We start from the raw sequence: 72,089 nt of genomic DNA, 5'->3' as shown, positions 1-72,089 counted from the left end.
GCGGGCCACCAAAAAGACCGACTCACCAGATCTCTAGTACCAAAAATACCTGGATGACCAGCCAATGCAGAGCAATGAACTTCAGACATCACTCTCTTCCTCCACTGGTCAGGAACATACAACTTTCCACTGGGACAACACTCAGGTTTGTCCTCCTGAAACTCTTACAGAGCATGTCTCAAATCAGGCGAGATGGCAGAAAGAACTACCCCCTCTCCTAAGATGGTAGCAGGCTTAGTCACAACAGGAGAATCAGCAAGGAAACTCCTAGAGAGGGCGTCTGCCTTGACATTCTTAGTGCCCGGAAGAAAAGAGACCACAAAATCAAAACGTGTGAAAAACAAGGCCCACCTAGCCTGTCTAGGATTCAAGCGCTTGGCTGACTCCAGGTAAATCAAATTCTTGTGGTCAGTAAGGACCACGACTTGGTGTTTGGCTCCCTCCAACCAATGTCTCCACTCCTCAAATGCCCATTTCATGGCCAACAGTTCCCGATTCCCCACATCATAGTTACGTTCGGATGGGGAGAACTTTCGGGAAAAGAAAGCACACGGATTCATTTTAGATGTCACAGGATCTTTTTGGGACAACACCGCTCCTGCACCAATCTCAGAAGCGTCCACCTCCACCTGAAACGGGAGAGAGACATCAGGTTGCCGCAAAACCGGAGCAGAAGTGAATCTTCGCTTCAGCTCCTGAAAGGAAGAAACAGCCTCCGGAGACCAATTCAGCACATCAGCACCTTTCCTAGTCAAATCCGTCAATGGCTTGGCAATACCAGAAAAATTAGCTATAAATTTCCGATAAAAATTAGCAAAACCCAAAAACTTCTGGAGGGCCTTCAAAGAAGTGGGCTAAACCCAATCATAAATGGCCTGTACCTTGGCCGGGTCCATTTCAGTAGTTGACGGAGACAAAATAAATCCCAAAAATGAAACCCTCTGTACCCCAAAAAGGCATTTCGATCCCTTGACATACAGGGAATTCTCCCTCAAAATCCGGAACACAGTCCGAACATGTTCCACATGAGAGTCCCAATTCTTGGAGAAGATCAAAATATCATCCAGATAAATAATCAAAAATTTATCCACAAAGTCTCGGAATATATCGTTCATGAAGCACTGGAATACAGAAGGGGCATTAGTGAGCCCAAAAGGCATCACCAGGTACTCAAAATGTCCCTCCGGAGTATTAAACGCCATCTTCCATTCATCCCCATGCTTAATGCGAATAAGATTATACGCCCCCCTGAGGTCAAGCTTGGTAAACCAGCAAGCACCTTTAACTCTGGAGAATAGATCAGAAATCAGGGGTAACGGATACTGATATTTAACAGTAATTTTGTTGAGGGCACGATAGTCAATACAAGGCCTTAATGAACCATCCTTTTTAGCCACGAAAAAAACCCCAGCACCTAAGGGTGAAGAGGATGGTCTAATATGACCCTTCTCCAATGCCTCCTTAATATAGGATCGCATAGCCTCGTGCTCGGGTACAGATAAATTGAAAAGCCGACCCTTGGGGAATTTACACCCCGGATTCAGCTCAATTGCACAGTCATAACTCCTATGAGGAGGCAAAGATGCAGACTCATTCTCACTAAATACATCATAAAAGTCAGCCAAATAGTCAGGAACATCATGCGACTGGGGAGAGGTGGAGAAAACAGGAGCATCACTAAGGGCACACTGACAACCTCAACTCACCACAGACAAAGATTTCCAATCCAGAACTGGATTATGGATTTGCAATCAGGGAAACCCCAGAACAATGGTATCATGCAAATTATGCAACACCAAAAATCTTCAATTTTCTTGATGGTCTGGGGCGACCCGCATTACCACCTGGGTCCAAAACTGAGGTTTATTCTTCGCCAAAGGAGTAGCATCAATACCCCTCAAAGGGATAGGCATCCGCAGAGGTGTCATAGGAAATCCACAACGTTTAGCAAAATCCAAGTACATCAGTTTCAGAGCTGCTCCTGAATCCACAAAAGCCTTGGCGGAAAATGTGGACAGGGAACAGATCAGAGTAATTGCCAGAAGAAACTTAGGTTGAACACCACCCACAGAAAACGTGTGTGCACAACGTTTCTCTCATTTAGGGCAGACAGAAATAATATGCGAGGCATCTCCACAAAAAAAACACAGCTTATTACGCCTTCTGAACTCCTGACGTTGCACCCTAGACAAAACTCTATCACATTGCATAGGTTCAGACATTTGTTCAACAGGTGGCAACATCTCTCGTGTAGTTTTGCGTTCACGTAAACGCCGATCCACCTGAATGGCCAATGACATAGAATCGTCAAGACCAGAGGGAACAGGAAATCCCACCATAGTATCTTTTACAGTTTCTGACAAACCCTTCCGAAAGAGGGCTGCCAAGGCACCATCATTCCAGGTAGTAAGGACCGCCCACTTTCGGAATTTTTGACAGTACAACTCTGCCGAATCCCGACCCTGGCTTAATGCCAACAGGGTCTTTTCAGCCTGATCAATAGCATTAGGTTCATCATACAACCCCAAGGCTTGAAAAATGCGTTCACATTATTCAGAATAGGATCATCAGGTTTCAAAGAAAGCGCCCAATCCTGGGGATCGCCGCGCAGCAAAGAGATGACAATTTTAACCTGCTGCGCAGAGTTCCCTGACGAGTTAGGCTTCAAGGCAAAAAATAATTTACAATTATTCTTGAAATTCAAGAATTTAGACCGATCCCCAAAAAATACATCAGGAGTAGGAATCTTTGGTTCAGCAGCATGTGAATGAGCAAGATAGGCGGAAATTCCCCGCACTTCAGCAGCGAGCTGCTCCACACAATCAGACAATTGCTTCATCTCCATTGAGAAAAATTCCCCCTACGGCCTCAGAGATATAGAGGAAAAAATATGCACACAAAAAAAAAAATTCTGACACTTTTTTTTTCCCTTTTTTTTTTTTTTTTACAATTCTCTCCTGCTATTGAGTACCCTAGGATCTGCGGTATGGCTGGTGATTCTGTTATGATGAGTCACCAAAGGAGGAAAAAACAAAATACCAGCTAAGTCCAGAAAAACCAGAGAGGTTGGCAGCTATCGGATTGCAGACCCCTGAACCTATCCACAACAACTAGCAGTAGCCGTGGGGGGTTCCTACGGTGCCCTAGACCCCTCGATCACAGCCGGAGAGCTACATAGCCTAAAGACAGAAAGGGGGAAAAGCTAAACTGCCCCAGAGCAGACCCCAAAGCAATAGGCAGCCCCCAACATATAATGACGGTGAAGCAAGATGAAAACACTAACACAGATAGAAAGATAGGTTGAGCAAATGATGGGGCCCAAGCTAACTACATAGGACAGGATAGGAAAGCTGCTGTCTGCCATCCGCAAAAACCCTATCAAAATGAACCAACCGACTGATAGGAAAAACAGGCCCTGAAGTCGCTAGGCTTCAAAAGACTATATCAGCACTCAGGTATATGCTGAAGACAGAGCAAAAGATCAACAGATCAGAGACAAAAATGGAATTCAGCTCACCCCCGGCCGGGGATGGCAGAACTCCCAAAAAACAAGGCAAAACAAAAACAAAACTGAAGAGTACAAAGCAGAGCAGAAAAACTTAGCTTTGAGAAGCAGGAATCAGACTGGTCTCCAAGAATCCAGCAGGAAAATCACCAGCCAGGAAGAAGGGCATCGGCAGCCTTATATCCAGTCCTCAATTCCAGCCACCCAGTTATCATCTAGCTGCCCAGGTGTTTGGTAATCAGTCTCACTACCTTCCTTCACCAGAGGAGGGAGTTCATCAGACCTCAATGGTGAAGGGAAAAATGAACTCACAACACGTGTGTCTATGCAAATTTTTGCCCATTCATCCAGAAGAGTATTTGTGAGGTAGATACAATATTCAGTATTCTCCTACACTCCAAAGACATAATGTCATAAGTGGCGTTACGAGTTATACAGATCAGAACACAGGGGGGCATTGGATCGCTGCCTGCGCACCTCCACCCCTCCCCGCTGTGAACAGGTAATTGAAGGTTAGCTGATGAAAAGCAGAGTAAGAGTCCTGTTACACGCTTCAGTGTCCCAGAGTTCCATAATTTGTTGATCGCTGGTGAGCTGTCACATAGACAGACCCACCAGCAATCAGGACCAGTGAGCAAGTTGGTATCCAGGGTAAACAGCGGGTAACAAAGAGCCACGCGGCTTAGTTACCCGCTGTGCACGCTGGTATCCAGGGTATCCCAGGGTCGCTGATCGTTGGTCTCTCGCTGTCACAGTCAGTGATGTGTGCTGCCCAGCAGACCAACGACAGAATTATGGCCCAGAGCATTAAGCAACGATTAACGATCAGCCATCTGATCATTGCTACATGTCACATGCAACTACGTAGTTTCGACATCGCTGCAACGTCACCAAACTGGTGACGTTGAAACGATATCGTTCACAATATCATTGTGTGTAACGGCCCCCTAAGGCCTCTTTCACACGTCAGTGTCTCTGGTACGTGTAGTGACAGTTTTCTCACGTACCGGAGACACTGACACACGTAGACCCATTCAAATGAATGGGTCTGTGCACGTCAGCGTGTTTTCACAAACCATGCATCCATGTGCAAAATACGCTGACATGTCCATTTTAACATGGACACACAGAGAACTGTTCACACTGTCCTCCGTGCTCACGGACTGCCGCAGGGAAAAATCGCTACTGTAAGCCGCTGTTCCCGGCGGCTGGTGCTGACCGCGGCTGTGAGTCTTCTCTCCTGCTCTGCCGGCAGGAGAGAATGAATGATAACCCGACGTGGGGTCTCCCTCATTTTATGAACCAATCAGACAAAACTTACAGCTGGGGGCTGCAGCCCTCAGCTGTCAGCAAGGTTGGTTCTAAAGAATAGAGGGGTCCCCACAGTTTTTTTTATTATTGAGATAAATAATTTAAAAAAATGGCGTGAAGTCCCCCCTATTCTTGAGAACCAACCTTGATGAAGCTGACAGCTGAGGGCTGCAGCCCCCAGCTGTAAGTTTCGTCTGGTTGGTTCATAAAATGAGGGGGACCCCACGTCAGGCTTTCATTCATTTTTCTCTCCTGCTCACTGTTGCCGGCAGAGCAGGAGAGAAAAATCACAGCTGTGGTCAGCACCAGCCGCCGGGAACAGAACTTACTGTAGCAGCTTCTTCCCAGCGCCGTCCATGTGGTCCTGATGCAGCTCATGTGCGGCACACGGTTGCACCACGTGTCCACACGGACAGCTCCAGTACCGGTTTTTCCTGTACCAGAATTATCTGGATGTGTGAAACTGGCCTAATTAACCCTCCGTCAGGAACAATGGATCTGACAGGTGCAGCTCTTCTACCTTCATTTCTCCCTTCTCACCAGATTTTCAGGAAACCCCCTCCCTCTAGATAGTCTCCTGGCTCTAGCTGCTGTGTGAAACCTGATACCACAGTTGGTCTGCAGAGCTTCAGGAAGGAAGATATAGCTGTGCTGGCTTCTCAGGCTCATTGGTCCCGAACACATCACACTTTATAAGATTGGTATGTAATGTTTTTAGTCATTACTATTGTTTATTAAGCTTGTTTTTATGAATGGATAGAGAAAGGTTTGTGGATATTTCATATAAATAAGGCCGATTTTCTTACAAATGAAAGTGTGCTTCTCAGGCACATTGTTCCCTAATGCATATTCTCTCTCTTGCTTCAGATTATCTTCTGAAATGGAGAAGAAAATGTATGATCTTTCAAAACCCCATCATGTTGAGGAAGTGGGAAACATGCTGTTGGATGATGATGATGATGCAGACCCCACAATGAATGAGGATTTTGAAGAAAGTGAGATTGATTCTCATGATGAGGTGGAAGTCTGTGAACTAAATTCTGAAACAGAGCAAGATGGTGACAGTGATGAGGAGGAAGAAGATATAGAATCTTATTATATGGGAAAAGATAAAAAAACCAAATGGAACAAGAATCCACCCATAAAAAAAGTATGGAACCTCATAACATTATCACTCACCTTCCTGCAGTTATGGGAACAGCACGTAATGCAAAAAATGCAGCTGAATGCTGGAATACTTTTTCACAGATGACATTCTGGACTCTATTGTCATATACACTAATCAATATATAGACAATATAAAGCACAAGTTCATTTGTGACAGAATCCTGAAGCCCACAGATGAAATCGAACTGCGTGCATTTTTTGGATTATTATACCTTGCAGGAGCTTATAGGGAAAATCAGCAAAGTTTGGAGGAACTTTGGGGTATAGAAAGTGATGGAATTGAAAAATTAGCCTTGTTACGTCTCTAAAAAGATTCAAGATTCTAATTCATTGCCTTCAGTTTGATGACAGAACTACCCGAACCGAACGTAAAACATATGACCGGCTTGCTCCAATTCGCGATGTATTCCAAAAATTTGTGGAAAACTGTAAGATAAACTATCGCCCTGGGGCAAATATCACAATTGACTAAATGCTCCCTGGTTTTCGTGGCAGATGCGCATTTCGTCAATACATACCATCAAAACCTAGCAAATACGGAATAAAAATGTATGCCCTTGTTGATGCCAGTAAGACCTGCACATACAACATTGAAATTTATGCTGGAAAACAGCCAGATGGTCCTTACTGTGTCAGCAACAAACCCACTGATGTTGTGAAAAGAATGTCTGAGCCCTTATTTGGATCAGGTCGCAATATAACTGCTGATAATTGGTTTTCAAATTGTGATCTTATTGATTATCTAAAAACGCAGAAGCTTTCATATGTCGGAACTGTAAGAAAAAATAAAAAAGACTTGCCGCCACAGCTTGTTACTGTGACAGGGAGAAAACAGTACAGCAGTATGTTTGCATTCCATGATGGAAAGGTTTTGGTTTCCTATGTACCACGTGAAAAAAAAAATGTACTTCTTCTCTCAACGCTTCATAATGATGATGCCATCGATCCTAAATCTGAAGCACAACAAAAACCAGAGATTATTGCATTTTATAATGAAACCAAAGGGGATGTTGATACAGCTGATCAGATGTGCTCAACTTTCAGCGTCAGCAGAAACACCAAGCGTTGGCCGATGGTCATATAAATCGCTATGCTAAATTTGGGTGGTATAAATTCACAAATCATTTACCTTGAAAACCAGCTTGAACCACTCCGTAGACGATTGTACCTGAAAAAATTGGCCCATGAACTAATGCTTGGAGAGCTACGCAGGAGAAGTATGAAAACCATCGGTATCCCCTCTGGCCTTCAAGTTAGGCTCAAAAGATTCCGCCCAGATATTGATACTGAAAATCCAACACCTGTACCACCTCCCAAAAGAAGGAGATGCACCACCTGCACCCTGGAAAGCGGGAACAGAAGGCTTTCTAATTATGAATGTCTCAAATGTCATCATGCAATCTGCCTGACACATGCAAAAATGTATTGCAATTCTTGCTCTTTGCTTTGCAAATGTGTTTTTTTCTGGGGAACCTTCAGGATCTAATTCAGATTAATTCTGTGTGTAATATTATTCTAGGTGCCTAGAAAATGTTTTTGTGCCAAAATTTTCTCTTTTTAATAACCGTTACTTGATATCATTGGGAGCTATTTGGTGGGAGTTTTGAAATTTGTGTATATCAAAGTTATTACTTTTATGTTGAGCAAATGGGTTTGTTTTGCACCTGATAATGTGTAGTCTCTTTTATTACATCCCTATGAAGGTCTCTGATCACTTTTAGATCACTGAAATTGAGAAAATTAGATATTCTAGGCATTTTTCTAGCCTGCGCTTGACAGGCACATTGTTCCATTACGAGTTAGTGCGAATATTGTTCCTGACGGAGAATTAACAGGTAGCTGTCAATTTTGGATAACCATTTGAGCCATTGGCTAACCATTTGGAAAAGATTTATAGAGCACACACTCAGTGAGTACACGGAGAGGATCTATAGAGCAGCGCACTCAGTGAGTGTACAGAGAGGATCTATAGAGCAGCGCACTCAGTGAGTACACGGAGAGGATCTATAGAGCTGGGCACTCAGTGTTAGGCATCGGGTTCCTGCAGCTGCACAGCGGGAATCCAGAGCCTTGCATCTGGTGGTCTCCCATTCTCCACCGACCGCTCAGGAGCCTGCACAGCAATATAGGCATCCCAGACGCTCTGCTCAGACCAGCTCTGTAGGACAATGGCAGCGCAGGCTGTCCTGCAGCAAGCCACTCCAGAGGCTAAGTCCTCTCGTCCCGCTACTGGGCATGCTCACGAGACGATCTCCCATTGGAGATCGGGAGTCACGTGCTCAGGTCCTTCTCCTGATCCGATTGGTCCATCTCAGAGATCTGGAAGGTCCCGGCAGCGCACGGCTATAAAAGGCCCGCATGCGCTAGTATAGACTTTTCTTGCTAGATGTGTGAATGGTGATGGATGTATGATTCTGGTGACTGACCTATTAAGATTCCCCTCCTTCTGATATTACGCATGTGGATAGGGAACTATAGAAAGCGTTAGCGCCAGTCAGTGGCAAACCTTAGGCCACTATGCACACCGCACCTCTACATTAGCGTCCGGTGGTGTCACGTCTCTCACGGCACTATCGCATAGCGGCTGTGTCTGCCGCCGCTTTGCATTCAGCAGCATTTACCAGCATCCGCAGTAGCGACGCCGCACGCACGGTAGTTCTAGACGGACACGTCCCCTGTCTTGGACCCGTGTCCTGTGACCTGATACCGTGCGTGCAATTTCGCTGAGACCTGTGAGTCTAACAGGCTCGGTGTTTATGTTACAGCGCCTCTGTGAGTTGAATCCGCTCTGCGCAGATCGGGTGACGTTGAACCCGTGCGTATTATACCGCCATATAGCGCGTCTGCCATTGTCTAGCAGCGGTTTTAACACCTACTGCACGGTGGACCCTGGGCGGCGAACACACTTTCTATTATTTAATATTTAGTGCGTTCCGCCATCCCTAACACTCAGTGAGTACACGGAGAGGATCTATAGAGCAGGGCACTCAGTGAGTACATGGAGAGGATCTATAGAGCAGGGCACTCAGTGAGTACACGGAAAGGAACTATAGAGCAGCGCACTCAGTGAGTACACGGAGAGGATCTATAGAGCAGGTGTTATGGATTTTTGATTGATATAGATATATCTCTCTGTGTGTGCTGCGGCCTGTCCTAATTAGACAGTCTTATTGAGCGCTCAAGGAAAGAAAGACGCCAAGCCTAGTAAGCAGCAATTCTTTCCAGCAGAACTCTGGAAGTTTATTGAATATACTTGGTTTTTATCAGTTCATACAAAGGAGTGGTTACTCATTAACATAAAGGCTGAACTTCTTATCTAATTGGTCAGTTTAAATACATGAACATACAGTATATGGGTGTCCGACCTGAGGTGACTTAGCCATCATATGATCTACTGTCCCTTGTCCTGCAATGTAAGCAGACTCCAATATCGGCTTGGACCATCTGTCGTTACTTCCTCTTCTGTATGTCTGGGACAAATGTCACAAGACAATGCTATCATGAGTTAACATCAGCTCCCCAAGCTGGCATGGGGGGGTAGCAGGTCATTTCCACCAACTAGTTACAAGGCTCAAACTGTGAATATGTATCTGTGTGCATATGAGTATATAAGAGTACCCGGCGCTGCCCGGGCATAGTTACTAACTGTGGTTAGTTTTAGCAAATTATAATTATCCTCCATACCATAGTCCCGTGCCCATATACCATCATACATATCCACCATCCCATAGGCCCGTGCCCATATGCCCACCATACATCCTCCATCCCATAGTCGAGTGCCCATATACCCTTCACACATCCTCCATCCCATAGTCCCGTTCCCATATACCTGTCAAACATATTCTCCATCCCATAGTCCCGTGCCCATATACCCGTCATACATATCCTCTATCCCATAGTCCAGTGCCCATATACCCATCACACATCCTCCATCCCATAGACCCGTGCCCATATACCCATCACACATCCTCCATCCCATAGTCCCATGCCCATATACCCATCATACATATTCGCCATCCCATAGTTGAGTGCCCATATACCCATCATACATATCCTCCATTCCATAGTCCCATGCCTATATACCCATCACACATTATCCATCCCATAGTCCCATGCCCATATACCCATCACACATCCTCCATCCCATAGTCCCATGCCCATATACCCATCATACATATTCGCCATCCCATAGTCGAGTGTCCATATACCCATCATACATATCCGCCATCCCATAGTCCAGTGCCCATATACCCATCACACATCCTCCATCCCATAGTCTCGTGCCCATATACCCGTCATACATATCCTCCATCCCATAGTCGAGTGCCCATACACCCATCATACATATCCTCCATCACATAGTCCAGTGCCCATATACCCATCACACATCCTCCATCCCATAGTCAACCATTATGACATCATAATGAGCGGCGGGGCTTGCAACCTATGATGAATCAGCGTCGCCATGGCTAATAACTGCTGTTAGCAAAATAGAATGTGTTAACAAAAATTTATTCTGCACACAAAAACCACAAAACAAATAGATAGAAATGTAATTATTGAAAGGCAAAAACTAAGCCAATAGAAGCATTTCCCAACATATATTTAAACACCAGAGATATTCCACACAGATTTAAATAAATTGGCCAAGTAATGTGAAGTAATCTTGTACTATTTATTCAAATGCCTTTTGATAAACGACATTCTTAGTTTTTCCTTCAGGTGCAAAGATGAACAGATTTTTGGCTGCTCCAACTCTTGAATAGGCCACATAAAGTTGACCATGAGAAAAGCATGGAGACTGTAAATCGATTCCAACTACTTTCAAGGACTGTCCCTGAGCCTTGTTGATGGACATAGCAAATGCCAGTCGAACAGGAAACTGGAGGCGTTTAAAATCAAAAGACAAATCAGATGGAATGAGAGGAATTGTTGGAATGAAAACATCTTCTCCTGTGGCACTGTCAGGAACACCGCACTGTACTTGCTCACTGAGCGAGTGCGCGTGTCCTGTGTGTCAGGATCCTGTCAGCGCCGGCGTGCAGCCTCCGCTGAGTAGGGACTCACCCGCACTGTAGGGGTACCGGGGTCAGGTACAGCCAGAAAGTACCGATGCACAGGACCTGTGGTGCTGAAGTTTAGCAAGCAGACACGGGACCTACAGTCATGTGACTGCAAGGGGGCGGGGCTTAGCGTCCTGCTTAGTGAGATGGAAAGACACTATACAGAATTACTCAGAGTCAGGCAAAACGGAGTTCATACACAGAGATAGCCGTAACGTACCAAGGATGAGACAGAGCGGATAGTCAGGGCCAAGCAGCAGTCAAAACCAAGCAGACATAGAAGGTACCAAGCAGAATCCAAAGCAATATCCAGAGAACAGACCGAGTCATACACAGATTATCAAGCAACCAGAACACATCACAAACACACTCAGGGGTCACCACACAATGCCAAGGGCAAGAGTATAACTGACAGGGATGGGAGCATCCTGAGGCTATAAGAAGCCTCTCAGAAACCCAGGGAGAGGCCACAATCATAGCCCCAGGTGTGCAGGTAAGCCTGCACCGGGATCACAACCTTTAACCCCAGAAATGCCAGTCATCAGCACTGGTTCCAGACATTAATCCCACGTGGGCGAGTCAAACCCGCACTGAGATCATAACAGTACCCCCCTCTCAACGGGGGGCCTCTGGACCCCCAGGCTTGCCCGGGTACTTAGCATGGAAAGCCCGCACCAGGCGATCAGCATGCATCAACCGGGCCGGTACCCAGGACCTGTCTTCCGGTCCATACCCCTTCCAATGAACCAGGTATTGTATCGACCGCCGTACCAACCTGGAATCTACGATATGACCGACCTCGTACTCCACCTGCCCCTCGACCAAAACAGGAGAAGCAGCAGACTCGGAGTCTCCCCGGACTGCTTCAAAAGGTTTCAGTAGAGATTTGTGGAAGACGTTAGGGATCTTGAAAGAGGGTGGAAGGCACAGCCTATACGCCACTGGATTGATTTTTTCCACAATCTTGTATGGGCCAATGAATTTGGGCCCCAACTTGGCTGAAGGAACCTTCAACTTAATGTTTCGAGTGGAGAGCCAAACCTTGTCTCCAACCTGAAACGTGGGCCCTAGTGTTCGTTTCCTGTCCGCGAAAAACTTATACCTGCCCTGAGACCTAGATATACTCTGCTGAACTTCTGCCCACGTATTCTGTAATCGCTGAACAGAGCCCTCAGCCCCTGGACACCCCGAGTCCAGACGAGAAAACTCACCAAAATGAGGACTGAACCCATAATTGATCAAAAAAGGAGTCATACCCGTGGATTGACTCACCCGACTATTGAAGGCTAATTCAGCCAACGGCAGTGCATCGCACCTGTCATTCTGTCTAGCAGAGGTTAGACACCTGAGGATCTGTTCCAGGGACTGGTTAGTGCGCTCCGTCTGACCATTGCTCTCAGGATGGTATGCAGACGAAAAGGACAGAGACATCCCTAATTTTTTGCAGAAAGCACGCCAAAACTTAGCCACAAACTGCACACCATGATCAGACACCACATTCAGGGGTACCCCATGCAACCGGATCACATGCTGCACAAACAACCTGGACAACGTCTCAGCTGACAGTAGTGCGGACAGGGGTACAAAATGAGCCTGCTTAGAAAATCTGTCCACCACTACCCATACCACTGTATTACCCTTAGATGGAGGGAGATTGGTAACAAAATCCATGGATAAGTGAGTCCATGGTCTTTCGGGCACTGCCAAGGGCATCAACTCCCCTGCCGGCCGGCTATGAGAGCTTTTAGAATGAGCGCAGACGACCCCACAACCAGCAATGAATTTTTTTATGTCCGAACCAAGGGTAGACCACCAAAAGATTCTAGCCACCACCAGGCGTGTGGCTGAAATACCAGGGTGAGCACTCAGCTTGGATTCATGGAACTCCTGCAAGAGTTTCAGGCGAAGTTGCTCTGGGACAAACAACTTCCCCTCCGGCTTGGCCGCCGGGGCCCGCGACTGGGTCCCCTGAAACTCCCATTCCAATTCAGGTGAAACCTCTGCTATCACAACCCCAGGGTGAAGAATGGAGGACGGTGGCTCAGGGGGCGACACTGGCTGAAAACTGCGCGATAAGGTGTCAGCCTTGACATTCTTAGACGAAATGTAATCATAAACTGAAAATGGGGAAAAAAAAGTGACCAACGGGCCTGTCTGGGCGTTAGTCTTTTAGCAGACTCAATGTATGACAAATCGTAACCGAGTGACTGGCCCCCTCCAAAAAGTGCCTCCATTCTTCAAACGCCAATTTGACCGCAAGAAGCTCTCTATTGCCTACATCGTAATTTCTTTCCGCAGCAGAGAACTTCTTGGAAAAGAAAGCACATGGCCTGAAGTTGGTTAGAGTGGCAGGCCCTTGGGACAACACCGCCCCCACCCCCACCTCAGAGGCGTCAACTTCCACGACGAATGGTTTTAGTCCATGAGCCGAGCCAGATATCGGTACCACCCGGAGTGACTAATTCTCTTTGGTATTTTTAGGTAGATGCATGTCTGTAGTTTATGTTTTGATATGATAGCCCTTGCACATCAGTAGCTTAACCCCTTCAGGCCTATTTGTACCCAAATGCCTAGGCCATTTTTTGAAAATCTGACCTGTCACTTCATGCGGTAATAACTTTGGGACGCTATCACCTACCCACGCCATTCTGAGATTGTTTTCTCGTGACATTTTGTACTTCATGGTAGTGCTAATTGTGAGTCAATAGATTTTACCTTTCTGCATAAAAAATTACAAAATACACGAAAATTTGGGAAAAATTCGCTATTTTTGAACTTTGAAATTCTCTACTTTTTACAAAAATGCTGATACCCCCCATAACAGTTATTAGTTTACATTCTCCACATGTCTACTTCACATTGGCATCATTTTGGAAATTAAATTTTATATTTTTCGGATGTGATAAGGCTCATAGTTTTATACGCAATTTTTAAAGTTTGCGACTAAATTTCCAAAACCCATTTTTCCAAGGACCAAGTCAGTTCGGTCGTCACTTTATGGGTCTTGTATAACAGAAACCACCCATACATTACCCCATTTTGCAAACTACACCCCTCAAGGTGTCCAAAACGGATTTTCAAAACTTTGTTAACCCCTTAGGTGTTGCACAGGAATTCAAGCAAAATGACAGTGAAATATCAAAATTTCAATTTTTTGGCAGATATTCCATTGTAATCCAATTTTACCTGCAACCCAGCAAGGGTTAACAGCAAGCCCAAACCCAAAATTGGTTACCCCAATTCCGCAGTTTATAGAAACACCCCACATGTACACAGAAACTAAATTATGGGCGCGCAAGAGGGCTCAGCACAGAAGGAGAGCTAGGCGGTTTTTGGGATAATAGATTACACTGGAAGAAATCCAGTGGGCCATGTCGTATTGGAGAGACCCTGAGGTACCCCCAGAGTGGAAACCCCCAAAAAGTTACCGCATTTTGGAAACTACACCCCCTAAGGAATGTTTTAGGGGGCATAGTAACCACTTTGACCCAACAAGCGCTCCATTGGAGTTTCATGCACTTGGTTGAGGAAATTGAAAAGTACGTTTTTTACCGAAAAATGTCGCTTTAGGCCCACATTTTTCATTTTGAAAAGGGGGACCAGGAAAAGTACACCCCACTTTTTATTCCCCATTGTCTCCCGAACACGGCAATACCACAAGTGTTGTCTAAAACCACAGTATTGGCGCACGGCAGGCTTCGTAAGCGAAGCTGCGGCAAAATTCACTGTAAGAAATCTATGGGGCCATGTCACATTTGGAGACACCCTGAGGTCCCGCACAGTGAAAACCCCAAAAAAGTGACCCCATTTTTGAAACTACACCCCCTAAGGAATGTTTTAGGAGGTACAGTAACCACTTTGCACCGGGAACCGGCTCCCGACCCGTGGCGATCGCCCGGCATATGATCCGGGTACGATTCGCCGTACCGCTACGGCGGCCGGCGCGAAGGGGTTAATGGTATTTTTCACCTTTTGAATAGAACCTACCTATATTTCCAAAAAATAATGATTAAAGGTCGATTTAGGGGAAATGCCAAAATGTCAATACAATGCATGTAGTATTTGTAACAAAATTTAATCCAAGTTATGTAAATACACACTGAACATGTCATGGGCTTGTCCATACTAATGTGTGTGTGTGTGTGTGTGTAGGTGTGTGTGTGTGTGTGTGTATATATATATATATATATATATATATATTGTGTGTGTATGTATAATTATATAACGTTACTCCATAATATCTTCCACATCAGACTCTGAATCTGACTGTTGTTCTATTGGCTCGTCTTCAATACCCTTGTTCTGGCATGTCTGTAACCTGCACATGTCCGTGCACTTCAGGCCATTGCTGAGGCAAGAACACTGAGGAAGTTCGCATGACCGCACACACTTGCAGGACAGTAGCTGGATAATAGCTTCTGGTGTCGGTGCCCCTCGCATCCACTTGACAACAAGCTTTCCATCATTATCTATCATCCAACCGCAGTCTGTTGGGTTTGCAACAAATGGCTGGCTCTGCAGACTTCTCCTCCAGATCGCAGCCTGGTAGTTTGCACGCAGTGCATGCATGAAAAGGCAGTCTTGGCAAGGATGGAGTTGACTTGACTCTACCACTCCACGTCTGGCACAGAACAGCTGATACCGGAGCCTGTTTACCTCAGTTGTTTGGGTAGTTGGCAGGTACATGTGGCAGGTGATTTCCTGTAACTTCTCAAAGAGTTCGGGAGACTCTTTGCGTTCCCATGAACGACCAACTTCCTGAAAGGCATCCTGGTATGTCTTGTTCATCTTCAACTGCTTGAGTGTCGTCATCTTCCCACGGCCAGCGAATGCACTGACTGTGTCACAGCCTGTAAATGCATGCATACCAATCAATGAATCACACACGCTGCCTCCCAATGTTCTGCTCAGAGTGGTGATATCCAGGAATCTTGTCCGGTTCTGTGTACTGCATTTCTGGAACAGGTGGGATGGGATTTTGTGGCACATGCCCAGACACAGGACCATGACATCAGTATCCTCTGAAGTGATGATGACAGACTTGTAACCAGATTCTGCTGCATGAAGAGCATGGAGAAGGAGGCGTGTGTCTGCTTCTTCTTGACTTGACTTAAGGTCAGCAGCCTCTTCCCACTGTTCTTTGGTGATCTTAAAGCAGAGCTGCTCACATGTGACATACATCTCCTTCTCCTCAAGCTTCTCCCTGTGGTGTTTCGCCTTCCATTCTTCTACCAGAAACTTTGAGACTTGCCTTGTTGGAGGAATTACTTAGTAGCTTTCTCCACTGCTGGATGTTGTGCCCATGTTGAATGTTCTTGAAATGGATCCCTGTGCCTTCATATCTGTTGACTCTTTCTGTATCTTTGATGGATGTCTCCATGTAGACGTCAAAGACAATATCAATGCGCTTGCTCTTAGCACCCTCATGGATAGCGCGACTCATTGCTGTGCCTGCTAGCTGGGCAAATGTTGCATCGTTTCCCTTCAGTTTCTGAACCAGGCTCATCCCATCAATGATGGTTGCAGAGGGCTCAGGGATCACCTCTGCAGGAGGAGCATTCCTCTCCAACTCCCTTGCTAGGGCAGCCTTGTTGGTCTTGCGGATAGACCCATCACCGTTGGCAAGTGCCCATGGCAATGGCCCCAGGGGATGAGTCAAGACATCACTCATTTGTAGCTTTCTGTTCTCAGCTACAAGTATCATCTGGCCAAATAGGTTCCTGTCAGCCTTCAAAATTACCTCCTTGCCAAGGCCTTGTCTGTGTGTCTTCATTCTGATGTTAGAGAACGTTTTAAGATTGTTCTTCGTCATCTTGTCATGAAACACGTCATCTTGTCATGAAACAGTGTAGTTGGCGTATCGGTACCCAAACGCTCATCCTTGAATGTGTGATATGCATCCTCTCCTATACTGTATGCCCCTAGAAGGTCTTTGGCTACATCTGGTGGTGCTGCAGTCGCTGTTGATAAACTGATAAGTTCACCATTATGCTCTTTGCTGAAGGGGTTCAACCAACCAGTCTCCAGCAGTTCAACAAAAGATCGGACATCGGCTTCATCTCTTCTAATCCTGGACACCTGTAGGTCTGAATGACTGAAGTCAGTACATTGTTGGCCTACTAGGGCCCTCAGCTGCCTCAAGTACATGCTGCGGTACTCCGATGTCAGGTAGAATCTGGCGACAGCTCCAACTTTGAGGCTGAAGCCTTTTGTGCCCCCTGGTGTCTGGGTGTCTTTGTTGATTGTTTCTTCGATGGTCTGGTCCACAGGAATCCGTCCAAAAGGATTCTTGCTACTGATCTGGACCGAAAAGCCACCTTTCATGAAGTATTCATGGACCTCTGGGTGGTCTATGGGCAGCCGAGACATCGTAGCATAGTAATAGGTTAGGTATCGGGCATAGTTGACCTTGTCATAGGCAAAACACCACGGTATCATCTGTCAGATTGCTCCTAGGTGAAGCATCCAGTTGCCTTCTCTTGAAGCTCGAACCAGGGCCAGCATGGTCTCGACCATGTCCAAGTATGACATCCAGAATGCTGAGAGTTGTTCATTTCTGAAGGTCTCAAGATAAACTTGAAAGAGCTTCAGGGTAAGTGTGCAAGATTCATTATCCAAGAACTTTTCGAAGGATCCCTGCGACACACTGATGCGAAAGTTTGTGATGTTCTTCAGCGTTTCATCCAGATGGTGAAGGTCCCTTGCATGGTTTTCTTCTAGCCATGGAAGGAAGTTTTTCCATGCAAGCCTCATAAGTGCTTCATAGACCAGCTTGTGTAGTCTCACTGCTCTGTTGTACCTCCGGCCGTCCATCACTCCAGACACTGATCCTTCAGCGATGACACCGGATTCAACACACAGATCTCTAAGGCCTGCATCCTGAAATCTCTTACCTATGATGGAGAGGAGATTACAGATTGTGTGGAAGACACCCATTCTAATTATAATGTTCTTGAACTTCTCCTGTTTCCATATAACCTCGGCAGCTTTGGCATAGAGTGCTTGATCAAACACGCACACAATTCTGTTAAGCTTCAGGGTCTGCATGATGGCATGTGTTTGCTCCAAGACTTCATTCACAGTGGACATGGCTGTTGCAGGAGCATTGATAGTGGGCAGGTAGCTTACAGTGTCCTGGGCCACTACAATGTCGCTGCGGATTTGGATGTTGAACCCAGTCCAACTGCTAATGGTCTGATCCTGATGGTCTGACATTCTAGCCAGAAGCCAGATATGGTTCTTGGTTTTTGAATCCTGGACCTCCTCGGTAGTGTTAACATTCGCAGTCTCAATCCTGGGTGGCCCTCCCCGCCGCCCAACATTGTATATTGGTAGCATTAATTCTGTCGGAATTATGCTTCTTTTCTTCGACTTGGTTACATCTGGCAGGACTTTTGTCACAGAGCATGCAACATTGGACTGAACAGCGATGCCATTGACTCTATGAGATGTACCTGCTCCACTTAGTGTCTCCTCAAGTCTGTCAATGTTATCCCAGGCCAAGGTTGTGAACACACCAGGGTAGATATTTGCTGGCATTGGGTTGTCATAAATAATAATAAATAATCTTTATTTTTATATAGCGGTAACATATTCCGCAGCGCTTTACAGTTTGCACACACATTATCATCACTGTCCCCGATGGGGCTCACAATCTAAATTCCCTATTAGTATGTCTTTAGAATGTCATCCGTTGAACATTCCAACTTCTGGATACAAAGGGCTGTATCGATCTCCTCAGCCGTTGAATATGACACACAGTGGCCAAGACGATTCAGAGTTCGAATCCAGTTCTGTATTGCCGGTCAAAGACTTAATTGCAAAGGACAGCAGTACGTGCTTGGGTGGCTTTGTCTTTCCATTGGTAACAGCAAAAACCAAGTCACTGCCGAAGGATGTGGCAAGATGTTGAGCTCTTTCAGAGGGAGTTTGGCACTCACAATCTCCTGTAAGCAGGGTTTGCAGGAATTGAGTGACTAATGCAGGAACGACATTCTGATCTGTATCGGGAGGCCATGGCTGACTCACATCTTGCTTCTTGATCTCATTCCTCAGCTGCATTGCTGCTTTGGTTACGACATCTCCAGAGTTAGCGGTTCTTGCTTCTTGCAGATCTTTTGTCATGCTGTGTGCTTGCCGGGCAAGGTCGTCCATTGATAGGCTATATGGATAGACTAGAAGCTTACCTTTCTCATCGGAGAGAAAGCGGAGTGATTCACCAAACTCTGTTTCAAGTTTTCGGCGAACATGTTTCTTTGTCGATGGTTTCAGTTTGATGATACCACGGGACATCATGCATCTCTGAAGCCTAGATGTGAGGTTTATCATAGGCAGTACTTCTGGGTTTGGGAACAATTCAGTCCTTATATACAAGAAGAGTTCCTCAAGGGCTTCTCTCTCTGCCTCTCCGTAGCGTACTTCCTTGCTTTCTTCCTGATTTTCTGCTGCACCAGACCTACAGGCCACTTGGGAATCATCTTTTGTGAATAGTTTGTAGCACGACTTGTGGTAGTGCCCCTCTGAAGCAACAAGGTCTCTGCTAAGTAAACCAAGGATTCTCTGTGTGCCTTTCCTTATCGCTGCTCTGCGGATCGTCTCATCTGCTCGTAGCTCAACACACTGGACGATTGGCTCCCTTGTTTTTTCTCCTTTGAGATACTTGCTTGACTTCTCGCAGAACATACAGTGGGGAAAAAAAGTATTTAGTCAGTCAGCAATAGTGCAAGTTCCACCACTTAAAAAGATGAGAGGCGTCAGTAATTTACATCATAGGTAGACCTCAACTATGGGAGACAAACTGAGAAAAAAAAATCCAGAAAATCACATTGTCTGTTTTTTTTTCATTTTATTTGCATATTATGGTGGAAAATAAGTATTTGGTCAGAAACAAGCAATCAAGATTTCTGGCTCTCACAGACCTGTAACTTCTTCTTTAAGAGTCTCCTCTTTCCTCCACTCATTACCTGTAGTAATGGCACCTGTTTAAACTTGTTATCAGTATAAAAAGACACCTGTGCACACCCTCAAACAGTCTGACTCCAAACTCCACTATGGTGAAGACCAAAGAGCTGTCAAAGGACACCAGAAACAAAATTGTAGCCCTGCACCAGGCTGGGAAGACTGAATCTGCAATAGCCAACCAGCTTGGAGTGAAGAAATCAACTGTGGGAGCAATAATTAGAAAATGGAAGACATACAAGACCACTGATAATCTCCCTCGATCTGGTGCTCCACGCAAAATCCCACCCCGTGGGGTCAGAATGATCACAAGAACGGTGAGCAAAAATCCCAGAACCACGCGGGGGGACCTAGTGAATGAACTGCAGAGAGCTGGGACCAATGTAATAAGGCCTACCATAAGTAACACACTACGCCACCATGGACTCAGATCCTGCAGTGCCAGACGTGTCCCACTGCTTAAGCCTGTATATGTCCGGGCCCGTCTGAAGTTTGCTAGAGAGCATTTGGATGATCCAGAGGAGTTTTGGGAGAATGTCCTATGGTTTGATGAAACCAAACTGGAACTGTTTGGTAGAAACACAACTTGTCGTGTTTGGAGGAAAAAGAATACTGAGTTGCATCCATCAAACACCATACCTACTGTAAAGCATGGTGGTGGAAACATCATGCTTTGGGGCTGTTTCTCTGCAAAGGGGCCAGGACGACTGATCCGGGTACATGAAAGAATGAATGGGGCCATGTATCGTGAGATTTTGAGTGCAAACCTCCTTCCATCAGCAAGGGCATTGAAGATGAAACGTGGCTGGGTCTTTCAACATGACAATGATCCAAAGCACACTGCCAGGGCAACGAAGGAGTGGCTTCGTAAGAAGCATTTCAAGGTCCTGGAGTGGCCTAGCCAGTCTCCAGATCTCAACCCTATAGAAAACCTTTGGAGGGAGTTGAAAGTCCGTGTTACCAAGCGAAAAGCCAAAAACATCACTGCTCTAGAGGAGATCTGCATGGAGGAATGGGCCAACATACCAACAACAGTGTGTGGCAACCTTGTGAAGACTTACAGAAACATTTGACCTCTGTCATTGCCAACAAAGGATATATCACAAAGTATTGAGATGAAATTTTGTTTCTGACCAAATACTTATTTTCCACCATAATATGCAAATAAAATGAAAAAAAAAACAGACAATGTGATTTTCTGGATTTTTTTTTCTCAGTTTGTCTCCCATAGTTGAGGTCTACCTATGATGTAAATTACAGACGCCTCTCATCTTTTTAAGTGGTGGAACTTGCACTATTGCTGACTGACTAAATACTTTTTTTCCCCACTGTACATACTTTGGCATACACCCTGCTATCACTGGGGGTGCCCCTCGGTAGCCTCCTCCTGGGGATTTCGCTTGCTGTTTCGACATTGACACCCTTGGCAAGGATAGAATCCAGTGACTTATTCATTGTAAAGAGACTACGACATTTACGGTGATATTGTATGTGTGGTATTTCTCGTTCTTCAAGGCCCTTAGCTGCTTCCAGGATGGATTCATGCTGTCTGATCTCTGCAGCCCTAAGCAATGTTTTCCAGGAGTCCAAATCCTGTAGGGACGCCAGATCATCACTGTCATCATTAGAGCAGTGTATGATACAGTCGATCCGTGATCTCTTCCTCGCTGGTACTTCCATCATGCCATTAGATATGTCAGTAAACACCTGCAAACACAAAGAAAAACATTAAAACCCTTGGCACACACACACACCTACACACACACACATTAGTATGGACAAGCCCATGACATGTTCAGTGTGTATTTACATAACTTGGATTAAATTTTGTTACAAATACTACATGCATTGTAATGACATTTTGGCATTTCCCCTAAATCAACCTTTAATCATTATTTTTTGGAAATATAGGTAGGATCTATTCAAAAGGTGAAAAATACCATTAACCCCTTCGCGCCGGCCGCCGTAGCGGTACGGCGAATCGTACCCGGATCATATGCCGGGCGATCGCCACGGGTCGGGAGCCGGTTCCCGGTGCAAAGTGGTTACTGTACCTCCTAAAACATTCCTTAGGGGGTGTAGTTTCAAAAATGGGGTCACTTTTTTGGGGTTTCCACTGTGCGGGACCTCAGGGTGTCTCCAAATGTGACATGGCCCCATAGATTTCTTACAGTGAATTTTGCCGCAGCTTCGCTTACGAAGCCTGCCGTGCACCAATACTGTGGTTTTAGACAACACTTGTGGTATTGCCGTGTTCGGGAGACAATGGGGAATAAAAAGTGGGGTGTACTTTTTCCTGGTCCCTCTTTTCAAAATGAAAAATGTGGGCCTAAAGCGACATTTTTCGGTAAAAAACATACTTTTCAATTTCCTGAACCAAGTGCATGAAACTCCAATGGAGCGCTTGTTGGGTCAAAGTGGTTACTATACCCCTAAAACATTCCTTAGGGGGTGTAGTTTCCAAAATGCGGTAACCTTTTGGGGGCTTCCACTCTGAGGGTACCTCAGGGTCTCTCCAATACGACATGGCCCACTGGATTTCTTCCAGTGTAATCTATTATCCCATAAACCGCCTAGCTCTCCTTCTGTGCTGAGCCCTCTTGCGCGCCCATAATTTAGTTTACGTGTACATGTGGGGTGTTTCTATAAACTGCGGAATTGGGGTAACCAATTTTGGGTTTGGGTTTGCTGTTAACCCTTGCTGGGTTGCAGGTAAAATTGGATTACAATGGAATATCTGCCAAAAAATTGAAATTTTGATATTTCACTGTCATTTTGCATGAATTCCTGTGCAACACCTAAGGGGTTAACAAAGTTTTGAAAATCCGTTTTGGACACCTTGAGGGGTGTAGTTTGCAAAATGGGGTAATGTATGGGTGGTTTCTGTTATACAAGACCCATAAAGTGACGTCCGAACTGACTTGGTCCTTGGAAAAATGGGTTTTGGAAATTTAGTCGTAAACTTTAAAAATTGCGTATAAAACTATGAGCCTTATCACATCCGAAAAATATAAAATTTAATTTCCAAAATGATGCCAATGTGAAGTAGACATGTGGAGAATGTAAACTAATAACTGTTATGGGGGGTATCAGCATTTTTGTAAAAAGTAGAGAATTTCAAAGTTCAAAAATAGCGAATTTTTCCCAAATTTTCGTGTATTTTGTAATTTTTTATGCAGAAAGGTAAAATCTATTGACTCACAATTAGCACTACCATGAAGTACAATATGTCACGAGAAAACTATCTCAGAATGGCGTGGGTAGGTGATAGCGTCCCAAAGTTATTACCGCATGAAGTGACAGGTCAGATTTACAAAAAATGGCCTAGGCATTTGGGTACAAATAGGCCTGAAGGGGTTAAGCTACTGATGTGCAAGGGCTATCATATCAAAACATAAACTACAGACATGCATCTACCTAAAAACACCAAAGAGAATTAGTCACTCCGGGTGGTACCGATATCGTCAAAATTGGCTCTTGGCTCATGGACTATTTGGACGGATCTGGCTGTACTAACACAGGAGCAGACATAAAGCTTCTTTTCAGGTTCGCAAAGGCCTCTTTTGCGAGCGAGGACCAGTTTCTCACATCCGCACCTTTACAAGTAAGATCTGTGAGTGGTTTGACCACCTGTGAAAACCCCCGAATAAATTTGCGGTAATAATTGGCGAACCCCAAGAAGCGCTGAAGACCCTTAAGGTCTCGGGGTTGCACCCAATCCGCAATGGCCTGCACCTTCTTGGGGTCCATGCGAAAACCCTCACAGGACACAATTAAACCCCAAAAAGACAATTCTTGAACAAAAAACACACTTTTCTCCAATTTGGCATACAGATGATTTTCCCTCAGTCTTTGGAGAACGGTTCATACATGATTCAGATGAGATTGACTGTCGTGTGAGTATATCAGAATATCGTCTAAGTAAATGACAACAAAACGACCAATGAGAACCGAGAATACCACGTTGATGAAATTCTGAAATATGGCTGGGGCATTGGTAAGACTAAACGGCATGACTAAATTTTCAAACAGTCCCTCGGTCGTGAGGAACGCGGTTTTCCATTCATCCCCCTCCAGGACCCTTATCAAATTATATGCCCCCCAAAGATCCAGTTTGGAGAACCATTTTGCCCCTGAAAGTTGGTTACACAAATCAGGAATCAACAGAAGGGGGTACGTATTTCGTATAGTAATCTTGTTCAGCTCACGAAAATCGAGGCAGGGACGTAAACCATCATCTTTTTTCTTAACAAAAGAAAACCCTGCCGCCACAGGTGAGACTGAGCGACGTATATGTCCTTTACGAAGACTCTCAGCAATGTAATCTTTCATGGCCAAGCGCTCAGGGCCAGATAAATTAAACAGACAGGCTTTAGGCAATTTAGCCCCCGGGACTAACTCGATAGCGCAGTCAAAGGGTCTATGTGGTGGCAACGTCTCGGCCTCGCTTTCAGAGAACACATCTTCGAATTTTTTCAGGTACTCCGGAATACCTTCCAGCTCGACAGATGACACAGATACAGATTTAACAGGTTCAACCAATAGTGCAGACTTATCACATAACATCGAATCATTAAACCCCCGTTTTCCAGTTAATGACTGGGTTATGGCGTTGTAACCAGGGCATGCCCAACACCAATCCTGCTGGTAGATTGTCCAGAACCAAACAACTTAATGTTTCCACATGGGTAGCGCCCACTTTGAGTGAAAACAAGTCAGACATAAAGAGAATTCCCTCTTTAGTGAGGGGGGAGGAGTCAATGACCACCACTTTGATCGGAACCTTAAGTCTAACTGTCCCTATCTTACAGCGTGTGACCAATTGGGAGTCAATGAGATTGATGGATGATCTGCAGTCCACGAAAGCTGTAGAGGGAAAACAACAATCGTCCACTAACAGTTCCACATGAAGCAACACCTTAGAAAACGAGGAAAAGGATACCTGAGGGTCTGCGTAGTCTCCCCGCTGACTACCCAGACCTAGTCGTTTCCCGTCGACCGGGTTGAGGATGGGCAATCAGGACACTCCCTTTTCCAATGTCCCATTTTACCACAGTAGAAGCATAACTGCTTTTCTCTCCGGCGTTCTCTCTCCTTTTCCTTCAGGGAGCGAGCCCCCGCGTCCATGGGTACAGAAAGTCTCTTTTCCACTAGGGAACAATGGAGTCTCCGCCTGCATCTCCCCCCTGGCCCGCAGCCTGCGGTCCATCCGGACGGCCTGGGTCATGGTGTCCTTGAGAGAGTTAGGTGGGGGATGTAATGCCAAGGCATCCTGTAACCGCTCGGACAAGACTCTCTGAAAGAGTCCTCGGAGTGTTGCGTCGTCCCAAGACACCTCTGCGGCCCAGCGGCGGAATTCTGCGCAAAACCACTCAGCCGAGTGTTTCCCCTGACAGACACTCATCACCATGTCCTCTGCCAATCGCACTCGGTCCGGCTCATCATATATGTGCCCGAGGGCCTCAAAAAACGCATTCACAGACACTCTCAGTGGCAGTGGGAGGGAGAAAGCCCAAGATTGTGGGGACCCTCTTAACAGTGACATAATGACCCCTACCTTCTAACTTTCGTCCCCAGAGGAACGTGGCCTCAAACTAAAGAAGAGTTTGCACCCCTCCATGAAGACCCTGAACTCCTTTTTGTTCCCAGAAAAAAAATCAGGCAGTTTAACAGGTGGTTCTGGGGACACCAAACAACATCACTCGCCCCAGCCCCCAGAGACACAGCAGCTAAAGCCCCCCGCACTGTCTCAGAAACCTGCTGCTGAGAACGAGCCAGAGCTTGCTGCTCCAGAGATAAACCCTGAAACATCTGACTCAGATTTTTCATTTGCTCAGCAAGAAATTGTATGGGATCCATATTTCTCAGCAGAGAAAAAAAAGAAAAAACCGACAAACTTAATGGTCAGTTATAATGTCAGGAACACCGCACTGTACTTGCTCACTGAGCCAGTGCGCGTGTCCTGAGTGTCAGGATCCTGTCAGCACCGGCGTGCAGCCTCCGCTGAGCAGGGACTCGCCGGCACTGTAGGGGTGCCAGGGTCAGGTACAGCCAGAAAGTACCAATGCACAGGACCTGTGGATGCTGAAGTTTAGCAAGCAGGGACGGGACCTACAGTCATGTGACTGCAAGGGGGCGGGGCTTAGCATCCTGCTTAGTGAGATGGAAAGACACTATACAGAATTACTCAGAGTCAGGCAAAACGGGGTTCATACACAGAGATAGCCATAACGTACCAAGGATGAGACAGAGCGGATAGTCAGGGCCAAGCAGCAGTCAAAACCAAACAGACATAGAAGGTACCAAGCAATATCCAGAGAACAGACCGAGTCATACACAGATTATCAAGCAACCAGAACACAGCAAAAATACACTCAGGGGTCACCACACTATGCCAAGGGCAAGAGTATAACTGACAGGGATGGGAGCGTCCTGAGGCTATAAGAAGCCTCTCCCAGACCCAGGGAGAGGTCACAATCATAGCCCCAGGTGTGCAGGTAAGCCTGCACCGGGATCACAACCTTTAACCCCAGAAATGCCAGTCATCAGCACTGGTTCCAGACATTAACCCCACGTGTGCGAGTCAAACCCGCACTGAGATCATGACAGGCACATCCTGTCAAAATGGTTGCCTCAATTACATGTGGAAACAGGTTCTTAATCAAGAGTCTTGTTCCATTACACTGCTTTGGTGGATCCATATTTCTCAATAGCAGAATAGGTGCTCCAGGTTTTAGAAAGAGGTTGTGAGGAGGAAGCCCTTGTGGCTCAAGGAATTGAGGAACTCAGTTGGATAAAATAATGCTTGAGCAGGGTCTATAACTGTATCCACTGACTTGTAAGTTGTGCACACACCTGGAAGGAGATTTAGAATTTGAAGATTGATCTTATTGACGCTGTCATTTTTGGGAGCTAGAATAGCCCTTTCACACAGCCAGACAGAATTTTTGAAGTGGAGTTGAATGTTTGGAAAAACCTTTGCTTTCAACTCCTCAATGGAAGTCACAATGCAACAAAAGTTGCTTGGGAAGGTGACCTGTCCAGTGGTTCAGTTTACTGGTGCCTTGCCATCTCCAATAGTCAGCAGCTGGCTCGAAAACAGTCCAGCAGAAACATCGCCTGTCATGTAGACCCTCATGTTTGTGTTCAGTGACATTTTCTTTACTTTTCTCCAAAGGTACGATGTTTTGAGACAGGCATTGAGTTCGTCTGCAGGGGTTGATCTTGAAATAACAGGTAGTGTTTGGCGGAAGTCACCTGCCAAAACAACAACTACTCTTCCCATGATATATTTGCTGCTACGCAGGTCTTGCAACAGTCTGTCCACTGCTTCCAGAGCCCTTTTGTGTGACATGGTGCATTCATCCCAAATGATGGCACTGCATTTTTGAAGCAATTTGGCCAGTCCTGATCCCTTGGCAATATTACACACGGGGCTGTCACTATGAGACAGGTTAAGTGGTAGTTTGAATGTCAAATATGCTGTCCTGCCACCTTTTAAAAGCGTAGCTGCCATTCCAGAAGATGCCACTGCAAGTGCAATCTTTTTTTGTTGTCGAAATTTTGCCAGGAGCAAGTTGATTACAAATGTCTTTCCTGTTCCACCTGGAGCATCAAGGAAGACAATCCCACCTTTGCTGGTTTCACTGAAACTTAAAATGTAGTTATAGGCGTCCCTTTGATCTGGTACCAATATTGGCTCGTTCTGAGACACAAATGATGTCAGTTCATCAATATTGTAGTTTGTTTCTATGAAATTCTCACTACACATTTGGATGCCTTCAGGATTTCTTATTGGAGCAGGCAAACCAAGCAACTGTAAGGCTTTTCCTGACATTGCTATGCACTGATCTTCAAGGAGCAATAAAGTTTCATTGAACATTTCCTCAGTGAAGTTGATGAGTTGCTGTAGATTTTCCCTTCTAATCTGCATGAGGATGTCCTCACTGAGATCATTTTTGTACTTTGTCCAAATCTCAAGAGGATTTGAAATGCTACAGGTTGTTAGAATAATAGCAAAGAGGTGTCTTAGTCGCTTTGGGGTTTGTGTGGCTGCTGCTTCACTGAGGGTCATGTCCCAGTGTCCATCATTTTCCAGAAGTCATTTTCTTTGGCAAGCTTCCCTGAATGTTTCACACACACACATGGCCTCCGATGGTCTTCAGGTCAGAAAATGATGTAGGGCCTTTGACAACATGAAGTAACATCCACAGGTAGAAGCACTCTGCATTTGACGGATGAACAGTATAGACGCGACCAAGAGTATCAGTTGCTTTCACCCCTGGATAGCCTTCAATATCAAGCCCCCATTTCCTCCGTTCCAGTGTTTTTCTGGAGGCATTACAAGTGTAGTACTTTGGTAAATCACACTAGAGAATTGTTTTTGCAAAAGGGTCTTGTTGACACAGCTCAAAAAATGCCAAGAGGGTGGTCTTAGGTGGTGTTAGGAGCTGCTGCTGTAAGTTTGCTGGGTTAAAGTAAATTCTCTGTCCATTTTCCAAGTGCACACTCAGATGCACAACTGGTGGGTAGCGCTCATGAATGGAGAATCCTAGTATTCTCCAAACAGCTTCATTACTGCTTATGTACCTGCCCATCTGAAATGCCTCCACTTCATCAATAATAAGTCTATTTTTCTGCAGTTCAAAAACTGCTTGATCACTTCCTTTGTGGACATATTTACAGATATACATGATTGATTTAACAGAGTGGCAATATTCGACATTTATGTGGGCCTGGAAGATTTTTGACAGCAAAGGGTTGTAAGGCACTACTCACCTGTTGTCAATTTCTATCTCTTGCACTGATGATCCAACACGCATTTTGAGCTTTGCTGTGAAACCACCATCCCCTGGCTTTCTTCTTCGGTAGACTGGACATCCATCTTGTCCTGTTTGGTTTCTTGGACCAGGGATCGTGGGTAATGCTTTGAACACCTGTCATCAATCATACAGGGAGAATTTTTGTTGAGACTCCCACATGGACCATGGATCATGTTTTTTGTGATGATGTCAAACAGCAATGGGTCAGTCTGAAGGTCTGGCAATTCGGCACTGATGATATTATCAATTTCAGAAGGCTATATTTTTTGCTTCAGCCAGATCAAGATGTGGGCATGAGGAAGGCCTCTTTTTTGCCATTCAACTGAATACATCCAGCACTGCGTCTCACCATAAATGTGATTTTGTGATGAGATTAGTCATTTTTTAAAGTTTCTGTTTGAAAACCCGAGCAATAAGGTTATGGCGATTCACTGTTTTTTGGCCCGGCAACAGGTGCCCTCCAATTTCCTCCCAGGCAGGATTGCAAGTAAAGGTGATGAAAAGATCTGGACGGCCATACCTTCTCACATAAGTCATTGCATCCTGTGTGTATTCATGCATGTCGTGGGCTTCCAGAGACAGTTGATGGAAGAATAACCATTTTCCCCAACTCTTTTGGATCAGCATCATTTGCAACAGCATCTCTAAGGTGAATATATTCTTCTGCCCTGAGCTTCTTTTGATTTAGTCAGATATATAATAGACGTTCACTCTCAATCTTTGCATACATGTCAACAATAAATTGGTGAAAGAGGTGTTTGCATTTTAAGATGTGATTTTCCTCCGCAAATCTTGTCATGATGCTATTTGCATAGAAGTCCTTGGCAGACACTTTTTTTCCTGAAGGGTTGCCTGTTGTAGGGTCTGTCTGAGGTATTCCAAAGTGATAGCCATCCTGTCCCTGCCAAAAGATGATTGGATATTGCAGTGCATCATAGGACCTGTGAGTTTCTGCTACTCGTTGCAAACTATTGTTCCTTTTCTGAAGCACAATGTCACGGCTTTGCAAATCATTACCTACAATCAAGATGGCAACCTCATCAAATGTGGGAGCATTGAAACGTCGCTGATGTTCACCTTGTGGTGTTTTGTCAGCTCGAATGACAACCTTGTAATCGTCATTTGGCATGCATTCAAGTGCAGTCTTGAAAAGTTGAACATATGGATTGTTGGAGTGAAGGAACTGCTGCAAAATAGTGACAATATCAAGGCGAGTGTTAGGAATTAAAGAGCATCTCCGCTGAGCCTCTGCTTCTGCATTTCCCATGAAGAAGGGTTGAAGAAATTGAGGTTCTTCTTGTAATGGAAGCAGTGAGCCAATTGAGTGGTAAAACGGTCCTTGAACTTTAAATGTCAGCATAAATCCTGTTGTAAACATTTCTTTTGTTGCACCAAATGATGTCATTTGGAAGCAGGAGTTGTACTTCCTGATGTTGTCCAAGAAATGCTTTGATATTGTACTGGTACCGGTCATCAGAGACTTTAGGGGATCTGGTGGTGACAGGAGAGGTGGAAGTTTTATCTTGCCATTTGCACAGCATAAACCTGGCGGTTCATCTTTCCATTTCAGGGCACTGCAGTACATGCAGACCACATCCATTTTTCCTATCTGAACTGTAGGATTATCCTGATAGTTTATGTGTGACTGGTAACAAAAGGCAGCATGTTTCAAATCTCTAACCATTTCCTGTGCCCTGGTGGAAGAAATAGCAATTCTCTTAGTGGCAAGTAGGCCTTCTTTCTGCTGAGATGACTCATTGGCCCTTAAGGAAGCAGCTCTTCTCTTATCTGCAAGCCTCGCTTCCCTCTCCTCAGAAAGTTCATTGGCCCTTGAGGAAGCAGCTCATGTTTTCATGTCTGCAAGCCTCGCTTCCCTCTCCTCAGAAAGTTCATTGGCCCTTGAGGAAGCAGCTCTTGTTTTCATGTCTGCAAGCCTCGCTTCCCTCTCCTCAGAAAGTTCATTGGCCCTTGAGGAAGCAGCTCATGTTTTCATGTCTGCAAGCCTCGCTTCCCTCTCCTCAGAAAGTTCATTGGCCCTTGAGGAAGCAGCTCTTGTTTTCATGTCTGCAAGCCTCGCTTCCCTCTCCTCAGAAAGTTCATTGGCCCTTGAGGAAGCAGCTCTTGTTTCCATGTCTGCAAGCCTCGCTTCCCTCTCCTCAGAAAGTTCACTGGCCCTTGAGGAAGCAGCTCTTGTTTTCATGTCTGCAAGCCTCGCTTCCCTCTCCTCAGATTGTTCACTGGCCCTTGAGGAAGCAGCTCTTGTTTTCATGTCTGCAAGCCTCGCTTCCCTCTCCTCAGAAAGTTCACTGGCCCTTGAGGAAGTAGCTCTTGTTGTCATGTCTGCAAGCCTCGCTTCCCTCTCCTCAGAAAGTTCACTGGCCCTTGAGGAAGCAGCTCTTGTTTTCATGTCTGCAAGCCTCGCTTCCCTCTCCTCAGAAAGTTAATTGGCCCTTGAGGAAGCAGCTCTTGTTTTCATGTCTGCAAGCCTCACTTCCCTCTTCTCAGAAAGTTCACTGGCCCTTGAGGAAGCAGCTCTTGTTCTCTTGTCTGCAAGCCTCACTTCCCTCTCCTCAGAAAGTTCATTGGCCCTTGAGGAAGCAGCTCTTGTTTTCATGTCTGCAAGCCTCGCTTCCCTCTCCTCAGAAAGTTCATTGGCCCTTGAGGAAGCAGCTCTTCTCGTCTGTAAGCATCGCTTCCCTCTCCTCAGAAAGTTCATTGGCCCCTTGAGGAAGCAGCTCTTGTGTTCATGTCTGCAAGCCTCGCTTCCCTCTCCTCAGAAAGTTCATTGGCCCTTGAGGAAGCAGCTCTTGTTCTCTTGTCTGCATGCCTCGCTTCCCTCTCCTCAGAAAGTTCACTGGCCCTTGAGGAAGCAGCTCTTATTCTCTTGTTTGCAAGCCTCTCTTCCCTCTCCTCAGAAAGTTCTTTGGCCCTTGAAGAAGCAGCTCTTCTTCTCTTGTCTGCAAGCCTCTCTTCCCTCTCCTCGGAAAGTTCATTGGCCCTTGAGGAAGCAGCTCTTCTCTTGTCTGCAAGCCTCTCTTCCCTCTCCTCAGAAAGTTCATTGGCTCTTGAGGAAGCAGCTCTTCTCTTGTCTGCAAGCCTTGCTTCCCTCTCCTCAGAAAGTTCATTGGCTCTTGAGGAAGCAGCTGCTATTGAACTTTATATATTAGATATAGCATATAACCTATAGCAGGCAAGTGAGATCTAGATGAAATACATATACATATATAGTTCCATAACAATCCCCCTTAGATATCACTTGTCATAAAATCCTGTTCCTGGGCCAAAGCGCTGCAACTCTTTTATGCTGCCAGTGGACTGACGTACGCCTAGCGCATACATCCTCCTCTGTACAGACTTTTCACAAATGGGCGGTCAGGAGATCTGTCCCTAACGGGGGTTTGGTGCAATGTAATCACAGTCTCTTAGTTAGCAGTCTATGCAGTCAGTGCATGTGTATTCTCTATCAGGTAGGTGATTTATTCAGTCAGGTAGGTCATCCACAGCATCATTCCAGCTCAGGTGTATCTTCTGGTATGAGGGCTTTTTCCTGAAATGCGGTGCGTGGATACAAGTGGGGGTTTTCCTTCCAGGTTGGTGGCGTCAGCACTTGGAGAAGGGCCATCGGATCTGGGATCGAGTGCTTCTCTTTACGGACTTTTTCCACCCACACTCAGTCTCCTGACTTCAGGGCATGCATACCAGGCACCGAATCTGGACCTGGCAATGAAGGAAAAACTCGAGATTGGACATTAGCAAGATTCTTGATAAATTCAATTACACATGCAGACAAAGTATCATTTTGCATAGTTAACTGCTAAGTAAAGAATACCCCTAACCTGGGGGTTAGACCCAAATAAAGTTTCATATTGGTGACAGCTTTTTCTGCGCCTAGGGGAGTGTCTAATGCCAGGGTTTGTCTGTCTCTTGGCAATATTTTTTAGCATGCTGCTCTTAAGTGTCCCACTTAGTCTATGGTGCGGGATGGTGGGAAGTGTGTGTAGGCCTAAGTCTGACCCTACTGCTGATCAGATCTCTTGTGTCAGGTTTTCTGTGAATGTGGGTCCCTGATCACTTGCTATCGCTTCTGGAACCCCCATATCTGCACACTATTTTTGAGTAGCTTCTTTGCAGTAGTCTTCGCCAACCGGTTCCTTACTGGGAAGTCTTCAGGCCAGATGGCGTGGGGGAACTTTTCCCGCTTGTCTGATGTTGAATTTGTCGGAGGCCAAACAGCTGCTGGGAATTTGGCTGTTAAGGTGTGAGTTGAGTCCAATCAGGTCATTCATCTGTGTCTTCAATTCTGCGGGGCCATGTGCCCATTGAACCACCGTAGGGATACACTATAAGGTAGACGTTTGAGGTAGAGTGCTTTTGCCCTTCAGCATCCAGTTTTCCTTCTCCTCCTCCCGAGTCTGATCCTGTTACTTCTTGTACGTTTCAGGAAGTCATTTTGTCAGGTTTAGGCTAGTTTCACACTTGCTTTTTTTTGCAGCGCGTTTTTCCCGCAAAAAAACGCATTGAAAAAACGCATACAAAAGCATACAACTGCTGCGTTTTTTTCAAGCATTTTTATGAGCATGCATGAAAAAAACGCAGCGTTTTTATGCGTTTGTATGCGTTTTTAGTGCGTTTTTACCGCGTTTGCGGTTTTTTCCAACATAAGGGTGGCCCCTCACACTAACCCAAACCATGACTTTACTAACCCTAACCCTGACCCTAACCCTAACCCTGACCCTAACCCTAACCCTTAACCAAATCATACTTAACCCTAACCCAAACCCTAAACCCTAACTAACCCTAACCCTAACCCTGACCCTAACCCTGACCCTAACCCTGACCCTAACCCAACCATACTTAACCCTAATCCTGACCCTAACCCTGACCCTAACCCTTAACAAAACCATACTTAACCCTAACCCTGACCCTAACCCTGACCCTAACCCTAACCCTGACCCTAACCCTTAACCAAACCATACTTAACCCTAATCCTGACCCTAACCCTGACCCTTAACAAAACCATACTTAACCCTAACCCTGACCCTAACCCTAACCCTGACCCTAACCCTTAACCAAACCATACTTAACCCTAATCCTGACCCTAACCCTGACCCTAACCCTTAACCAAACCATACTTAACCCTAACCCTGACCCAAACCCCAACCCTGACCCTAACCCTAAACCCCCTTAACTAACCCTAACTCTAACCCAAACCCCTAAATTCCATGGTTAAAAAAAAAAACGCATATGCAAAAAAACGCATACATGAGCATGCCAGTGCGCACATATGCGCATCCATAGGCTATAATGGCCATTTTTAGCGCAAAACGTGCGCATATGTGCGCATGCGCTTTTTTGCAGGGCCAAAAAATGCAACATGCTGCGTCTGGAAAATCCAAACGCACACCCCAAAAAAACGCAGCGCATGAAAATCGCATACATGCGCTTACAAGCGCGCAGGTATGCGCACCCATGTTAAATATAGGGGAAAAAACGCATGCGCAGGTTAGCGTTTTTTTCCAGCGCTAAAAAACGCAAATGTGAAACCAGCCTAAGTGACTGGGTTGTGGTAATTGACATGCTCTGAGCTGATTGTGGGATTTTGGCTGAGGTTTCGTCTATGTCCGTGCCGCGGCGTCTCCCCTCCCTCTGTATGAAGACTCGGGTTAGACTGTGTCAGAGGAGGACTTGGGACTCTTTGCATTGGTACAGATCCAGCCGGCATTCTCCGGGGATGAGGGGGAAGGTCAAACTGTTGTAGCCTTGGGATACCTTCGGACTCATGCAGCTCGTCTCGGGGAGACGGGGTAAGTGTTGCCGTGGACTGCTGACCGTAGGACTGTGCTGGAGAAGCTTCCCCACGAGAGGCTGGTGGAGGACAATCTTCTGGAATTGTTCTCCATCAAATACGTCCTTTCTGGTAAGGGTGGGCACCATTCTTCTGCCTCAGAATTCATATCCACGTCAGAGTCTTCATCCTGGAAGTGATTCAGCTCGTTGGCTGGTGGAGGAGGAGGCAGCACTTCTGTCCAATTCAGAGCTGGCGTCTTCACCGGTTTTCCCATTGACTTCTGTTTGCCAGGTTTTCTCATCTTCAGTCGTCATGTAGTAGCCGTCCGGCTCTACGACCTCTCCCATTTTCCATATTGTCTTCCTCTGGCTGCTTCTTTGGCTGCCACGTCTGCCATGTTGATGCCCCGTGTCTCTACTGTGTTCAGTTTTCCGTGTGCCTGCCTTGACCTTCAACACTGCCACCACTTTTAGTAGTTGAAGAGCGTCCAGCAGGTCTCTGATGGCTCCATGGTGCTTCACGGTCGACCCGCTTGCTGTGATGGTCTCTTGCAGCCCAGATGGGTCCGAAATCATGTGCTATGCCATGCGAGTACCTGGATGTTTTGTTCTTCGCAAACTGGCAGGCCTTTCGCCCGCTCTATCAGTTCCGCTTTTTGGGCTCTTGACTGACAAACTTCCGGACCATAGGATGTCTTGATTGCTGGTCTCTGCACAGCCTGTGTGGAACCTTCCTTCATGCTTCATCATTTGCAAAACTGGAGCCATCTACGGTATCTTGCAGATTTTTCATCTGAGGGTCCGTATCCGCATCCCCCTTGGGAGTGGGAGTAGAGACAGGTAACGGCTGAGAGCACTGAAGACTGGTGGAGAGCCGCCTTGTCAGGAGGGTGTGTGCTGCAGATATTGTTTTCATGCAAGAGGGCCCCCCCTTGCAACTGGATCCAGGCCGGCTGAGAGGTATTCTGGAGGCCTCTGGTTTTCCTCTGTGGGTCTGTTTTAAGACACCAGTAGCACGACCTTCTCCATCTTTGTCCTTCCTTTTCTGTTCAGCAAAGACGGGATGGCTTCTTGTAGTCAGTGAGGCCTAGAGCTGGCGCAGAGACCATGAAGTCTTTCAGTTTCCTGTACGAGACGAAGGCTGCTATGCGTTGATGCAATTGTACAGAGGCTGCATTAAGCCTGGAGCACCAGGGATCCAATTCCTGCAGTACGAGACTAGACCAAGGAAGGCCTGCATCTTCGGAGCTGTTGAGGGAGCCATCTTCTCCTCCGCGGTCTTCCGGTCATCTGTCAAATTTTTCGTCTTGTGGGCGATACAGTGTCTTCAGGAACTTGCTTTTGACACCACTGGACTGTTTTTGCAGAACTTACGTTGCTGCTCCGCCAGGCAGAGGAGACATGGAAAGCGCTGTGCAGGTAGCGATGTCGATGACTTCTGCATGCTACGCAATCCAGTTGACAGGGATGGAGGACAATGCTCTGGCGAGTTGTGAAAGGCTGTTCCGGGCCCTCTTGGGCATCACTGTCCACTTGTTCTGCACCCCCCTTGTGTGTTCTCAGGAACTGGTCGTCCAGGTGAGGGGGAACATTGAGGGGAGCTTCGGGCAGATCCATTGCCGTGAGCACCGTTGCTGTGGCTGGCACGTTTGTTAGCAGAGTGTACAGATCTGGCACAACTGGGGTTTCAAACATGGTTGCTTTGCTCACAGCCCTCAGGTTATGCACCATTCAACCCAGTCTGGTTCTCCTTTCACAGTCTTCCTCTTGATCGAGAAAAGCTGGGACTGCATGATTCCCATGGGTGAGGCGGCTCAATCTGGCCTTGCTCTTCACAGTGCCGTGAGTGACTCCCATCTTCTGGCACAGGGCTGGCAGGAAAACAAGCCGTTATACTGGGGTCCTCTTCATCAGAGATGACATCCAGCTGAGCTTTCTTGCTCTCACAGGGGGTCTTTTTGCTGGGGCATCTTCTTTACCAGCCAGCAGCAGTTCCTTTCACCCGGCTTGATCTCAGGTCAGCTTTTGTTAACCAGTTTGAGGGGCTGAGTGGCTGTCATGATTGACCCAGCTTAGGGGAAGGAATTTTTTTCCCTGTGGAGAAAATTGGCCTCTACTCTGTGGGTTTTTTGCCTTTCCCAGGATCAACAATGCAGAACAGCTGCACTAAAAATAGGCTGAACTAGATGGACATAAGGTCTTCCTTCAGCCTTCAAAACTATGTTACTATGTCTTCTGGTCCAGGGCCTGGATTAACTTCAGGGAGAACCTTCAGAATCTTGTCCAAGATGATCCTCTGGCGCTGGAGCCGGAAGCAGTGCAGCCATTTCACGAAGCGGGTATGGTCCATCTGGGATGAGAGTCTTCCTGGCCCATGCCAAAGTTCTTAGGCTGTTTCTTGAACCGCAGTTCCACTTAGACCTCCAGTTGGTCTGAGGCAGTTTAGCTCTGGGTGATGAGCAGCGGATGCTGGGCTTTCTGAGCATCTGGGGATCCAGACTTGAGTGACACCTGCACTGGCGCAACTTGAAGTCTCTCTTGGACCATAGGCTTCTGGGTGCTATGTCCAGCACCTCCTTGGGTAGGCTTGCACCGGTTGTTCAAGTGAGGCTCTTGTAGGGCCACCAGCATGGGCATGATTGATTCTTCTTGGGTCTGGGGGTGGAGAAGAGGTCAAGGTCACATTTTCATGGGACACTTTGGTCACCTTCAGTTCCTGCAGTAGGTCTGCACTCATCAGGTGGGGTGGGCAGGTCTCCACCGTAAACTGGAACAGGATGGAGTGCCCTGGCAGTGTCCTCATGCTCAGGGGCTTGCAAGCTGGGGAACGTCTGTCTTGACCTTTAATCCCCATACAAGACACAGAGTGTTCTGATAGACTGGTGGGGTCGGGGATTTTCACTTCTGACTGCACCAGTGTCCACAAGGAAAGATATGACAGCCCCCAGTGATTTGAGGTATTGGGTCCGCTGATGGGGTTTCACATGTCAGGGGCGTGACGTCTGGCGGACCTGGTTTGCCTCTGTCCTATGGACAGGGTTCTTCATTGTCTTGTGTTTCTTTCTTGGCCTATTCCTCTGCGGGATGACCTGGGTTGCCGGGGTGCTGTGCACTGGTTCCGGAAGTGGCCAAGGTTGCCACAGTTGAAACACCTGCCAGCTATCCTGACTCTGTGTGATAGTTGCTCCTCCACGTCAGTGGCCACCACAGGAGGGCCTGTCCTCCGCACTCCTGGGAGGGACTCAATTCTTCTGGCTACTGCGAGCAGGACATCTACTGCTATTGTCCTGTACTCAGGCCTAGCCACTATCAGTAGTTTCTTGATTGGTTCTCTTAGTCCATGCACAAAGGCCTGTGCCAACATTTGTCCGTGTATCTGATCATGAATAGTGAAGCCTAAAACTTGGAATACTTGCCTCACTCTGCCATGAAACTTGTCTACAGACTCTGTCTCGGCTTGGCTCATATTATGTAGGCTAAGTGCTTGTCTGGCTTTGGCCCACTCTCTGAGCTGTTCAATTAGCTTTGATCCTGATTCCCAGGAATGCACATCTAATTCTGATGGAAACTTGAAGTGTTCCTTCATGATTGGCCAGAGTGTTTCATCTGCTTTTATCTCCATTATGGACCAGAGATCACTCCAGGTTGCAGCATATGTCTGCTGGCTCTGCTGCATTCTTCGGTAAAATGGCATGGGGTCCATATCTGGGTCTGGCAGATTTCTTAGAATACTGAACACCTGACTAGGGGTGAAGGGCACATAGTGTAAGAGTTCTGACTCTATCTGCCCCTGCCTTCTTGGTGTCTGTGAGTTTCCCCTAGTACTATGCAACATAATCCCCTCTTCATATTCATCAGAGGAAACGTGCCATTGTGTTTGTCTTGTGTGTGGGCAGAACTCCCCCCCTCTGAGACTGTAGCTCTGTGTGGCACATGGGATCCTCAGTTCCAGACTTAGCACTTGCAGTCTCTGATGGACAACACCTCCTTCTGCTAGCTGTTGTATCGGGAGGGCACCTGTGTTGTTGTGTGTGGGGAGTGATTCACTTTCTTCTCTCGGTGTCATAGCTGTCTCTTTAGAGAGGTTGCCCTGTGGAAATAGGGACATCTCATTGTCTGGATCTGGCACTGGGCCAGCTGGTTAACGGAGAGTGCGGGGGAGAGAAGAGAGAGAGAAGCAGGGAAGGGTGGGGGAGAGATTGGAAATAGAAGTGAGAGATAGTGGAGGAGAGTGGGGAGGAGAGTGAAGACGAGGGGGATGAGGGAGGATGAGAGATGGGTGTTGGTGAGGGAGGAGAGATGGGAGAGAGAAGATGGTGGGGGGAGCAGACTGCTTCCCCTTTTCTGCTGTCACAGAAGGCATGCTTAGATCTGTGGTCCCTGTCAGATGGCACAGATTAGAATGCCACTGAAAACACTTTTTGTACATGTAAAAAAATAATCCTTTTCCTTGTCACACTTTCAGTACCTTCTACGCTGTAAAATCCGCTGTCACTTTACGAAATGCAGACGGCAATTCAGATTCACTAGCTAAACTTCCCTTCTTTCCAATACATTATGCCATGCTACAGCTCTGACGAAAAACTGTTCTTGCAAAACCGCATACTATGTCTGTTCTAAAAACTGAAAAAAGTGATCAAAACTTTAAAAACTTTGCAACCCCAGAGAACACAGGAATATCCAAATGCGGGTGATCTCTTTTTAAGAAAACTGAATGAAAGAAGTGAAAACTTAAAAACTGATAATGTCACAAAAAGTGGAAGAAAACTAAGAGAGATAAAAAGGGAAAAATGATTCTTTTTTTTTTTTTTCCAAAAAGTTTTTTAAAGGATAAAACCCAAAAAGTTGATAAAATCAAAAAGTATATAAACTTTAAAAAGAACCATTCAGACAAATCAAAAACCAATAAACTCAGGGAGAATGGAGGGAAAAAAGAAAAAAAAAAAAAAAAAAGTACAATCAAGAAGTTGGTAAACCCTGGAAAAACACTCCAAAAAGAAAATAAAATAAAAATCCAAAAATCAGTACAACCTCCAACAAAAAAAAGTGTTAGTGCAGAATGCAGAACACGCACCCACTTCCTCTTTCTATGCCTGCGTCGCTCAGTAAAATTCTCTGAGAACAATGGGAACCAAAAAGCAGACTGAGACTACAGTAATATGTTCAAAAGACCCAGCTTTCCCGAAAATTCTCACACTACAGTAACATGAATAAAAATCTCCACCAAAAATGCAAGATAAAACATAAAATAGGGAAAAGCAGAGTACAAATATGACAATATGAAAAATATATATATCAGGGGCACACCCTGTAGGCAAAAAGAGGAAGTGTACAAGAAAGAAGAAAAAACTTTTTTCTGCTTCAGATCTTTGTGGAAATCAGCAGTGAAAAAACAGGTTGATGCACATATAGACGTCCGGGGAGAGATCGAAGTCCTTGTTTTGTGACTCGTATGTCAAACAGCCGCTGACAACCGATAACTGCCAATCACCTGTGGCGCTTTGGTTAGCACCGGGATGTATCACACTCCGTCGTGGGAAACGGGAGCCGTGATATCCCACTAGATTATCACCCCTCCATGTGCACCCGGGGACTGTGATATCTCTCCAGTCTGCCAGCATCCGCATGTGTGCTTGAGCTGTGACAGCCGAGGGATTCGCATGTGATACCTCCTTGAAGCTGACACCTCTGTGTATGTGTGCAGGGACCGTGACAGCTTACCCAGAGGAATTCACCTGTGATATCCCGTCTAAGTCAAAACCTCCGCATGGTGCGGGGACGTGATTTAACTTAGTCAGAGAGATTCAATGTCTTGCTATCGGTTTCTCAGCAACCACAAGCACAAGTCAGTCACCGTGTTTTCACCAACTCTCTCCCGGATCTAGACACACAGAACCACAGCAGACACTTTGCTCATCCCAGGGTTTGGATAAGAGAGTGGACTTTTTTTTTTTTACACTACCTGGGTTTGGTGACCACACTGACCGGCTAGAGTTGCTGACCCGGACTGGGCACAGGGAACATTCAGGTAAGATAACTAGATTTTCTTACCTTACTTATGGAGTTGCACAAATCTCCGTTCCCATGAGCCAAGGCCTTTGCCGGCACCTCTGTCCTCTCCGGTCAGCAGGATCCCCATGCGTTTTCGTCCACAGCCTCGCGTCTGGGCGCCACTTGTTATGGATTTTTGATTGATATAGAAATATATCTGTGTGTGCTGCAGCCTGTCCTAATTAGACAGAGTCTTATTGAGCGCTCAAGGAAAGAAAGACGCCAAGCCTAGTTAACAGCAATCCTTTCCAGCAGAACTCTGGAAGTTTTTTGAATATACTTGGTTTTTATCAGTTCGTACAAAGGAGTGGTTACTCATTAACATAAAGGCTGAACTTCTTATCTAATTGGTCAGTTTAAATACATGAACATATATGGGTGTCCGACCTGAGGTGACTTAGCCATCATATGATCTACTGTCCCTTGTCCTGCAATGTAAGCAGACTCCAATATCGGCTTGGACCATCTGTCCTTACTTCCTCTTCTGTATGTCTGGGACAAATGTCACAAGATAATGCTATCATGAGTTAACATCAGCTCCCCAGACTGGCTCATGGGGGGGGGTAGCAGGTCATTTCCACCAACTAGTTACAAGGTTCAAACTGTGAATATGTATCTGTGTGCATATGAGTATATAGCCTATAGCAGGCAAGTGAGATCTAGATGAAATACATATACATATATATTTCCATAACACAGGGCATTCAGTGAGTGCGCGGAGAGGATCTACGGAGCAGGGCACTCAGTGAGTGCGCGGAGAGGATCTACGGAGCAGGGCACTCAGTGAGTGCGCGGAGAGGCTCTACGGAGCAGGGCACTCAGTGAGTGCGCGGAGAGGCTCTACGGAGCAGGGCACTCAGTGAGTGCGCGGAGAGGATCTACGGAGCAGGGCACTCAGTGAGTGCGCGGAGAGGATCTACGGAGCAGGGCACTGAGTGCGCGGAGAGGATCTACGGAGCAGGGCACTCAGTGAGTGCGCGGAGAGGATCTACGGAGCAGGGCACTCAGTGAGTGCGCGGAGAGGATCTACGGAGCAGGGCACTCAGTGAGTGCGCGGAGAGGATCTACGGAGCAGAGCACTCAGTGAGTGCGCGGAGAGGATCTACGGAGCAGGGCACTCAGTGAGTGCACGGAGAGGATCTACGGAGCAGGGCACTCAGTGAGTGCACGGAGAGGTTATCGGAGCAGCGCACACTGAGTACACGGAGAGAATATGAGTACACGGAGAGAATATACGGAGCGGCGCACTGAGTACACGGAGAGGATCTACAGAGCAGGGCACTCAGTGAGCGCACGGAGAGGATATACGGAGCAGGGCACTCAGTGAGTGCATGGAGAGAATATACGGAGCAGCGCACTCAGTGAGTACACGGAGAGAATATACGGAGCAGCGCACTGAGTACACGGAGAGGATCTATAGAGCAGTGCACTCAGTAAGTACATTTAGAGGTTATATAACGTAATGATGGGTCATTTGTGACCAATCCAAGAAAAAGAATCGTCTCCCTGGTGGCTCTCATTTGTGACCAATCCAAGAAAAAGAATCGGCTCCCTGGTGGCTCTGAATGGCTCTCACTGGGCAAAAATGACGGTGTTGCAAGTCTATGAGGGCCAGGACGAGGCTCTGATAGACTTGCATTGAAAAGTGACCGCTGACTCGCTCTGAGTCGCTGGAGCGATCTGTCAGGTCACAAATTTCCAGAGAACGTCGAGAGCTGTGGCGATAGAAGGTGAAGACAGCGGCTATGGGGCCGGGAGCTTAGAAGAGTTGCACTATTCCAGCTCTGCAAAAAAAAAAATCTGTCAGGAGTGGTGCTTTATATGTATGCAGAGACGGCATTAGGGGCAGGCAGAACAGTCAGCTGCCTAGGGCCCCCGCTCCTATAGGGGCCCACAGCCAGTGTCCTCTATGCCCCCCCCCCATTGAAGTTCTCGGCATCACTTCACCTCTGCTTGTGACTCAGCGGGTGCACGATGGCGTCACTTCATGGTGTGCCATGCTGTGCCAGCAGTGGAGCTGATGAGACTGGAACAGAGCAGGCTATGTTAGCATTTGGGGCCCCACTTTGTCTAAAACCAGCCCTGTATGTATGGTCACCCATGGTGAGCAGCACATACATACTGGGGATCCATTTAGGACCCAAAAAAGCCGGTTCTTTCTGGTGAGAGGAGTGAGCCAGATCACCATGAAAAGCGTCCTGCCGGCCACCTCCATTACATAGTGGCTCTCTCCGCACTACAGCAGGCACTGCTCCCAGCCATAGAGGCCGCGCTCATTTCCCGCAGATACAATCTTCATTTTCATGCAGCAGGAGTCTCCAAAGAAATGGCGGCCCGGCCCCACACAGCAGCCAGTGTCCGTGGTGATTCGCGCAGCGCTGGTGACGTGGAGGTTGCCGCTCAGAATTGTGCGTGTCAAGCCTCATTTCTAGTCGCAGTGAAAGTCAATCCCCTCGGGTGACCCTACTGGGCCTGTGATTGGAGGATGAGAGCGCCCTCCTTGTGTCCGTGTTGCTTACGCACTTCTCTATTCACAGACACAAGTTACGCCGAAGCCGCTGTCAGGAAGGCTGGAGTGGTGGTCAGAAGTGTAACTACCGGCGGACGAGGCATCGCTTTCTTCATTCATTCCCTGCTCAGGACGGCGGTTGCCTGGCTCAGGACTTGGAGCCTTTGCAGTTCCTGGCAGTGTCCCTGCAGCTGGATGAAGCCTTGATGGACAGTTCTCGGTGCTCGCTGGTTGTGTGCTCTCTGGACGGTAACAGACCCCGATTCATCCTATAGGTCACAATGTGGGCCAGAGCCCTGTGTGTGGGCCTGCTGGCATTTACTGTGGGTCTGATCCATCACCTCCAGCCGGACATCACCGAGGCTGCCCTGGAATACTTCTCCTCCCTGCACAGCCTTTCCTCCAGGGAGACCACCTCAAGCCCCTCATTGGAGGAAGCTCTGTCAGCTGCATGGGACCAAGTGATCACAGCACCTAGCAGGCACTGGGGGAAGGTAGCAGTGGGGTGAGCATGTCCCTTCTTGTTCTGTCTCTGCTTGTATAACCAGCCCTCCATGATCACAGGCTGAGATGACCCTGCTGGTCCCACCACTCCCTGTCTACACCTAGCAGCCATGACCTCACATACATCCATGAGATCGCGCAGCCAATCGCTGCCCACATTGGAGAAGGCACAAGTTCATTGAGGCTGCTGATCAGAGGTCACATGAGTAAGTGATGTCATTGATGCAGGAAAGTAAGGATCAAAGGGGACCACTAAAGTGTCGAGACCTGTAAGGGATTAGGCAGGTGAGACATGGTTGTCCCCCCCCCCCAAAAAAAAAAACAACCCCTTTAAATGGAAAGTGTCATTCAGTTCATGATGCCCAAACTCCAGGGGCACCATGAATCAAAGCCTGGTGGCACAATTGCAGCCTGGTGTATTTTGCTCTGAAGTTTTTTCAGAGCGCTGTAGGGGGAGACCTGACTAGTCCGGCACCGCCCCCACGACTTTCCCCAGCACCAGTGATTGATAAGTACACATGTAGGAGAGACCTGTCAATCATGTAGGGGTGGAGCCATATTGGTTTCATGATCCCCAACTGGATCTTCTAATTTTTTTGTGAAACACCAGAACATTTTGTAGAAAAATATCCCTGGATGTACTTGTGCACCCAAGCTCTGATTCATGCTGACTGCGGTTTGGGCAGCATGAATTACGAGTCGGGTTTCCATCAAGCTATATATTATCTGCAGATGCACACAAGTTGAGGTTGGATGAAGGTCAGAAGTCGGGGAGCCAGAGTATGGCGTAATCTTTTAGTGGCACCTAACTTTTTGGATTGGATATAATTATTACCTAGGGGAAGCTGAGTGGATTGATGTATGGTGTCAGTGACTGACAGCTATGCACACGTATACAAAGAAAGCTGTCAGGCACTGGTGGGACCGCACACTGGAGCAAAACTCCCGGGAAGAGCAGAGGATTAGATGATGACAGCACAGACTGACCAGAAACTATACGTCAATCTGCTCAGCTTCCCCTGCGCTATATAACATGGGCCTGGCAGATTGGACTGTGCCTTCTTTGTGACCTTCTACGTCTGTTTTGAACCCTGGAGCGTTTCAAAGATGTAACATGGCCGAATAGTCATGGATGCCTACTGCATAATGAAGCACTGGGTACTGTTAACACTTGACATTGACTTTAAGGGTTTATTGAACAAGAATACCCAAGGATTTGGATAATTACTTCCGTTATGAATGCAACAGGAAGTATGAAATGGATGATTGAGAAAGAAGGGGGAACTAAGAGATTAACATCACCAACTGTCTATTCTCCACGTGATTCTGTCTGGCAGACAGAAAGCCATGTAAAACCGAGCCTTAAAGAGAACCTGTCACCTCCCCAAACTCTAATAACCTGCAGGTATGGGGTTAATCTGCAGGTTAATGGCGTTTCAGAGTTGCTCAGCCCCCACACTGACTGCCTGGCTATGGGGTGGAAATTAACTTTATTTCCTCCCTGCAGCCTGCTTTCAGTCATGGGGCGCGGCTTCAGTCACTGCTCAGTACATGGTGAATGGTGGCTCTAAGCTCACCCCGGTACTGACTGACGGCTAGCTGTATACTGATCAGGGCTGTGGAGTTGGTGTCATGGAAATTGAGGCATCGGAGGTTTGGCTTACCGACTTCACAGTCCGGGTACTGATACATTGTGTAGCCATTGTGATTAATATACATGTTTTTAGCCCTTGAGGTCATGTTCATATGTTGAGTATTTTGGTGAGTTTTTTTATCTCAGTATTTGTAAGTGTTCCACTCCTGATTCTAATCAGAGGAAAAGTATAATAGAAACCCGTCACCACGTCTGTATTTATCACCCACTCCAGATACTGAAGTGAAAAACCTCCACATGTGCACATGGCCTAAAAGTGCCCCAGTGGTCAATGTGAAAATTGTATTCCTGTTCTTTAAAACTCATTAATCTGTAAATAATTAAACTTGCATACCAATAACACAAATATATCTAAATATATGGGTGCATGGATGGACTATTTTATAAACTACGAATAAAGCAAGAAATATTTTAATTCAAATTTATTATAAAAAGGAGAGGACTTGCTTTGTTGAGAACAGTGTGGACTTTTCCAAAGAATAGGGTTAATAGTTGAGATGTCCGTGCCGGATGGGACACAAGTAAGAGAACTGACCTGAGTTTTCATATACCCTGAAGAAGGAAACAGAGTTCTGAAACGCATAGGAAAGTGCGGTACTGAGGCCGCTGTTTCATACAGATGTGACTTCACTTGCTGGTGGTCCCTTGTTGGTATCCCATGCTTGTCAGTCGCCCTACTGGCCACCGTGCGGCTACTTGTAGGAGACATCTCTGGATTTCATTACTACAGATTACAAAGACTCAGTTTGGCCTTCAAGATATTATTACCCGATCTGTGGCAACCGTTAGATTCAACCTTAGTAAGTGGAACAGCAACTCAAGTGAATGTTTATTTGTATCCATTTTTCTATGTTGGGCAACCACTATTAGTTTTCAGTATTCTAGTGTGGGATCTTATGTTCTTGTTGTTTTTGCCCATTATACCAAAGGATATCTTAATATGTTTTGTGCCCTCTTCAGTTGATCATCATATTTGGACCCCAGCTCACTGATCATTTTGTAATCTTTAGGTCTAATTGAAAAGGCTTGCGTGTGTCCGCTTTTTCTCCAATCAGCGGGTGTTGCTTATGTGACGGCACCAGTGTATTTTATAAGGTTTTTAGAAAGTATTTGACTCAATCTTTTTTTAAGCAAGTGACACATCCTTTTTAAAATAATCTCTGGAGGCAGATTCTAAGTGAGATCTATGTTCTGCCCATAGATCTTAACAGCTGATTTACATAAAAGAAAAACATAGCTTATAGAATAAAACCTGAGATTGCAAATATGAAGGTATCATTTTATTTAGCTTTTATTACCTGTCTGCCCATATAGACAGCTTGGGAGGGTTCATCCTACTCGAAGATTCATTATAAGAATTATCCATATTTGATCCTATACTTTCATACACAAGTGTACTGTTCCATTTTTCTGGTTTTAGGAATGTTTTAGTTTGTAGGATCTTTGGTCTAGTTCACTTTTAGTTTTAATCTAGTTCTTAGCCATTTTTATTTCCATCAAATTTGGTTATATTTTCCTTTAATGAGCTAGTTATGAATGATATAGTGTTTGTGTTCGGTTTTATGGTAGTACAAGGTCCTTATGACGGATGGAAATTTGCTGCTACTGTTTTGTTTTTCCTTACAGAGTGAATGCATGTGTTGACGTGGTAGTCTCCGGGGTCAGCCTGCTGCAGGCGCTAGGACTGAGCCCCCAGTTTGGAGGCGATCACTTGGTCCTTTCCTCACAGGAAGAGCTAGCGGCTACATTCCTGCACTACATGCAGCGAGGAGCAGCAGCTGAACGTTTTTACAGTGATGCAGACAGCTTTCAGCACATCTCGCGCACCGCCACACAAAGTCCAGGCGCCAAGGTGAGCCCGTACATCACCATGTGTGTGTTTTATTTTTTTCTGATATTGGGATGGTAATTTACGTGAAGACTCAGGGTATGTTCACATATAAGTTACAGTGTCGATGAATAGAGTACCACCCTGCTATGTTAGATCAGTTGTCTAAAAGCACCTAATAAAACTCTAGTAATGGATCTTGACTAAAAATGGGATTTGGAAGGGATTCCATTGTAGTCAAATCTGTCAGAATTGCTCACTGTCTCCAACTCATTGCTGTATTCTTGGGTGGCATGGGGGGAATTTTGTCACACGGAAAAAGAAACGTTATTAGCCTTCAGTTATGAGGTTAATCTCCTGCCCGCACTGAGAGCTCTGCCGCCAGAAGATTAACTTTATTCCTCCCAGACGCCTTGCTCCTTCAGTCATAGAGGTAGTGCCGTCACAGTTTGAGTCACCGCTCTGTGTATAGTGTGGCGGCTGCAAGCGCACCCCTAGCACTGACTAACAGCTGGAACAGCATTAGGGCCGGCTGTCAGTCAGTGTCGGGGTGCAGTTACAGCCGCGCTCTGTATACAGAGTGGTGACTGAAACCGTGCCGGCACCACCCCTATGACTGAAAGAGCAAGGCTGCCAGCAGGAATAAAGTTAATTTTCTTCCGGCAGTGGGACTCTCGGTGCGGGCGCCAAGCAGGTTCAGAACTCTATTAACTAGAAGATTAATCCCATATCTACAGGTTTATAGCAGTTTTACATGACCAGTTCCCTTTTAAGTGTTTTTCCGCTAAATACAGGTGATTTTGAATCTTTTTGTGCATTCACATTGGCCACTTGTCATTTATCAAAAACAAATTTTAAACAGTAGCTAAACTTTCTCCCTGATTTTTGCATATCTAGCAGGCACTTGAATTGCCTGCATATCAATGGGATTCAGGTTGTGAGACCCCCCCCATCGATCATGTAATGGACGCCTACAGGGGTTTACGGTCTTTGCTAGCCACCAAGATCCAGATGGGTACAGGTTAGGATTCCATTACACTAAATGACGCACCAGCGATTCCCGACAATGATACGACTTGATCAGGATCGCTGGTGCGTCGCTACATGATAGCTGGTGAGCTGTCAAACAGGCAGACTCACCAGCGATCATGACCACCGAGGACGCTGGTATCCAGGGTAAATAGCGGGTAACTAAGCGCGCGCGTCGCTTAGTTACCTGCTATTTACCCTGGATACCAGCGTCTGCTTACAGCGCTGGGAGCTCGCTGATCGTTGGTCTCCAGGTGCCACACGCAGCGATGCGTGCTGGCCAGCGGGAGACCAACGATCAAAAAATGGCCCAGGACATTTCTGCACGATCAGCGATACCCGGCGGGGGGGCGGTCGCTGATGCGTGCCACACACAGCGAGATCGCTGATGCGTCACAAAATCAGTGACACATCAGCGATCTCGCTAGCGATCTCACTTAGTGTGAAGTACCCCTTAATGTGTCAAACAAGTTAAAGTTTATTTTCTTGCATAAACTTTCAACATAACATCCGCTTTTCTTCAGCACAAAACATTGAACAACAAAAATAACAGTCCTTTCTCAGGGCAGGCACAATAGAGTATCATGGTCTCACTCACAGAGCAGTACAGGCAATGCTTATCCTCAGGCACAGTCTGTTCACCATTAATGATTGTTTCCTCTTCCACCCTACACACTCTGGCTTCTCACACCGGGCTGAGCTAGACTGTTTGGCCCCGCAACAGCTATTGTTCATTGCAACCAATGATACTTGCAGTTTGGTGCATACGGCCGATGCATTCCCTTCTTAGGGAGATTCCGGCTTGTCTCTCTCTAGGTCCAACACAACCCGCTCTGCTCTGCTTCCCCAGCTGACTGCCCAGTGAACACATGGCCTGGTTCTAGTCATAGCTATCGCGGTGCACCTGTGCTGCTAGGATTTAACCCTACCGTACCTGGCTTTCTTACAACCCCACCCCAAAAAAGTGCGTGGCAGACAGGAATGCGCATATAAGCAGGTTACGGATTCAATAGAAAACCTTCTATTGAATCCATACTCCAGTCTGTGTGTGCTCTTCAGTCTGTGCACTGTTTCAGGGTCTATTGACTGATTGATTAGGATCTCAGGACCCAAACCCTCACTGATCTACAGGTAATTCATGTGCCTGCTAAATAAGAAAAATCGGTAAGAAGGTTTAGTTACACTGAGGAAATTATTAAAGAGTAATCCATCTAATATATAAAGCTCAATGTGGGTGTGTGTGTGTATGTCCTGGATTGGCATCCGCACTGTCGCAGCTACAGCCACAAAATTTGGCACAGTCACACGTCTGGACCCCGAGAGCGTCATAGGCTATGTTGTGAGGCGAAATTTTAACCCACGCGTTCCAATTCACCAAACAATTTTGCCCCTATCTACATAATGGGGAAAAAGTGTGTGTGTATCAAGCCCCGCCCCTCATTATGATGTCATAATAGTTGCCATGGCGACGCTAATGCACTGCAGTACTTTAAAGTACTATAAAGTAGGCGTGCGCAGGAGCCGAGGGAGAAGCAAGGAGGAGGACGTCATCTTATGAAGATGGGAGGCGCTGGACGGGACAGCGTTACCCATCGGTCCGGACCGAACGCCGGGGTGAGTATAATCTAACTCTTTTTTTCTTATCTTTCAGGTTTCATCGGGGACTTATCTACAGCATTACAGAATGCTGTAGATAAGCCCCTGATGGCGGTGGCTGCAGCTGATAGGCCAAAAATGGGGTGACAGATCCCCTTTAAATTCTGCAACCAATATCACTGATTGCGGCAAATCCGTGCGGCAGGAGATGACCCGCGGTAACCGTCAGTAGATCGGCTAGCGCCGCAAATCTCCCGACGGTAGCGGTGGCGTGCGTCGTTCGAATTCTGCACCAATTCGCGGCTGGACTATGCCTGTCGCTGATTTGTCGCGCCCAGTTGGGCGCGACAAATCAGTGACGCGGGATTTCCATTACAAACAGACAGACAGAGTTAGACGATTATATAGTAGATAATATGACCTTGTGTCTTAGTGTTAAATGATCAGTACATCATTGCTCTGTTTTTCTTTTTAGCACTTTGTTGGTGGAAATGCGGCACTAATTGCTCAGAGATTGGCCAGTCATCCAGATACAGAGGTAACATAACCTATCCCTGTTCACACATATTGGCGTGTGCTGCACCAAACGGTGTTCATGCCAGAAATGCTGGCCACACTACAGCACCATGTAATTTTTGCTTTCTACTCCTATTTTCCCCTTACCTGGTTGTTGGCGCTTCCAATTGAGGAGGGCACACGCTGTAGGACAGGAGGGAAGGTCTGCATAATGACTAGCACTTCTTGTTTCTCTATTATTATTATTTATTATTAATTATTAATAATAATAATCTTCTTTGCAAATATACTAAATTCCCTATCAGTATGTCTTTGGAGTGTGGAGGAAATCCACGCAAATACGGGGAGAACATACAAACCCCTTGCAGATGTTGTCCTTGGTGGGATTTTAACCCAGGACCCCAGCGCTGCAAAGCAACAGTGCTAACTCCTTAGGACTATTGTAATGTAAATTAAAGTACTTAAGTATATTTTCAATTATTTCATCAATAGATTCTACTTTGTGGCCCAATAGGCCCTAAACTTCATGAGCTGCTAGATGAACGGATCTTAGTACCTCCATCCTCATTACAAGAACAGGATGAATATCATCTGATCTTGGAATATAAAGCTGGTAAATAATTTGTGTATATGTCTGATTGTTCATGTAGGATAAGGGCACCTTTCTTTAAAAAGTTGTTCTGCCTTTCAGGAGAGCAGTGGGGCTCAGGTCGTGCTCCTGCTGCCAGTCGATTCATTTTTTCCCATGATTTATCCAATGGTGCCATGACTTCATTGGAGGTTTTACTTTCAAACCTAGAGGATTTCCAGCCAAAATTGTTGGTTCTTTCTGGATTGCACATGATGGAGGGTTTAAGACAGGAAGAAAGGGCCAGTCGTTTACAGGAGGTAAGAAAATTTCTTCAGTATGCTACTGTTTACCCTCACCTTCCACATTTCTTCTGATTCCATTCTATCCTTAATGTGCCACTTTAACTTTATTTTTTTTCACTGCAGGAGTAGCACTTTAAATATAAGCCCCCCCGTTATATACTCGCCCTCTGGCATCTTCACTTTTTTTCTGGCACCCCTCCCGTTCTGCGACGCCATCTTGTTAGCGTAGCTTCAGACGGGCTGGTACTTGGAAGCGATTTCATAAGCTCTCAATGCAAGTGTGACAGCCAGAACGTATCTCTCATAGACTTGTATTAAAAAGTGACCTCTGCGCTACTCGATGAAGCACTGGAGCAGCCAGCAGGTCACTTTTTGCCAGAGACCGATGAAGCGACGCTGGAAAACAAGGAAGGCGGCGACCGGTTAGTATTAGACAGGGGCATGGGAATTACATTTAAAGCACCACTCCAGCGGTGCAATAAAAAAAAAATGCTGAAGTGGTGCTTAAATAAAGAGGGGATAATAAGCTGGAAGCTGTTGGGTTCAGTTGGAATTTCTGGACAATTCAAACTTCAGATCCTAAAAGGGATTCTGTTTGTGGGGATCAAATGAGTAGACCTTTGGCTAGAAACCACAGCCTATTGCCAGAAGCATATAGTGCTTCTGCTTACATTTTACGGATATGTTTTGTATTTTTTTTTTTTTTTTTTTTTAAACAAAAAACATTAAAGACTGTATCAGTTGTATTTACTGCCATATACTTATATGCGTTTACTCAAGTTTAAAAGTTATCCCCCATCCACTGGATAGTGTCGCGATCCTTGTTTGGATCCGTGGCAGATCTGGATTCTCACATATAAACTTTTTTGCTTTCAGGCCATCGGGGGTTAATGTAGTTTTTCCTCCCGCTGGTCTGCTGGTGTAACTGTATTTCTGCTGGGTTAGCTGATGTGGGTGGTGACCCACCATTCTTAAACAGGTCACCTGATGCATCATCCGACCGTTGGTGTTAGAGTTCATTCTGCAGCGACCAAGCTGGGAGAAGGAGCTTGCTGGTAGCAGTTGTTCCTCAGCTGAGTCCGGTGTATCTGGTGTTTCATTCCTGCTGTGCAGTGCTTTGCAGCTTAGAGCTAAGTGTTGTTTTCCTTTACCTTGTCTGTCATACCTTCCCTTTGTGTTGTATTAGTGCAGCAGTGGGACCAGTGTTCTCACCTGCCAATTCCCTATTCAGGGATTAGCGCAGGGCTTAGGTATCCTGCACGGCGACGGGGTGAAAAAAACCGTATAGGGAGATCAGGGCATATTCTTTACGTGAGTGCAGGAGGTGTCCATTCCCCTGTTCCCTATCGCAGGGCCTACCGTTGTAATTGTATCCCTGGTGTTCCCTTGTTTGTTTTGCAGTTTGGTGACCGACCTACTGTGGGGTCGTTTCATACCGGGTCAGTCACTTCGTGACAGGGTATAACTTTCTAATCCCTGTGGTGCCGACTGCTGTGGCCCTCACTGATTCCAAGAAGTGGGGCTAAAGGGAGCAGAGGTCGATTGTTCATACTGTCTCGTCCTTCATTCTGATCAAACCGGCGTTGCGCTTGTCAGTGTCCAGCGCTGCCATTAAGAATGAATGGAGCAGTAGTGCGCAGTTTCAAAATTAACATTAAGCCAGGGCTCTTCTGAGACCTGGTTCTCGGGATCTTTGGTGGCCACAGCGGTTGAACACCAAGCGATAGGAAAGCGCCACCCTATCCTGTCGATGGGGAATAACTTTTAAACGTGAATACACCTATAATTTTGAATATTGGGTTGACAAACTCCCTTTACACTATTTCTATAGTGATAGAGGGGACTTGGCCCTTATAATAATCATATCAATAATGTACATTTGCATATAGTTTAACTTAAATGTAAATGAGGGGGCTTTGGTGTACCCACACTATGGTTAAGTACACATTTAGACCCCCTTCAGTTAGTATTTTGGGGACTTTTCCAACCCTTCTTATTGACAGTGCTTGCTGTCCCAGAGAGAAAGCACAGCCTTAATTCAGCCTGCATGTTGGCAGGGGGTGGTTGTTCCAGGGAGGCGGCTTTTATGGTGCATTAACTAAGTGAACCCAGATCGTGCATCCACAGGTCAGAAATCAGTGGGCTTTTTTTATTACCATTTTTCCCATTCTTATCAGTTAATCAGCACTTCCTATACACTATTAGAAACTGTAGTTACATCATGGGTAAAAACAGCCCATCTGGAAATGAATGATTACTAACATCATCTTAACCCTGAAAAAACAAAAGTTCGAACCATTTAACAAACACACATTGGGTCCTTTTTGCCCAGTTAGAAGACTGATTAATATTGCTTTGCCCCAACTGTATTTGTCTTTCTTACAACCTTTAGGCTGCCAGCGCTTTGTCCGATGTTCCTACAGATATTCTTATTCATTTGGAGTTGGCCAGTATGACAGATGGCGACTTGATGAGAGGAATCATCTACCAGGTAACCACTGAGCATGGAAAAGCTGAAATATATCTATGTAGTTTGACAAAAAATGTCAGAAAATACTTTCATCTGGTGAGTATGGTTTAAGGCAGTGATGGTGAACCTTTTAGAGACCAGGTGCCCAAACTGCAACCCAAAACCCACTTATTTATCGCAAAGTGTCAACACGGCAATTTAACCTGAATATTGAGATTTTAGATTAGAAAAACAACTCTTTCATTAGCAAGCTATAGAGTCTATAGCAAAAGAGCTTGTAAGCGAGTAACATGACGAAAATAGCCCTTTAAGGCTAGTTTCACACTAGCGTTTCTGCCGTCTGCGCACGGCCGCCGATAAGCCCCGCCCCCTGACGCGCCCCCTCCTGACATCACCGCCTATTATCGCACATGGCCGCATGCGATCTGCGCACCCTATCTTTAATATAGGGTGCGCTGACCGTGCGCTAGCAGGATTTTTGAGTGCGCTGCGCACCTTTGAAGGTGCGCCGAGCGCGCCAAAATGCAACATGCTGCGTTCGGCGCACCTACAAAAGTGCACAGCGCACTCAAAAATCCTACTAGTGCACGGGCAGCACACAGTCTGCACACCCTATATTAAAGATAGGGTGCACAGATCGCATGCGGCCATGTGCAATAATAGGCGGTGATGTCAGGAGGGGGCGGGGCTTATCGGCGGCCGTGCGCAGATGGCAGAAACGCTAGTGTGAAACTAGCCTTAGCCAGGGATGTTAAACTCAAATATGCAAAGGGCCAAAGTTAAAAGCTTTGATGACAAAGTTGCAGGCCTACCTTGATATTTGTTAAAGAAAAAATGTCTACAATTGAGGAAGTTTTTTCCTTTTCAGATAAAACTATTAACTATTGGAATTGTAGTGCAATAATGTTATGTAAGGGCAGTAAAAAGTATATGTCCCAATGGCCAAATTTAAATATGTAATCACAAAGGATAAAAAAACTTGACTAATAATGTATAATGCAAACAAAAGTGCCTCTAAACAATAAAATGCCCACATAATATGATGACCCTACTGTACCCCCCAGCAAAAAAATGGTGACCCCATCACAATATAATTCTCCAAGTGTAATCCCCACACAGCTACGAAGTATAATGGGCACAAAAAGACCTGCATACAGTATAATGGCTTCACATAGTGCTCCATACTGTATAATGGCCCCGCATGATGCTCTATACAGTATAATGGCAACACATTTAAAATTTAAAAAATAACTACTCACCTCTGCCCGTTCCATTACTGATCTGGTCTCTTCAAAATATCACAGCCCTACCAGTGTGCATAAACTCCATCTCCTCAGCACTAACGTCGTCGCCACTGCCCTCAGCCAGGGCGCCATTTCTCTCCTGAGCACGTGCAGAGGAGAGTGGCCGTGGCGCTAGTGATGAGGGAAATGGCAAGCGGGTTTAGGAGAGTGGTAGCGGCGCTAGTGCTGATGAGGTGACTGTTTCTTGAGCAAAGAGTTATTGCTAAAGCCATGTGCAAAAAGCGTTTATACCGTCTTGTTTTGGGGTTTTTTTTAAACAGTTAAATCAAGATTTTTTTTTTTTTTTTATTTCATTTCCACTTTTTTTGTGTAAATCACTCAAACCTGGTTAATTTTTTTTTGGAAGGGGCAAAAAATAAATATATACCTTATACCTGATATAAAATATAATATTTTATAGTATATACAAGTGCTTCTATTAGAATATCATCAAAAAGTGAATTTATTTCAGTTCTTCAATACAAAAAGTGAAACTCATATATAGAGTCATTACAAGCAGAGTGATCAATTTCAAGTGTTTGTTTCTGTTAATGTTGATGATTGTGGCTTACAGCCAATGAAAACTCAAGTCATTATCTCAGTAAATTAGAATAATTAACAAACACCTGCAAAGGCTTCCTAAGCATTTAAAAAGGTCCCTAAAGGGCCCGTTACACATAGCGATTTCGCTAGCAATATCACTGTAACGTCACTGGTTTTGTGACATAGCAGTGATATTGCTAGCGATATCGCTACATGTGATACTTGCCTCCGACCGGCTCCCCCGCTGATTATCGCTGATCGCGCGAGAACATCATGGACCATTTCTCGTCGGGCGCTTCCTGCTGGGGCTTTCTGTGGCGCCGACGAGCGACGCGTGGACGCGGGCAGGAGGACGTCAGGATCACCGCATCTGCTATGTCGCTGGTGAGATCTGCCTGTTTGGCAGCTCACTAGCGACCACTTAGCGATGCACCAGCGATCCATAGCGTTGTCGGGATCGCTGGTTCATCGCTAAGTGTAACGGTACCCTTATAGTCTGTTTCAGTAGGCTCCACAATCATGGGGAAGACTGCTGACTTGACAGCTGTTCAGAAGGCAGTCATTGACACACTCCACAAGGAGGGTAAGCCACAAAAGGTCATTGCTAAAAAAGCTGGCTGTTCAGAGTGCTGTATCCAGCATATTAATGGAAAGTTGAGTGAAAGGAAAAAGTGTATTAGAAAAAGGTGCACAAGAAACCGGGATAACCGCAGCCTTGAAAGGATTAAGAAAAGGCCATTCAAAAATTTGGGGGAGCTTCACAAGGAGTGGACTGCTGATGGAGTCATTGCTTTAAGAGCCACCACACACAGACGTATGCAGGACATGGGCTACAAGTGTCACATTCCTTGTGTCAAGCCACTCATAGCCAAAAGACAACGCCAGAAGCGTCTTACCTGGGCCAAGGAGAAAAAGAACTGGACTGTTGCCCAGTGGTCCAAGGTGTTTTCAGATTACAGTAAATTTTGCATTTCATTTTGGAAATCCAGGTCCCAGAGTATGGAGGAAGAGTAGAGATGCACACAATCCAAGCTGCTTGAGGTATAGTGTGAAGTTTCCACAATCAGTGATGGTTTGGGGAGCCATGTCATCTGGAGTAGGTCTACTGTTTTAACAAGACCAAAGTCAGCGCAGCCGTCTACCAGGAAATTTTAGAGCACTACATGCTTCTCTCTGCCGATGAGCTTTTTGGAGATGGAAATTTCATTCTCCTGCAGGACTTGGCATCAGTTTACACTGCCAAAAGTACCAATACCTGGTTTAAAAGCAACAGTATTGCTGTGCTTGATTGGCCAGCAAACTCGCCTGACCTTAACCCCATAGAGAATCTATGGGGTATTGTCAAGATTAAGATGAGACACCAGACCCACCAATGCAGAGGAGCTGAAGGCTGCTATCAAGGCTTCCATAACACCTCAGCAGTGCCACAGGCTGATTGCCTCCATGCCACGCTGCATTGATGTTGTAATTGATTGAAAAGGAGCCCTGACCAAAGATTGAGTGCATTTACTGAACATACATTTCAGTAGGCCAACATTTTGGATTTTAAAATCATTTTTTCAAGCTGGTGTTATAAAGTATTCTAATTTACTGAGATAATGACTTTTGGATTTTCATTGGCTGTAAGCCATAATCATCAACATTAACAGAAATAAACACTTGAAATATATCACTGTTTGTAATGACTTTATATAATGAGTTTCACTTTTTGTATTCAAAACTGAAATAAATTAACTTTTTGATGATATCCTAACTTAGTAAGAAGCACTTGTATATATTCTAATAAAATATATATATATATATATATATATATATATATATATATATATATACATACCGTATATACTTGAGTATAAGCCAAGACTTTCAGCCCATTTTTTAGGCTGAAGGTGCCCCTCTCGGCTTATACTCGAGTCAATGTCCCGGGGGTCGGTGGGGGAGGGGGGAGCTTGGCTGTCAGATCATACTTGCCCCCTCCTGGCGCGGTCTCTGCAGTCCCTGCTTCTCAGATGGTCTCCGGCGCAAATATTCAATACTTTAATGAGCAGTACCACGTGACCGCTGAACACTGGAAGGAGCTGCTGGAGACCATCGGAGAAGCAGGGACTGCATAGACGCCAGGAGAGGGTGAGTATGACGGGGAAGACGGGGGAGCTTGAGTATGACAGGGGAGACACAGTGGCGTGCGGCGGTGGAACAGGGACAGGTGAATATCGCAGGTGCCGGGGCCCTGAGCCAGCGTCGACATCGGCACCTGGCCCCCATAGCACACCGATGTCCCGCCTGCTCAAGACACAGGCACCTGGCCCCCAGCGACGAGAGGCGAGTCATATTTTTTTTTTTTTTTATCGCAGCAGCATATGGGGCATATACAGTAGATCTATATGCATTATATGGGGCATCTTATGGGGCCATCAACCTTTATGGAGCAGCATAGGGGGCATATACAACCCCTGTAAAAAATATGGAATTACCAGCCTTGGAGGATGTTCATTCAGTTGTTTAGTTTTGTGCCATGTCTGTGACCTGCTTTTTTTCTACAAAATTAGTAATTTCAAATGGCACCTTTCTGGCTTTAAGAAACACTAAAAGAAATCAAGAACAAAAAATTTGGTAGTCAGTAATGGTTACTTTTTTAAGCCAAGCATATGGAAAAAATTATGGAATTACCCTGTAAATTTTCATTCCCAAAACTAACACCTGCATCAAATTAGATCTGCTCGTTAGTCTGCATCAAAAAAGGAGTGAGCACACCTTGGAGAGCTGTTGCACCAAGTGGACTGACATGAATCATGGCTCCAACACGAAAGATGTCAATTGAAACAAAGGAGAGGATTATCAAACTCTTAACCCCTTTACCCCCAAGGGTGGTTGGCACGTTCATGATCGGGCCAATTTTTACAATTCTGACCACTGTCCCTTTATGAGGTCATAACTCTGGAACGCTTCCATGGATCCTGGTGATTCTGACAATGTTTTCTCGTGACATATTGTACTTCATGCTAGTGGTAAAATTTCTTTGATATAACTTGCATTTATTTGTGAAAAAAATGGGAAATTTGGCAAAAACTTTGAAAATTTCGCAATTTTCCAACTTTGAATTTTTATGCCCTTAAATCACAGAGATATGTCACACAATAAACTTAATAAATAACATTTCCCATATGTTTACTTTACATCAGCACAATTTGGGAACCAAAATTTTTTTTTTGTTAGGAAGTTATAAAGGTTAAAAGTTTACCAGCGATTTCTCATTTTTACAACACCATTTAATTTTTAGGGACCACATCACATTTGAAGTCACTTTGAGGGGTCTATATGATAGACAATACCCAAAAGTGACACCATTCTAAAAACTGCACCCCTCAAGGTGCTCAAAACCACATTCAAGAAGTTTATTAACCCTTCAGGTGCTTCACAGGAATTTTTTGAATGTAAAAAAAAAATGGACATTTAACTTTTTTTCACAAAAAAATTACTTCAGGTCCAATTTTTTTATTTTATCAAGGGTAACAAGAGAAATTGAACTGCAAAAGTTATTGTGCAATTTTTCCTGAGTACGCTGATACCTGATATGTGGGGGGAACCACTGTTTCGGCATATGGCAGAGCTCAGAAGGGAAGGAGCGCCGTTTGACTTTTTCACTGCAAAATTGGCTGGAAATCAGATCGGACTCCATGTCGCGTTTGGAAAGCCTCTGATGTGCCAAAACAGTGGAAACCCCCCACAAATGACACCATTTTGAAAACTAGACCCCCCCAAGGAACTTATCTAGATGTGTGGTGAGAACTTTGAACCCCCCAAGGGCTTCACAGAAGTTTATAATGTACAGCCGTAAAATTAAAAAATCATATTTTTTCCATAAAAATTATTTTTTCACCCCCAGCTTTTATTTTCCCAAGGGTAACAGGACCCCAAAAGTTATTGTGCAATTTGTCCTGAGTACACTGATACCCCACATGTGGGGGTAAACCACTATTTGGGCACATGGCAGAGCTCGGAAGGGACTTTTTTGGCTGGAATTGAGATCGGACGCCTTGCCGCGTTTGGAAAGCCCCTGATGTGCCTAAACAGTGAAAAAACCCACAACTGACACCATTTTGGAAACTAGACCCCTCAAGGAACTTATCTAGATGTGTGGTGAGCACTTTGAACCTCCAAGGGCTTCACAGAAGTTTATAACGCCCGGGCGTGAAAATAAAGAAATCATTTATTCCACAAACATGATCTTTTTGTCCCCAATTTTTATATTTTCCCAAGGGTAACAGGAGAAATTGGACCCCAAAAGTTGTTGTCCAATTTGTCCTGAGTACGCTGATTTCCCATATGTGGGAGAAAACTACTGTATGGGCACACTTCGGGGCTCGGAAGGGAAGTAGTGACGTTTTGGAATGAAGACTTAGATGGAATGGTCTGCGGGTGTCATGTCGCATTTGGAGAGCCTCTGATGTGCCTAAACTGTTGAAACCCCCCACAAGTGACCCCATTTTGGAAACTACACACCCCAAGGAACTTGTCTAGATGTGTGGTGAGCACTTTGAACCCCCAAGTGCTTCAGAGAAGTTTATAATGTCTGGGCGTGAAAATAAAAAAAATCATATTTTTTCCACAAACATGATCTTTTTGTCCTCTATTATTTTATTTTCCCAAGGGTAACAGGAGAAATTGGACCCCAAAAGTTGTTGTGCAATTTGTCCTGAGTAGGCTGATACCCCATATGTGGGGGTAAACCACTGTTTGGGCGCATGGCAGAGCTTGGAAGGGAAGGAGCATCGTTTGACTTTTTCAACGCAAAATTGGCTGGAATTGAGATCAAACGCCGTGTTGCGTTTGGAGAGCACCTGATGTGCCTAAACCGTGGAAACCCCCCAATTCTAAATCCAACCCTAACCCCAACACACCCCTAACCTTAATCTCAGCCCTAACCCTAGCCCTAATGGGAAAATGGAAATAAATACTTTTTTTTTTTTTTTTTAAATTTTATTATTTTTCCCTAACTAAGGGGGTGATAAAGGGGGGTTTGATTTACTATTTTTAGCGGGTTTTATGTTTGGCAGCAGTCATACGCTAAAAGACGCTTTTTATTGTAAAAATAGTTTTTGCATCACCACATTTTGAGAGCTATAATTTTTCCATATTTTGACCCACCAAGTCCATGTAAGGTCTTATTTTTTGCGTGACGAGGTGACGTTTTTATTGGTACCATTTTCAAGCATGTGACATTTTTTGATCGCTTTTTATTCCGATTTTTGGGACGCAGAAAGAACAAAATCCAGCATTTCATGAATTTCTTTTTGGGGGTGCGTTTACACCGTTCCGCGTGTGGTAAAATTGATAAAGCGGTTTTATTCTTTGGGTCAGTACGATTACAGCGATCCTTCATTTGTCTTTTTTATGTTTTGGCGCTTTTATGTAATGAAAACAATTTTATATAAAAAATAATTATTTTTGCATTGCTTTATTCTGCGAGCTATAACTGTTTTATTTTGCCGCTAATGATGCTGTGTGGCGGCTCGTTTTTTGCCGGACAAGATGACGTTTTCAGCGGTACCATGGTTACTTATATCCGTTATTGCACTTTATCTTCGGCGGTATGATGATAAAGCATTGTTTCTTTATTTTGTTTTTTATTTTTTTATTTTTTAAGAGGTTCACTAAAGGGGTTAACTAGCGGGACAGTTTTTTAGGGCGGGTCGTTACGGATGCGGCGATACTAAATATGTGTACTTTTATTATTTTTTTTTTGTTTTCTTTATTTCCAAAAAATGAATTTATTAGGGAATTTTTTTTTATTTAGCTTTTTTATTTTTTTATTTTTTTAATTATTTTTACACTTTTTTTTTCACTTTATTGTCCCAGAGGGGACATCACTGTCATGTGTCAGATCGCTGATCTGACAGTTTGGACAGCACTCTGTCAGATCATTGATCTGACAGGCGCTGCACAGGCTTCCTCACTGCCTGCTCTCTGCAGGCACTGCGGAAGCCGCCTCCCTGCAGGCCCCCGCGGCCATCTTGGATCCGGGGGCCTGCAGGGAATGAGGCCCCCAGAGCAGCGCAGCACATTGCGCTGCACGTCTCAGGGAAGCACGGAAGGAGCCCCCTCCCTGCTGATGCTTCCCTAATCCCCCCGGTACACTGCGATCATGTTTGATCACAGTGTGCCAGGGGTTAACGTGCCGGGGGGCAGTCCGTGACCGCCCCTGACACATTGTGCCGGGTGTCAGCTGTGATAATCAGCTGACACCCGGCCTCGATCAGCGTCGCCCCCGTTGGGAGCGCCGCTCATCGCTGAGACGTGCTATCCCATCCCCCGTCATAGGGGCCCGGGTACCGTGGACGGGATAGTACGTCTCATGTCAGAAAGGGGTTAAAAGAGGGTAAATCATCACGCAATGTTGCAAAAGATGTTTGTTGTTCACAGTCAGCTATGTCTAAAATCTGGACCAAATACAAACAACATGGGAAGGTTGTTAAAGGCAAACATACTGGTAGACCAAGGAAGACTTCAAAGCGTCAAGACCGGAAACTTAAAGAAATATGTCTCTAAAACAGGAAATGCACAGCAAAACAAATAAGGAACGAATGGGAGGAAACTGGAGTCAACATCTGTGACCGAACTGTAAGAAACCGCCTAAAGGAAATGGGATTTACATACAAAAAAACTAAATGAAAGCCATCGTTAACACCTAAACAGAAAAAAAACGAGGTTACAATGGGCTAAGGAAAAGCAATTGTGGACTGTGGATGACTGGATGAAAGTCATATTCAGTGATGAATCGCGAATCTGCATTGGGCAAGGTGATGATGCTGGAACTTTTGTTTGGTGCCGTGCCAATGAGATTTATAAAGATGACTGCCTGAAGAGAACATGCAAATCTCCACAGTCATTGATGATATGGGGCTGCATGTCAGGTAAAGGCACTGGGGAGATGGCTGTCATTACATCTTCAATAAATGCACAAGTTTATGTTGATATTTTGGACACTTTTCTTATCCAATCAGTTGAAAGGATGTTGGGGGATGATGAAATCATTTTTCAAGATGATAATGCATCCTGCCAAAGAGCAAACATTGTGAAAACATTCCTTGAAAAAAGACACATAAGGTCAATGTCATGGCCTGCAAATAGTCCGGATCTCAATCCAGTTGAAAATCTTTGGTGGAAGTTGAAGAAAATGGTCCATGACAAGGCTCCAACCTGCAAAGCTGATCTGGCAACAGCAATCAGAGAAAGTTGGAGCCAGATGAAAAGTATTGTTTGACACTCATTAAGTCCATGCCTCAGAGACTGCAAGCTGTTATAAAAGCCAGAGGTGGTCCAACAAAATGCTAGTGATGTGTTGGAGTGTTTTTTTTGTTGGTTTGTTTTCATGATTCCATAATTTTTTTTCCCTCAGAAATGAGTGATTCCATAATTTTTTCCCTATGCTTGGTTTAAAAAAGTAACCATTACTGACTACCACATTTTTTTGTTCTTGATCTCTTTTTCTGTTTCTTAAAGCCAGAAAGTTGCCATTTGAATTGACTTTAGTTTTGTGCCATGTCAGTGATCTGCTTTTTTTTCTACAAAATTAAACAACTGAATGAACATCCTCCAAGGCCGGTGATTCCATACGTTTTGCCAGGGGTTGTATATCTATGGAGCATCTTATGGGGCCATCAACCTTTATGGAGCAGCATATGGGGCATATTATTCTATGGAGCATCTTATGGGGCCATCAATAACCTTTGTACAGCATTATATGGGGCATATTTTTCGTATGGGGCCCATCATGAACTTTATGGAGCATTATATGGGGCGTATTTTGTATGGAGCATCTTATGGGGCCCATCATGAACTGTGTGGAGCATTATATGGGGCTCCTGATTCAATATGGATATTCAAAAACATTTAACCTACTGATGTCTCAATTAATTTTATTTTATTGGTATCTATTTTTATTTTTTAAATTTACCAGTAGTTGCTGCATTTTCCACCCTAGGCTTATACTCGAGTCAATAAGATTTCACATTGTTTTGTGGCAAATTATGGGCCTCGGCTTATACTCGGATTGGCTTATACTCGCGTATATATAATTTATAGTGGGTGAAATAAGTATCGAACAAATCACCAATTTTCTAAGTAAATATATTTATAAAGGTGCTATTGACATGAAATTCTCACCATATGTCGGTAACAACACATTTAATCCACACAGGCAAAGAATCAAACCATAGGTGTTTATAAATTAAGTTGTGTAATGATGAGAAATAACACAGGGGAGAAAGCATTGCACACCTGAAGAGGTGCCAAAAGCCATAGAAAGTCAAGATACCAGCTGAAATCTGTCAGAAATTAGAAGACAATTTTGCCACTTGGTGAAAAATATAATCTGGTTCAACGTGTATGCTATAGAAGTGTGTCTGATTACCAAGGTGTCACACAATAAACATCTCATGATGGGTAAAACCAGTGAGCTGTCTCAAGATCTTCACAACCTTATGGTTGCAAAACATACTGATGGCATTGGTTACAGAAGAATTTCTAAACTACTGTAGATTCCAGTGAGCACTGTTGGGTAGGGATGCGCAAACCCGACCTGTAAAGTTCTGGGCTAGGTGTCAGGTACTAAACACTGACACCCCCACTTTTTTTAACCAGAGGTCCAGTTTACTGTTTGGATGCCAAATAAAGTTTGTTGAATGGCTGTAATGCATCCAACCAACAAGCTTTTTGGTTGTGAGCAATTCCGGAGCCATCACAGCCATGTCAAGTATTGGCATGACTGTGATTGGCCGGCGCACCACGTGACCCGCATTGTATAAATTCCGGCTCACGGGTGTCGCCGCCATTCATCTCTACTTAGTGTAGGGACAGGACGCAGCTAGAGCGAGGGACAGTATTAGGTTTTGTGTGTGCATTTTTACAAAAATCCTCTGTGTACTCTGCACACATCTGTAGGAGTAGTGTGCTTAAAAACCACATGAAAAAAAATAAGAGCGTCGAATAGTGGCCATGGTGGTGTAGCTACTGCAGGGAGAGGATGTGGTCATTCTGTGCCTATGTGTCCAAGTTAAAAACCTTCCTCTGATGCACACAGGCGACAGGACGTCCTGCGTCATTTTATAGAGCCGAGTACTGCTACCCAAATGGTGAGGCCAGAACATGTTGAGGCGGTGTTAGATTGGATGACTAAGAGTGCCGCCAGTTCCTTCATATTATCTTCCACCCGCTCCCCTGCAGAATGCTTAGAGATGGCACCTGAGACCATGGTCATTTGGCTTCCACCTCACCCCCTTGCAAATCAGCTAAGAAGTCTAAGCACCAAGTCATGCAGCAGTCTCTCTTGCTTTTTGATGAGCCCACTTGCTGGGGTTCCATAGCCCATCCACCTGGCCCTGCCCCAGAAGTGGAAGAGACTGAGATCACTGATGCCTGAAGGATGAGTATGTGGGAGGGCTAGTGCACACAGTCAGTGGACCACAACAGCACATCTCAGAGGATGACTAAATACAGTTGCCAACTGCAGCATCTTTCTGCAGTGTGCAGACCAGAAAGGAGGGCAGGGGTGAGGAGTGTGTGGAAGATGATACGGGGGAAGATGAGGTCCAAGCGACCCACATAGAACAAAGACCATCATAGTGACTTTCGGAGGAAGAGGAGGTGGTCGTGTTGCCCCAGCAGCACAGCAAAATAGGGAACAGGGTGCAAAAACACAGTGGTGGGCCCCATGCCAATACGTCAGCTGCTATTGAAGCCAGCTCAAAGGAGCTCCCTGGCGTATAATTTTTTCAATGTGCTGACAACAAGTGACGGGTGGTTTGCACGCTGTGCCGTCAGAGCCTTAAGCGAGGCATAAATGTTCTGATCCTGAGCACCACCTGCATGATGAGGCATCTGAATTCCAAGCATGAGGTGCAATGGAGTACAGACCTTAAAAAGCATGACAGATCTGAGCCACCTCCTGCTCCCTCTTCTGCTGCGGTCTCTGCTTCTTCCTCCCTCTCACGATTAACAGGACCACCTGCCTCCCCGCAAAGAGAGGATGTGACAGCACCACCACTACCTGTGTCATCGAGCATCTCTACCCCATCCCATGAAAGCGTTCAGCTCTCCATCCCTCAAACTCCCAAGAGAAAGAGGAAATACACACCTACCGACCCACAAACCATGGTGCTGATTGACAGCATTTCCAAATTCCTGGCCTTTGAATTGCTGCCATTCCGGCTGGTAGAGACAGGCAGTTTTAAAAAAAAAAAAAAAAAGGCCAATGGCTGTCCTGCAGTACATTGTTTCCAGATGCCACTACTTATCCAGGTGGGCCATCCCTGTCCTGCACAGACATGTTGTGGACCAAATCAAGTGTGCACTGTACAACGCCATCAGTGGCAAGAGTCACGTAACCACCGATACGTGAATCAGTAGGCACGGCCAGGGAAGTTGGGGAGATGTAACTGCCCACTGGGTAGATGTAGTGGTGACTGGGATAGAGGTGGAATGCGTTTTCTGTTTTCCTACCACCACTAAGGACTGCTGGACATTTCTCTGTCCAGGTTGCCTCCTCCACCACCTCCTCATCCTGTCACAGTAAAACCTGCACCACCAACTTTAGCACAGCCAGGGAGAAATGACAACACGCTGTTCTGAAACTTCAAATAAAAAAAGGGGAGAAGCCAGCGCTGCTTATGGTCAGAACGCAATACATAAAGTGCATATGCACATATTGATTTCTAACTGTATTTCAAAATGAGACATTTAGCAAACAACTGATCAATTCTTTGAGCCACCCCGCCACGCTAAGGCATTCTCATATGGGGCAGTCCTACTCTGTTTTTTTATATTCGCTGTGCCATTACGGCCTCCTCAATGTATTAAAAGCAAGACGACATTAGATGCAAATTGTACCTGAAGCGTTTTTGAATCACTCCCATGGTGCCAGAAAGGGCGAGCGCAGATAAAGGTTGACCAGGTCCAGACATAAACATTTCAGGTCCAACCTCCACACTGCTTAACTAGCACCACAGATGAAGGGTGAAACAGGCCCAGACACAGGTGCACAAATCAAACAGAGTCTGGGGCAGGGTAGGGCTGCTGTATGTGTGTACAGCAGCCTAAATCAATCACAGTGAACACAGAATGGCGTGCATAACCCAGCACGCACGGCAACAGTGGTGGTCAGCCACAAACCAATATCAAATAAAAAAGGGGAGAAGCCAGCGCTGCTTATGGTCAGAACGCAATACATAAAGTGCATATGCACACCATCAAACAGAGCCTGGGGCAGGGCTGCTGTATGTGTGTACAGCAGCCTAGATCAATCACAATGAACATAGAAAGAATGGCGTGCATAACCCAGCACGCGTGGGTTTTTATTTGATATTGGTCGTGGTTGACCACCACTGTTGCCGTGCGCGCTGGGTTTTGCACGCCATTCTCTCTGTATTCATTGTGATTGATCTAAGCTGCTGTACACACATACAGCAGCCCTGCCCTGCCCCGCCCCAGGCTCTGTTTGACACAACACCACACAATGATCCCAAACACATGGCCAAGGAAACTCTCAATTGGTTTCAGAGAGTGAAAATAAAGCTGTTTGAATGGTCTCAGCCAATCACTGGCCCTAAATTCAGTAGAAAATTTATGGAAGGAACTAAAGTTCAGAGTTCGTAGAAGTAGCCCATGGGACCTTCAGAATTTGCAGAGTGTTTGTTTTGAAGAATGGGCAAAAATCATACCTGAGCAATGCATGTGACTAGTTTCTCCATACAGGAGGTGTCTTGAAGCTGTTATCGCCGACAGACTTTTGTATGAAGAATTAAATAATGAGTAAGCGTGTTCAATACTTTTTTACTGTCATTTTATTACACATAATTTATGGAGATCTATGGTTTAATTTAAGTTATACTCCTGTGAGGAATGGATGTGAGGATTGGATGGGTTGTTAATGACATCTGATGAGAATGCTCAATGTTCAATACTTATTTCACCCACTGTATGTGTTAGTCATAATCACTTCAGCTTTGCTTCACTATATGATGTTAGTACATAGTTATTTAAAGGGGTTGGTCAGGCACGAAAGTCTTCTGTCAATCTATGCGACTTCAGACTTGTGACTCCTCATCGTGGATGCTGTCAGGATTCTCTGCTGCCGTTGGAGAGATTGGGAGGTTATGTGACATGCAATATGTATATTTTCGGCCACATTCTGACTAGATGTGCGCGTTTTCACACAATTCAGTTGTATTGAGCAAGGCCACACACGTCTAATCAGAATGTAGCTGGGGGTATGCATAACATAACTGCACGCTCCAGACACCAGAGAATCTTGACAGGGTGCACTGTGAGGACTCACAATTCTGCGGTCACATTAATTGACTGCAGACTTTTGTACCAAACCCGGACAACCCCTTTTAACACTCAGAGATAAGTTACCAGAAAGCTTGTCATCCTTTTATAATGCGTTCCATATCTGTGTGTTCTCTCGGTCAGCAGGTCTTCCCACTGATTAGTTCTCTTGGACTCAATGAACAAGAACTACTGTTTCTGACCCAGTCAGCGAATGGTCCTCATTCCACCTTGTCTGCCTGGCCAGGAGTTCCAGATGTCGGAGTAGTGAGTGATATCTTGCTGTGGATCCTCCAGGGTTCTGGTAGTGAAGCCTCTGGTCTTACCAGAGTTCACTTTCATACACTGGCCTATCATATTATCGCCACCATTGATGGCTTTTGGGAAAACCAGGTTGCTGCAGTAGCTGCAGGTGCTCGGGTTGCTGGAACTCAGGCATGTGCCAGTCAAACCATTGATCCTGCACGAGTAATGCTTAAAAGTCCTTTGGAGTTTTCTACATCACAAACGGAGATGGGTTATACAGCAAGGATCAGTGCTAGGGAACCAGTAGCGGTATGGAGAAACGGAGGAGTAACCTTTCATTTTACACCTGTCCTAATCTGCAAGGATCCAATTAGGACAGTTGGGTTGGGAGATGCTATATCAGCAGAGGGACTGTTGTTTTCAGAGTCCAAAACTCAGTAAGGAAACCTGTCTGCATTACATGAACACAGGTGCTGCTGTCAACATCAAGACAAATGTTTGAACACCTTGTTGCTGCCCTATACAGTTTGGTACAGTTTTATGTCCATCATTTATAGGGGTCAAGAGAAACAAATACTTTACATGCTAGTGAAGGTTCTAGTAAATGTAAAAATATTGATAAGTGTGTAATTTATGATATTTAAATTTTGCATTCCAAACATTAAAGAGAAATTTCTCCCCAAATGGCCATAAATAAGTAAATCAGAATATAGCTACAGCCAAAGTTTTGTAATTCTGTTCTATCAACTTGGAGGCATTTTTCTGTTTTTATGGTGACATCCATATTTGAAAATGCACTATCAGCTCTTGGCATGGAAAGGTATTGTAAGGGCATGTGCACATGGTGCCTTCTTCAGGCCTATTCTGCCTGGAATCTGCCTAAAAAATTGCCCCATAAGATTAACATTAAAACGGAAAATGTACAAAGCAATATGATCCTTAACAGCTTCAGGGTTTCCAAACTCTGTAGATTCTACAAGTGACATAATACCGCTTCTTTGGGTGGCTCCAGCTAGGAAGCCACGCACTCTTTATACTTAACAGTATGGAATGGGAGCCTCCTTAAGAACGACGGCAAAGCTGCCTCAGAAGAGCTGCTGTACTAGAGTCTAAATGATGCCTTGTGCTCAGACCCTAAAGGGGAAAAAATTAAATATTGTTTCTCTATTTCTCATGAGAAAATCTGGCTGTGTTCACTGGTACAACCGGGGACCCGAGTGTTAGTTGCAATGTTGTCCCTAAAATGTGGCCGATTACACTACTTATCCTACTGGTCTATTTTGGAGTTGCTGTTCATGGAGTAATTGAACATTTCTATGGAAAGTACTTTCAAACAGCTTGCCATGTAGTTGAGATTGCCAGACCCAAAGCTCTATTGTGCAGACATATGCACACATAGTCTCCGAGTCCTTTTCCCACTGATTTTCATTGACTTAAAGGGGTTGTCCACTACCAGGACAAACACCCGCCTCCTGTGCCAGCTCATTTCCAGCGGTGTCGGCATTCGCGGTCCCATGCTTGTGATGCGGTGGAATGACACTTGATGCCCTGTGCCCAATCAGTACTGGAGTCACTGTCAACGCTTTCGGACAAACTGATCATGAAGAGGAAGTCCTGGCTTCCTCTTATCCAGTTTGTACGAAGGCGCTTGCCTCACGTGTCGCAACACCGCATCACAGCCCCGGGGAGAGCAAGGAACGGCACAAGCACGGGAGGGTGAGTATAGGCTTTCTTATTGGGGCCTAACATTTAGTTTAAGAAGGGGTTGTCCTTAGTAGTGAACAATCACCTTTAAAATAGAAAGTACCTTTTTTGTTTTATTGGATGCAGTAAATGCCTTACCTGATCATCAGATTTGAGATTATTCAGAATTAAAAATGAGATTTCTGCAGGTAACAAGTTTTAACTGTCGTTGACAAGTTTCCATATTTATGACCTGATCTAGAAGCTTCATGAAAACTAAACTTGGTTATAATGGCGTAAAAATGGAGTTCTTCCATTGTTTTTAGAATCACAGCATATGCTGGCATTTGTGGTTCCACAATTTTAGATGACTAGCCTTAGCACACAGTGGAGCAGTTCTTTATCTCTGGGATATTACTTGTAATGGTGAAATGTTTAAATCTCTGGGTATTATTCACTCCACCTTATCTTCTGGTGTTACGTGCATCCATCTCTGAATCTTTGGTGAATTTTTATCAGGACCAAAAATATTTATGCCTTTTCTGTATTTTTGACCTTTATTTCTTCATTTCTGTATCTATGTGGCTTTCTCCAACTTCAAGCTAAATGCCTTTTTTGTACCTTATTTCTTTTTATTTTATTGCAGGGATAACTTCCATTTAACCCAATCTGACTTTGCTGTTACAGTTTTATAACAAAACCCTAAGGGACTTTATTTATTATAGTTTTTGAAAAGCTGGTCATAAATCAAGTAGAACGTGATTGAATCTGTGCACACGTGAGGCGACCTTGACATTAATGTCAGGAACTCATCCTGTTACTGTATTGTGTATGCAAAAGGGAAAATTTTAAGGCGATGGCCACTTTTTTTTTTTTTTTAAATAGATGCTGCAGATCGACCCCCAATTCAAATAAATAAGGTGTGGATCTGTAGCACCTGGCCACAGTCACTACAGTTTTGAAGGAGCTGCTGTGTTCCAGCATCATTGAAGAACTTCCAGCCAGGACTGGTTAACAGCTGAGCAAGGATCAGATATTGATCGCCTATCCTAAGGGCACAGTCAAAACTGCTGTACAAATCAGAGCAAGGTTGGAAAACCATGCAAGGACTGTCCGGCAGCTTGTTTGACCCGGGTGTTATAGCTTCATGTATTTCTATACAGCTTAGCTTTCAGGCTCTGGTTGGGAATGCCGTGGCCAGTCCATGCAATGCTTTTCTATTTTGCGCCGATTTCTACAGCCACCAATTTAAAAAAAAAAAGTGGTGGTCAATATCTTTTTCTTTTTTTTTTTTTTTAAGTTCTTATCTAGTATAATACAGTGGATGTCTGGAGTGTCTGTGGAGCAAAGCCCCTGCACTGAAATCATGAGTCATGTCCAAGTGGAAGCACTTCTAACTTTTCTCACAAGTCTGGTTACTATATGTTACACAATGCCTTCTTTTTCCTTTGTCTCACACCTGATTTTGTAACTTGTGATAGTACTTTGTAACTTTTTTCCTGTTTTTAAAAAAAATAAAATACTGTAATAAAAATGCTTTATTACTTGATAAAGTAACTGCTTACATTCATTTGTGTGGTATCCATTTTGCTTTTTTTTTTATTCTTTTCATTTTTAAAACTGAGGCAGGGACTGTCTAAATAATGGATCAGTAAAAAAAAAATGATGTAAAACTGAAAGTACAAAGTATGGCTTCCTCTCTTCATCCATGTTTAAAGAGAATCTGTCAGCAGGACCCAACCCTCAATGTTTTATATGTGCATTTTTTTTTTTGTTTTTTTTTTTTTGTTTTTTTTTAGAGGAGTCGAGTAATGTTGTATTTATATCGAGCATGGTGTGGTCATTGTTGGCGAGAATAAAAGATGGGACTTTTCACATTTTTGGATGAAGTGGGGTGCCTTATTCTGTATAACAATATAGCAAACAGTGTATTTTCTTTGTAATGTAATCCAATTACCATACTGCTCAACTGAGCCAACTAAAAAATACTCAGATGTGCAGAGATTCCAATAAACAATTATGCCTGTATGCCAACAGAAGCATCCTGCCATGGCATTCTGCCTTTAAGGGATACAAAATAATCTTCTTACCAGTTTCAGACCTTCAAACCAGAGACTCTGGGTCTTGCTGTACTATCCCCAATTACATTTGTTAATGTGGAGGACTCTGGAAACTCCATGACTTCATCCAAGGATGTGGCATTCATCCAAAGTAGTGTAAAACTGCACAGGCTTGGATTGGATAATAGCATTTTCATTAGGCTTGTCAAGTGGAATTATGCTGAACAATTCCTGCCATTTGACACAAAGAGGCGCAAATGCACATTCTATTAATCTTGCTTTTTTTGGCCTGTATTTATAAATT

General features: G+C 45.2%; 1 protein-coding gene and 1 pseudogene across 2 annotated transcripts; one reads left to right on the top strand and one right to left on the bottom strand.

Annotated features, from left to right (window-relative positions):
- Positions 1-28,373: 28,373 nt before the first annotated feature.
- On the bottom strand, positions 28,374-29,387 carry LOC141092869 (uncharacterized; annotated as a pseudogene).
- Positions 29,388-43,051: 13,664 nt separating this feature from the next.
- On the top strand, positions 43,052-71,278 carry ADPGK (ADP dependent glucokinase). 2 transcript variants are annotated; one of them, XM_073579446.1, is made up of 8 exons: positions 43,052-43,072; positions 43,202-43,678; positions 46,958-47,183; positions 50,260-50,322; positions 50,793-50,913; positions 50,992-51,188; positions 53,566-53,664; positions 67,941-71,278. In XM_073579446.1, the coding sequence occupies exons 2-8, from the start codon at positions 43,455-43,457 to the stop codon at positions 68,481-68,483; spliced, it is 1,473 nt and encodes a 490-aa protein (XP_073435547.1). In that variant the 5' UTR covers positions 43,052-43,072; positions 43,202-43,454; the 3' UTR covers positions 68,484-71,278. The 2 variants fall into 2 exon arrangements, with proteins under 2 accessions (XP_073435547.1, XP_073435548.1); XM_073579447.1 differs by lacking the exon at positions 43,052-43,072 and having other exon boundaries at positions 43,118-43,678; positions 67,944-71,278.
- Positions 71,279-72,089: the final 811 nt, after the last annotated feature.

Source organism: Dendrobates tinctorius, unplaced genomic scaffold (assembly GCF_039654945.1).
Source record: "Dendrobates tinctorius isolate UK_male_01 unplaced genomic scaffold, ASM3965494v1 ptg000062l, whole genome shotgun sequence".
In the NCBI taxonomy this organism is placed as follows: Eukaryota; Metazoa; Chordata; class Amphibia; order Anura; family Dendrobatidae; genus Dendrobates; species Dendrobates tinctorius.
This window is presented reverse-complemented; position numbering and strand designations above follow the sequence as displayed.

Excerpts from the sequence above, each read along its gene's own strand:
- ADPGK (XM_073579446.1), top strand. The coding sequence starts at position 43,455 with ATGTGGGCCAGAGCCCTGTGTGTGGGCCTGCTGGCATTTACTGTGGGT. Across the intron at positions 43,679-46,957 it reads TGGGGGAAGGTAGCAGTGGG|AGTGAATGCATGTGTTGACG; the intron begins GTGAGCATGTCC and ends TTTTCCTTACAG. Across the intron at positions 51,189-53,565 it reads GGGCCAGTCGTTTACAGGAG|GCTGCCAGCGCTTTGTCCGA; the intron begins GTAAGAAAATTT and ends TACAACCTTTAG.